At 35.8% G+C, this 72,089-nt stretch overlaps 2 protein-coding genes and 2 long non-coding RNA genes across 8 annotated transcripts; 2 read left to right on the forward strand and 2 right to left on the reverse strand.

Moving 5' to 3' along the window:
• The first annotated feature begins 8,604 nt into the window (after window positions 1-8,604).
• On the forward strand, window positions 8,605-33,942 carry LOC110926114 (kinesin-like protein KIN-7K, chloroplastic). 5 transcript variants are annotated; one of them, XM_022169863.2, is made up of 23 exons: window positions 8,605-9,074; window positions 9,172-9,269; window positions 10,855-10,944; window positions 11,736-11,788; window positions 11,933-11,998; window positions 12,081-12,134; window positions 14,776-14,835; window positions 15,887-15,965; window positions 16,065-16,132; window positions 17,496-17,558; window positions 17,636-17,740; window positions 19,105-19,209; window positions 19,930-20,037; window positions 20,131-20,277; window positions 21,074-21,259; window positions 24,000-24,158; window positions 27,122-27,346; window positions 30,702-30,842; window positions 30,925-31,050; window positions 31,725-31,775; window positions 31,902-31,949; window positions 32,028-32,147; window positions 33,229-33,942. In XM_022169863.2, exons 1-23 carry the CDS (start codon window positions 8,887-8,889, stop codon window positions 33,748-33,750), a joined length of 2,862 nt encoding a protein of 953 aa, XP_022025555.1. In that variant the 5' UTR covers window positions 8,605-8,886; the 3' UTR covers window positions 33,751-33,942. The 5 variants fall into 5 exon arrangements, with proteins under 5 accessions (XP_022025555.1, XP_035841032.1, XP_022025562.1 ...); XM_035985139.1 differs by lacking the exon at window positions 27,122-27,346; XM_022169870.2 differs by lacking the exon at window positions 12,081-12,134.
• A 156-nt stretch (window positions 33,943-34,098) lies between these two features.
• On the forward strand, window positions 34,099-34,672 carry LOC110907250. The gene is made up of 2 exons (XR_002573934.2): window positions 34,099-34,410; window positions 34,478-34,672. It is a non-coding gene; the product is annotated as an uncharacterized LOC110907250 (long non-coding RNA).
• A 7,754-nt stretch (window positions 34,673-42,426) lies between these two features.
• On the reverse strand, window positions 42,427-44,905 carry LOC118488060. Its single transcript, XR_004883543.1, has 3 exons — window positions 44,377-44,905; window positions 43,533-44,155; window positions 42,427-42,787 (listed from the first exon to the last, which is right to left on the reverse strand). It is a non-coding gene; the product is annotated as an uncharacterized LOC118488060 (long non-coding RNA).
• Window positions 44,906-46,528: 1,623 nt separating this feature from the next.
• LOC110926138 (DNA (cytosine-5)-methyltransferase 1) lies at window positions 46,529-57,772 on the reverse strand. Its single transcript, XM_022169898.2, has 21 exons — window positions 57,485-57,772; window positions 57,364-57,395; window positions 55,864-55,957; window positions 54,786-54,893; window positions 53,960-54,079; window positions 53,719-53,815; window positions 52,552-52,766; window positions 52,403-52,468; window positions 51,542-51,784; window positions 51,291-51,349; window positions 51,122-51,188; window positions 50,710-51,039; window positions 49,729-49,797; window positions 49,560-49,646; window positions 49,354-49,441; window positions 48,883-48,986; window positions 48,663-48,767; window positions 48,471-48,514; window positions 48,049-48,118; window positions 47,808-47,911; window positions 46,529-46,870 (listed from the first exon to the last, which is right to left on the reverse strand). The coding sequence occupies exons 1-21, from the start codon at window positions 57,689-57,691 to the stop codon at window positions 46,720-46,722; spliced, it is 2,460 nt and encodes an 819-aa protein (XP_022025590.1). The 5' UTR covers window positions 57,692-57,772; the 3' UTR covers window positions 46,529-46,719.
• Window positions 57,773-72,089: the final 14,317 nt, after the last annotated feature.

Genomic DNA, 72,089 nt, shown 5'->3' on the forward strand with positions numbered 1-72,089 from the left:
TGAGTTCATTCAGGTTTATACAAAAACATATTTGTTACAATTTACAGTATTAAGGGGAATTACAATGTTTCTGATTTCAAACCAACTACCCACAGTATTTGTCACTCGACTACCCATTGGCTATCTCGTTGTCCAAATGGTGTCTGTGACTGTGGTCAGATCACCCCTTGGCTAACTCGTTGTCCAAGTGTGACGGGAAATAAGTAATGTATACAAAACCCCACATACCGGCTGTAACTTGGTGATTACATAGACTTAATCACTGTAACTATAACTTTGAAAATAATTTGGAGTTTTGTAAAACAGTTGATAAAAAGAGAATGACTCACATTGCAGATTTACGAGCAGAGTATAAGCTTTACTGATTAGCCTTCTAACCTAATTTAAATAATAATGCACACACAAACGGGATTAGTAACTAATTCTGCAGTTACGTCAATTCACGAGATTAAACCCTCACAACAATTAATAAGTGCAATACTTAATAATTCAATGGATTCACAACGAATGACAGAGCATGGTCCGAATTCGAACAGCACTCAAACATTCAAGTCGAAATCACAATGAATAACAAAGTATCAGCTTAATTTGAGCAGCACTCAAACAATCGTTGGATAGTTATAATCGATCGGACGTTGAATCGTAATAGCGATCGAGTTATTATCCTGATTGTGGCAGCACCTCGTGATCGTGTGTGTGTTGTGAACTGATTGTGGTGTAACACGACGTGCAGACAGAATCTGAGCGACGTTTTAACTTCTACAGGTAAGTGCCAATGTCGGCTATTTATAGTAATTTTTGAGACATGCTTACGGACCGTAAGCCCTTTCCTTTGCGGTCCGTAAGCTAAGCAGTCTAATTCATAGGCTGCCTAGGTTCGGGTATAGCTTGGGTGATTCAACAAATTAACCAATCAGAGCATAGCAACACTTAAATTTAGATAATTATCAACTAGGGTTTGCCCCCCTCGAGTTTTAGGGGCCCTGATCCTGATTCCGATTGTTCTGAAAATTTTAGGGCTAATGCAGAATTACTTGGGTGTCTCAATTAGGGTTTTCTTATTGACTAATTATCGTCCTAATTATTGTTTTTAGTGGCAGTTGTTACAGCAGATGTCTGAATGAATCAGACATTTGCCTTTGTATGGTTAAGATTTATACAAAGTCTGAATGGTTAAGACCTCTAATCTGAATTGGTCAGGCTCTTAATGATTAGCACTTAATGGTTCAGACCTTTTACTGGTTCAGCACTTAATCATTCAGATGTTGCCAAACAGCCCCTATGTTTTACCAACTAATTTTTTTTTATTTCTTTATTAAATAAAAACACATAAAACATACCATACATCGACAAACCTAAACTACTTTTGTACACATCCCGCTAGATTTATATCATAACATTTCCCCTTTATTCTAGTGGTCTAAAAAATCTCCCAAAAAGTACAAACAACAACAAATATATTTTTATTATTATTATTTTTAAGATTTAAGACTCATGAACGCTAGATCATCGCTTCCAAGGCAAGCACAAATATCACACCTAATAAAACCCTATTTCACCAACCACTTCTCAAATTACGAATCATATTCTTCTTCATCCGACATTTTTTACTCACAATCTAACCTAATTCTTCGTATAAATGCTCATTTCACTGATAAATTCAACCAAAAGTGCACAAATCGGATTATGTGTTGTGTTTAATCGAATTTCAACGAAGTAGAAGCTGAATTCGTCAATGTCGTCAAAGCAAATCGGATTAAAATCATGAAAATCAAGTTCAAAATATGCGGATTCTCTGGTTTCTTCAACAAAATCGTCTTCGAAACTCGTTACGGAAGTTTCAGTTGATGATTTGAGGTCTCCGGTTAGTGTAGAGAGATTGAAGGAGAATGTGGCTGTTACGGTTCGGTTTCGGCCTATGAGGTGATGAATTTGTTTGAATTTTAAGTTGAATGTGATGTTGAATACAATGTAATAATAAACTTTGTCTAATAGTTGATTACTTATTTGTTGATAATAGTCCGAGGGAAATACGGCAAGGAGGGGAGATTGCGTGGTATGCGGACGGAGAAACGACGACTCGGAATGAGAATAATCCATCGGTAGCTTATGCATACAATATGGTATATTATTATGGTGAAGTCATACTTACAAGTGTTCAGTGGTTGAACTTATTGCTGCACTCATAGTTAGGAGTAATCAACAATTAGCTAAATGAAATGAAATGACCTAATATTAGTTCATATTTTGGAACTTGGATTTGATGTCATGCTACAAACACTGCTATGTAGCAAGTGATATTAGTGTCTGTCTGAGAGAGTGAAGACAACAAATTAAACAACTGGCGACAAGTTAAATTGAGTAGTAAAAATATAGAAGTGCTGAAAGGGTTTTTGTGGATGTTGATGCTGCCACTGGAATGCGTGATGATGATGTTGTTGTCCTTCAAATGGACACAAGATCGGAAACAAAGGTTGATGATGGAAATAATGATGTTTCTATTTCTGAAATGGATGATGTTGATGCCCTAAAACGGATGTTAATGTTGCCACTGGAATGCATGATGTTGTCTTTGAAATGGATACAAGATCGGAAACAAAGGCTGACGATGAAAATAGACAATTACAGATTTTCCACATGGATTCAACTGCACAAAACCGCTTTCACTCGATTAAGCTGTGGCCTCCAAGCCAGGTCACGAGGCAAATATGTCGCAACCCCCGCCCCCTATCTGTCTCGGGAACGGGCGGCCGCGAGAATCATTATGGTGTTTATCATTTTGGCAGCGGAAATTACATCAGGACCGTAGTTAGGAAATATTTTATCAGAGTAAAACACCACATTTTATATTAATAAATATATTGGGATAAAACACAAGTTTTTATTACAAATAAAACATCTTCTTTATTTAGGTAACTTTTATAGCCACTGTTCCAAGCCTTCAGTGCTGTCCAGCTGGCTTCTATTTGGCTTTCACATTTTGTTACCTGAAACGCGTTTAAAAACATTTTGTCAGTGGGAAATACTGGTGAGTGAATCCCAGTTTGATCAAGAAGAGTTTTATCAATTTAAGAGTGAATCTTGACTGGTGGGTCATTTTACCCATTGGCTAACTCTTTGTCGAATGTAACATTTTCCACATTTTGTATACAAAACCCCAACATACCGGTAGTAACTGAAGAATTACAAAGACTCAATCACAACTACTTATAATTTAAAATAATAAAGGTGTTGTAAAAACAGTTTACAAAAATGTTTACAAAAAGGAGATTACTCACATTGCTGTCTTAGGGTTTTCCTTAAGGATTTCCTGGTAATTATCTATAAATTACACAAACGCATATGCGTTAGTATAATAACCCAATATTTACATTAGTAATACCCTCCCCGAGACGGTATTCCAACGACTACGTCGGGCAGAACTTACGGAACCCTGGATCAATCGGGCAACGTATCTAATACGTAACCAGGGTTATGATACTTACAACGGGTCAGAACTTCGTTATTTAGGGGTATCTATGAAGAAATTCGAGAGAGAAAAGAGAAATGAACGATTTGAACGTGAAACTGATCGTCCCTATTTATATTTGTGATCTCGGACTTCGTCACGCCTCGCGTAAGAGAAGGAGGGGTCCTTCGCGGCCCGCGACTTAGGTCGAGTAGGCCCTAGCCTTGACTGGTCACACGTATAGGCTCGACACGACACTACCACGTGGCAGCTCAGGGTGCTGCCTCGTTAATGAGCGCTAGCGGCCCGCGTAAGACCAAGCTTAGGTCTTCGCGGCCCGTCACAGACTAATAAAAATTGTTTTTAATTAATTTTAATAAAAATAAAGGTATTTGGGGCCCGTTTTCGTATATGGGATATATTTTAGGACATATTGGGGCACTCTAAATATTTTTAGGGTGTCGGATTAACTTAAGAGGGTTGTTATAAAATACTTGTGGTATGCATAATCATAACCCTCACCACCCCATCCATTTTGTCCAGAAAGTATGGTCTTTTAAGCAAGGAAGAAGCCCAAGAAGATGCTAAGAGAATCGAAGCCGCAACCTTTGAAACAGCAAACCAACACTTTGAAAAGGAGCCAGATGGTGATGGCGGTTCTGCTGTTCAACTTTATGCTAAACAATCCAGTACACTAATAACGGAGGCTGTAAAAGGAGGCCCCAGAGTAAAACAAGAAATTACGATTGCATCAGAAACAAAAAAAGTTGTTTTTGACATTTCCAAAGGAAAAAGAGCCTTCATTGATGCAGATGAAGCTAAAGACCTGCTAAAACCGCAACAAGAACTTGGAAACAAGTATACCAAGATATGTTTTAGCAACCGAAGCTTCGGGTTGGATGTACTATGCAGCGCGTATTGCTGCTCCTATTTTTAATATTATTCGTTAATTGTTATTCGATCAAATAAGTGTTATTCCGTTAAAAATGAATTATTATATATATCAAATGACAACACCACTTTGTTACAGTTGTCTTTTTTTTCTTTTTTCTTTTATTTTTTTTCCTTTTTATTTCTTTCTTTTCTTTTTGTAGTTTTTTTTCTTTTTTTTTACTTTTACCCTTTAATTTTCAGCATTCACTTTTACAACCCCTTAACATTCTAAATATTTTTTAATCGAGTTTTACGTCTTTATTTTTTATTTACGTGTCGATATAAACTTAAGTTGATTTACATTTCGACATGATTTTTTTTGTATTTATTTACGATTTTGCCCCTAGTATAAAATTCGTTTTAGTATTTTTCTTTTTACTTTTTTTTTCTTTTTCTTTCTTTCTTTTGTTTTTGTGGTTTTTTTCCTTTTTACTTTTACCCTTTAATTTCCAGCATTGACTCTTACAGTTCCTTAACTTTCTAAATACTTTTTAAGCGAGTTTTACGTCTTTATTTTTATTTACGTGTCGATATAAACTTAAGTTGATTTACATCTCGATATGATTTTTTTTGTGTTTATTTACGATTTTGCCCCCAGTATAAAATCCGTTTTAATATTTTTTTTACAAGACTATGGTAGTGTTTTGTTTTAATTGGTTGGCTCGATTTAATTTCTATTCGTCATGCCAAGCGGTATTTTTTCCATCATTATAGTTTTTTTAGCAAAAATATGGTAGTATTTTGTTTTACTTTATTTAGTCAATGTATTTTTTTTTTGAGATCGTGTTATGAGTAGTATGTACAAGTAACTAAAACACAGACGTACATGCCATGAGAAAGAAATATTCGGCTTAATTCCCAGCAACGCGGGCGGGCAAAACCTAGTTAATATTATTTAAACCTGAAATAAGAAAAACCTAATAAATTTAATATTTTTATGAATGAGCTAGTATTATTTTTTTTATGAACGAGTTGCTACCTTAACACTATAGCCATAATAATATGTTTTTTTATATTTTACCAACAATTTTTTTTATTTCTTTATTAAATAAAAAGAGTAAAATATTTTTTGAGTCCATGTGTTTTATGGGTTTTAACTACTTAGAGTCCAAAATCAAAATGTTTAACGATCCGAGTCCCTAAAACCATTTTTTAACCATTTGAGTTTAATTTTTTAACACCATCCACCAGGTGTCAACTACAAGGACATTTTAGTAATGTACACATAAGGTACAACTCTTTGATGCATAAGAGTATAAGGAACAAGTTTTTAATGTATAAACTTTTAATATTATAATTTAAAAATTAATTATTTATAATACTAGGTTATTGCCCCGTGTAATACACGGGGTGAATCATAATTAGAATTTGAAATAAAAAAATATCTTCATAATATGATCTAATTATATATAATATAGAGTAATATGCAGACCAAGAATAAGAAATAAATATTGAAGTTTGTATAACCATTCATAATAATATGATCTGTTATTTGTTTTAGGATTTGTCATATGAACTTAAAATTTTGTACCACTACTAATATTTATTGTGACATTTTCTTGTTTAAAGGTAATGTGTCTGATTTTATCTAATAATAGATTATTCTTACGGGTTAATGTTGGTATAATATTATATTAACATTAATATAAGGTATGCTCGTATTCAAAGCTTTAAACCAATATGAATTGTACGAAATAATTACTTTTATCACAATTATAAGAAAACCAATAAAAACTATTGATAATGTAATATGTCTCATACCATTTGAAAGGTCTGAAAAAGGACTTCTAGACAGATAAAAGTAATGTAAATGAATAGATAAATTGAATCAATAAAACCAATTAACTATAGTTGAGAAAATACTATGTATAATGTAATACTTTACATGTACAACTGAACCAATAAAACACACACACACACATATATATATATATATATGTGAAAAAATAAAAATAAAGACATGAGACACCATACGACAACTAAGTAAGTATAAATTTAAAAAAACAAAGTTATGACATTCCGAATGTGAAGATACTTTTCACATACCTCTACATCTTAGTTACAATAGGAAAAAATATGTATGTTAAGAGTTTACCTTGTTTTAAAACACATGTATCTAACTTATCTAAAAATATATGATGTTTTTTATGTGACATAGATAATATGCATATTACTTATTTGACATGGTAAACTTATCTAAAAAAACATGATGTTTTCTATGTGACATAGATAAAATGCATAGCATATGAAGAGTAAAAAGATACGACGTTTTTAATATTTACTATACAAAATTACATTTATTTGATCTATGTAATACACATGGTTTTTAAAGATATAACTTTTTTATTATTTGATGTATAAAATTACATTTATTTAACCCGTACAATATACAAGGTTCATAAAGATATAAGTTTTTATTATTTAATATATAAAATTACATTTATTCAATCCGTGTAATACACGGGGTTCTAACCTAGTAATGAAATACTTGTATTAAAATTATAAGAGGTTTTTAATATCAGATTTATTTATAAAGATTATAATAATATACTTGCATTAAAAATTTAAAAAGTTTTTAACACTAAAGTTATTTATTAATATTACACTTAATCAGATAATATAAATAACTAATTGTTTTTCATGATTATCAAACTTCGACTTTGTAATTTACTTTTGTAGATATTTCGTATACACATGATTACTAATTTTATGGGTTTTTTTTAATAATTTTAAATCAAAATAAAATTCTAATATGATATTTAAATCTTTTTAATTTAAAATTTAAATTTATCTATAAATTATTGATGCCCTCATTGAATGACATGTGTCCCAAATTAGGTTTCTTTTATTATATAGTATAGATTAAACAAACAGTCACACACAAATTCTCACACACCTGCAATTTCTCCCTCTTTCCCCATCCCACCACTACACCGCATGACCGCCACCACACCTCCACCACCCCTGCACTTCTCCTCATTGTAACTCCACCTTAAACCCTCACACACACACATAACAACTGCTGGCAGAATCATGTTATCAAGAAACATAAATAGGTAACTTAATTATAACCTCCCAGTTCTCATAAATAAATTATCATCTACCTATTATCAACTCGACAAAAAAACTTACCAACGCAGAGTTCAAGAATCCACCAGACCTCTTATCAGGAGACCCAAACTCCACATCATTCTCCAACATCTTCTCATAGGGAGTCTTAATATCATTCGGTCACGTCGTCATATACACAATACTCCTTGTCGGCGCCACACTCCTCAATAATTCCGAATCCTACATCTTATTCCACTACTCACCTCACTCTCCACCCCACCCTATTCTTGCTTCAACTTAAACATAATATGCACACCATCCACCTCCACCTTCTGCACCTGATTACTCCCAAATTTTGTGATTTGATATCCCCTGCTTCGTCAGAATTCGTGCCGGACATCGTAAGCTCCAACAACCCTTCTTTTCTCCTTGATCCAGCGCTAATCGTAGGTATTATTATATGCATTATGATCAGAAAATTGCTTTTGAGTAAAAGCTCTCTACTAATTAAGAGAGAGTGAGAGGGAGAGATCTAGGGTTGTTGAATAAGGGTGCTGAATTTGGAACCCTAGGTTGGGGGTACAGTGGAGAGCATCACACCTCCGGAAACCTAGGTTCGAATCAGTTCGACTCGCTGGAAACATCACACCGCCGACCATATTCTTCTCATTCTAGGGTGGTGGTGGTGTGACAGTGGTGCGTCGGTGATGGTGGCCCCGTTAGGGTGGTGATTATGGCGCCGTTAGGGTGGTGATGGTGGCGACGACGTTATGGTGGTGGTGGCGGTGTTAGGGTGGTGGTGTGGTTGAGAGAGGAGGGATAAAGAGAGCTGAGGAAGAGAGATAGAGAGTAATCAGTATGTGAGACAGTATATGTAATAATAATAATAAAAATATGCAGGGGTATTTTAGTATTTTAATGAAAAGCTAACAGAAAATTCAAATGAAGTTAAAAAATTGGACTCAAATGGTTAAAAAAAAGTGGCTTTAGGAACTCAAGTCGTTAAACATTTTGATTTTAGACTTAGTAGTTAAAACCTATAAAACACAGAGACTAAAAAGTAAATTCTCCAATAAAAAAACATAAAATATAACGTACATGGACAAACTAAACTACTTTTTGTACACATCCCGCTAGATTTATATCAATATTCCTTCCCCCTTTATTCTAGTGGTCTAGAAAATCTCAAAAAAAGTACAAACAACAATAGCAGAGAGATATATGAAGCTAGATATCGCTTCCAAGGCAAGCACAAATATCACACCTAATAAAACCCTATTTCACCAACCACTTCTCAAATCACGAATTCATTCCCATTTGTCACTCACATTCTAACCTAATTCTTCGTATAAATGCTCACTGATAACTTCAACCAAAAAGTGACGAAATCGGATTATGTGTTGTGTTTAATCGAATTTCATCGAAGTTTAACGAAGTAGAAGCTGAATTCGTCAATGTCGTCGAAGCAAATCGGATTAAAATCACGAAAATCGAGTTCAAAATATGCGAATTTGCCGGTTTCTTCAACGAAATCGTCTTCGAAGCTTGTTACGCAAGTTTCGGTTGATGATTTGAGGTCTCCAGTTAGTGTAGAGAGATTGAAGGAGAATGTGACTGTTACGGTGCGGTTTCGGCCTCTGAGGTGATGAATTTGTTTGAATTTTAAGTTGAATATGATGTTGAATATAATGTGATAATAAACTTTGTCTAATAGTTGATTACTTGTTTGTTGATAATAGTCCGAGGGAAATACGACAGGGGGAGGAGATTGCGTGGTATGCGGACGGAGAAACGACGGTTCGGAATGAGAATAATCCATCAGTAGCTTATGCATACGGTATGGTATATTATTATGGTGAAGTCATACTTATAAGTGTTTAGTGGTTGAACTTATTGCTGCACTCATAGTTAAGACTTAAGAGTAATCAACGATTAGCTAAATGAAATGAAATGACCTAACATTAGTTCATATTTTTGGAACTTGGATTTGATGTCATGCTACCAAACACTGCTATGTAGTAAGTGATATTAGTGTCTGTCTGAGAGGGTGAAGACAACAAAGGTGAGAAGGTAAATTGAGTAGTAAAAACATAGAAGTGCTGAGAGGTTTGTCGTGGAAGAAATTAGAATGATGAGAGTTAAGAGTTTGATGATCTTATTGGCATCGCGAAGCTCCATACCGGAACGTGAATGCATCTTTCTCCATAAGCTTGTGTTACTTGAGAGTTGAGAAAGTTATGAGTTGAAAGTGTACTCTTGAGTTTTTTAGTTTAGCTAGTGTATTGATAAGATTCCATATATCAGCATCCCTCACCATGCCTAAGCACCATCGCTTACTAGTAATGGGATTCTGCTTTCATGTATAAGTAGTAGCTGTGAATGATGCTGTCAGCTTGCTTTTTCGTGTAACTTTAGGTAGGGCGGTAATGCAACTAGAGCGACTAAGGACCGGCTTGAGAGTTTGCTAGACTCAGATCCAAAACATATACAAGCTATATGTACTCCAATCTTTGAGTGAGAACTACAAGTGCCAAGTGGACCAATTCTTCTTTTAATGCTAGCCTCAAACTTAAGCCCTTTCCATTGTAACGCTTGACACATGCTCAACTTGTCAAAGATTTTCCAAACTAATTTTAAACCCAAAATATTGATAAGGTGTTCATGTTATAAAGTTGATGTGTAGTAAATATGAAATTTGTTGACCTAAAAAAATTTCACTGAAAATTAGCGGACAAGCTCAAATTGAAGGACATGAACATATTTGTGAAAACTGATATATGTTAAGTATATTTTGTTTTTATTGGCAGCCAAAATCGATATTGAAATTGTAGATTCTTTTAGAGAGTTGAATCCGGCTAATGGCTTTGACCAATTAGTCAACCTCAAGTCACATTCTCCGTGACTTAGCATGGCGTGTCTCATGCCCATTCCATTTTATTAGTTTGTTCATATCAATTTTCTATAGCTTATTTGAGAACAACATAATAGTTTGCTCGCTCTCTGTTATATTATCTTTGTATCAGTCTGTTTGCAGACAGTTGAGGTTGATTTGTTTATTGATCCAAATATGATGTCTTAGTTTTTTCATATATCCCATCCACTTCCACATTACCAATGGCGTAGCTTTGTGAGGGCGGGAGGGGGCGGCCGACCCCCCGAACTTTTCGCGCAGTAGTGGAGAGTATGTAGTTTTCGTATAGAAATTTTTGGGTATATACGTTTTTGATCCCCCGGTTTTATAGAAATTTTTGGTATATACGTTTTCGACCCCCCAGTCGGAAACCTCAAGCTTCGCCGCTGCACATTACATATATTTCTTTTAGAGATGTTTCCCGTGCAACCTGCATAATTGATATAGCAAAGTACGTTTGAGCTTTGGTTATCTTGATTAACATTGTAATCTCATTTTTTTTTTAATATAGATCGGGTGTTTGGGCCTACGACAACAACACGTCATGTATATGATACTGCAGCCCATCATGTCGTTGGTGGCGCTATGGAAGGCATAAATGGTAATTTTATATTTTATGCAGTTTATTTAGCTACTTAATCCTTGATTACCATTTACCAGTTTACCACCAAGTGGATTGGCTGTGAAGTAAAAGGTCATGTATGCCAATTTATAATGACTGTTCTGATGTCCAAGATATTTGATGCTTTTGTACACATAAAGTTTTGGTTATTAAATCAAGAGTAAAATGCCATTTTCGTCCTTGAGGTTTTGCTACTTTTGCGACTTTCGTCCAAAGCTTTGTTTTTCCGCATCTGGGTCCAAAAGGTTTAAAATCCTGCCATTTTCATCCGACTCATCAACTCCATCCATTTTTAACATTAAGTCAAGGGTATTTTCGTCTTTTTACCTATTTGGGTGGGGAAAAAGCCAATGGAGGTGGATCTTATTTCTTAAAATGTTTTTATTAATAAAAATGTCTAAAAAGATGGAAATGTCCCTCATTTAACTGAGAAAAATGGATGGAGTTAACAAGCCGGATGAAAATGGCAAGATTTTAAACCTTTTGGATCCAGATGCGGAAAAACAATCCTTTGGATGAAAGTCGCAAGACTGGCCAAACCTTAGGGACGAAAATGGCATTTTACCATTTAATCGATAAAACCATCACCTTTTTCTTCTATACAATAAAATGTTCGGTTGCCATGCATCTTTGACTAAAACATCCTTAGATTAGTGATATTTGTTATTTTGTTTATGAAAAGTTATAGTCTCTTCATCTTTGTTCGTATCATTCTTTATATATGCCTAAATTTACTCTCATAAATTTGCAATGACCTAATCCAATATCAGGGACTATCTTTGCATATGGTGTTACAAGTAGTGGAAAAACTCACACCATGCATGTAAGTAGATTTTTTTTTTCGTTTTGTGATATCGTAACTTAATATATACATAATGAACTTTTAGCTGTTATAGTATTTGTGTGTGACTGTGTGAGTCAATCCAATGTGTGTGTTTTGATTATTCTTGTCATATACACAAGTCAGGGCGATCAGAGGTCCCCCGGGATTATCCCATTGGCGGTAAAGGATGCTTTCAGTATCATTCAGGAGGTATGTATGGCTAAACTTATGATACCACCTATGAAACTTATACTTGTTTTAAGAGGAAGATATAATAATCCTCGTATTTCAGACGCCAAGTCGTGAATTTCTCCTTCGTGTCTCGTATTTGGAAATTTATAATGAGGTAGGCCTCTGAACAATCTCTTTTTCTGATCTTTATAATTCAATCTTGATAACGGGTTGGTCCTACATGTACCATTATTTTCATCTGCCTTTGCATGTTTTTTGCTTTGCTTTTATGACTTGCTATATATGCATGGGCGGACCCAAGCCCAGCCCAAGGTGGGCGGGCGCACCCCCGGGGAAAAAAAAATTAGTGCTAAGTTCCGTCGAAAATCCCGTCCGCACCCCTTGGAATTTTTCGTCCGCACCCCTTGAAATTTTTCGACCACACCCTTGAAATTTTTCGTCCGCACCCCTTTGGTAAAAAGTGTTATCAATTTATATTTTAATTTTTTTTAGTAAACTTCTATTTAAAAAAAAATACTACCTAAATTATATAACTTTTAATACCTAACTAACTAAACCCAAATACCCATACCTTTACCCACTTATAATTCCTAACTAGTAGCCCACTAAGTTTTAGCCCATTAACCAAACCCAAGTACCCAACAATATTTCAGACTATAATAAAATAATTAAAGCCCAAAACCTTTAGAAATTCTCTCCCGCTCTCTCTCTCTCTCTCTCGCGTCCCTGCTCTGCCAACGAACAACATCACCCAACGACAACAGTCTAGCAGCCGGCGACCACCGTAATCAGCCACCATACCACCGTCGTTTGACACCAAATCTAACCGGAATCCGAACACGGGTAAGTTTCTTTGTTATTTTGATGATTTTGGTTGATATTATAGGAGAAAAAAGGGTAATAAAGTTGTTAAATATGTTTGAAATTTTGTGTGTTTTGACGTTGTTTATGGTTGTTTAGATGATTTTTAGGGTGATTATGTTGTTTATATATTTCTAGGGTGATTACAACTTACGCTATGATTTCTAGGGCTTGAATAGTTGAAAATATTAAATTTGAAACATTATGTTATGGAGCGATGAACTTATGTTATATAGAGAAAGAATTGCTTAAGAAATTAGTTTTAGATGATTTTTGGATAGATTTCAAAAAATGAAAACCCGTAGGGCGTCGACGTTTTAATTATGTTTGTAACAAGGTTTGACATGTTTTTGAAGATTATATAAATTTAGTTTGTTGTTCGTTTGTTTTACATGACCCGACCCGACCCGAAACGAACCGATTTTTTTACTTATATACCTAGGGGCCTAAAATTTTTAAAAATGTTCCGCACCCCCATGGAAAATTTCCTGGGTCCGCCACTGTATATGTCTTCAATACCGAGCTTGTAATGGAATTGGGTCTCATAATCATATGTTTGCCAATATCTAGCTCTTGTTTGTCTCTCTGGTTTACCAGCTGAACTAGAATTTTGACCCGTGCCCTGCGCTGCGGCGGCAACGCCACGTCTGTGACTTCGTTTCACGTGTAACGATGATGACATTAACGTGTAGTGCGCGCGTGACATTACGCGTTTTTTACTTTGTTACACACGTTACGTTTGTGACATTAACGCCATTAGACATAGATAAAAAAGAGTATGTTTTGGACGTTGCGTGAGTAAAGTCGTAAAAGTAATTTAGACACTAGTGTAAAGTCGTAAAAGCAGTTTAGACATTAACGTAGTTACGCATAGATTAAAAAAAAGTATAATAATTTGTCGCACGTTGCGGTGTAAAGTCGTAAAAGTAAATTTAAACAAAAGGAGGTGTCAAGTTATTAAGTAGAAAAGGATGGAGGGTCACGTTGTCAATTACCAAAAGTTAGAAGTGAATGTGTAACTTACTTAAAAGTTTGAGGGTGTGATCATGTCAAAAGTTTGAGGGTGTAAAGGGAAAAAAACTCGAAAGTGTAGGGGTGTTTTGGTCGATGGCAAAGGCCACTGACCTTTGATATTAAGATATAGTACATAAGTGCACATAGGGGAAGGTTCTATGCAGAACACTAAGTATTGCGAGAACACGCAGAACAAAATAAATTACTCATTTTTTCAATTGTAAAAACCTCAAAAGTAAGTGAAAATGTTACAAATGTAAGATTTATTGTTTCTCACACTAGAATTCAAAACAAAATATGGAAAATTTTCAGTTTTTATATAACCTACACATAGGTAGGTTATGTGTAGGTTAAATTACCTACATGTATGTAGGCTATGTGTAGGTAAAAATATATGATTTTTTTATGTATATGTAATACACATATGAATGTAAGAAACATAAAATTTTAAAAAATATCCACCTTAAATCCCAAAATTTAGTGATTTAGAGTTGTTCGTTTTGTTCTCGCAATATTTAGTGTTCTGTAATGATCGTCATCCAGTGCACATATATATGCATCACACCTGGTCTAATCATGACTTGTTGAACATCCTTTTAACACCCTTCTCGTGTCTTGGACATCGTTCTCTGTAGTGTTCCTTTACAAATTTCTTAAAAATGATTCAACTTTTTCGTGAATAAGTTTCTCCGTAGCATTCTTTATTTCACAACCACTATGAGTTTAATACCATTTATAATTCAGCTTTGAATTTTTAGTTGTATGTACAAATTTTTTATCTGTTTTCGGATAGTTTCTTTGAATTTTATGCGTTTTACTTGCAGTTGTCCGGTTTGCATTTATATCCACCACTTTATTACTCACTCCATGCTGAATGCATATTTGTAATGTTGCAATCTTGAGTTTCCTGTTTTCTTCAGGTTGTTAATGACTTGTTGAATCCAGCAGGGCAAAATTTAAGAATAAGGGAGGATAGTCAGGTAATCTTTGTCGCCTTGATATGACTTGTTTACAGAAGGAGGGGGGGGGGGGGGTGTGTTAAAGACCTATAAAGAAAAGAAGCAAGTCATTGATATTTTGGGATAAAATATTAGCTTATTTGAAGATACTGCTATTGTTCCTTTTTATTATATATCTTCTTAAAAACAAAGGTTGGTCATTGGTGGCCTTTGCCACTGAACAAAATACCCCTAAAATTTGAAAATAGTCATTCTCACCCCCTGCATTTTCGTGGGGTTTCCCACCGGCCATGTCACCCCCTTAAGTTTATGGTTTTTACACTTTTAGCCTCTCCAGTTTGTAAAATGTCACTTTGACCTCCTCATGTTTCAAAAGTTTTGGATTTACCCAGTGTACATTTTTACTTAAAAAAAACTAATTTCTTACGTGTTTATATGTTTATGGACGTGTTAAAAAAACTGGTTTCTTACGTGTTTATATGTTTATGGACGTGTAAGTATATATTCGAGTTTGTCTACGCTTTAATGTAATTTTTGTTTGGAAATGAGTCGGGTCAGTTATAAATTGTTTTATTTTTTATGTACGTTTTGAGTTGGACTACGTATTGACGTAATTTTTGTTTGGAAACAAATCTGTTCAAATATAATACGTTTTTTATTCGACGATATAAATTTGAGTTACTATATGTTTCGACGTAAATTTAGTTCGGAAACGAGTCGGGTCGATTGTAGTCTATACTTTATCACGCCGCGTACTACGCAAACACACTTGTTTATTTTACTTACGTTTTTGAGTTGGTCTACGTTTCGACGTAAATTTTATTTTGGGAAAAATTAGGTCAAATGTAATACATTTTCATTCAATTCAATGGTATGAATTCGGATTACTCTACGTTACACGTAAATATAGTTTGGAAACGAGTCGGGTTGAGTGTAGTCTATAATTTATCATGTCGCATACAACGCCACCACAACGCGCAGCCGGTAAAAAAACTAGTTTATTCTAGTTCCATCAAAACCTGAGCTGTTCTAAATTTGTGTATGACTTACGCTATAATTATTTTGCTTGTAGGGAACCTTTGTTGAAGGTATAAAGGAGGAAGTCGTTTTATCTCCTGCCCATGCGCTTTCCCTTATTGCAGCTGGTGAAGGTTTGTCTTCCTCTGTGCTATACTCGTGTATTTGTTTTGGACTCGTGTTATGTTTTAAATGTAATTGATCTTCCAGTCTTTTGTTCTTTGTTATTACAGAACACAGACATGTTGGTTCGACGAATTTTAATTTGCTCAGCAGCAGAAGTCACACAATATTTACATTGGTAACTTTCTGAACCAGCTTAAAGAATTCATTTTTTTTTAATTTAAAATAAAGGTTCATTTTGCACATAACAAACAATTGAATACCGCGGTACCTGATACAAAGTGACTACCATATGAATTCAATTCAGTACAATCTTTCTATACTAATAAATAAAAATCTTTTTTAGACACGTGTCATTTTCTGGTGCTTTCTCACCTTATTTTTCTATTTATCTCTTATATTAAATAATAATAATTCTAAACAAAAATATTAGATAACAATAAATATTTAGATAAGGATAAACATTTGTTTTTATTATGACCATATTAAATAATATTAATAATAATAATAATTTTAAACAAAAAATTAGATAAGAATATAAACGTTTATTTTTATTATGATTATTTTTTTTTTTTTTTAAATAATAATAATAATAATAATTTTAAACAAAAAATTAGTTAAGAATACATATTTAACAAAAATAGTACATTAAAGTTCATTTTTAAAAGATAAATGTTGACGATTGTATGTGTTAACATATGACATTATATTTTATTAAACACGTGCAATAGACGAGTTTTTTTAAAGATATATTTTTTTATTATTTATTATATAAAATTACAACTATGGAAAACAAAAAAAAAGAGTGAATTGCAAGTTTTGTCCTTTATCTTTAGGTCATTTTGCAAGTTTTGTCCCTTATGTTTAAATTTGACGAGTTTTGTCCTTTATGTTTGAAAATCAAGCACATTTTACCCTTTGGGGCAAAACGTGCTTGATTTTTAAGGACAAAACATGCTTGATTTTTTAAACATATAGGACAAAACGTGCTTGATTTTTAAACATAAAGGACAAAACGTGCTTGATTTTTAAGGCCCAAAGGGTAAAACGTGCTTGATTTTCAAACATAAAGTACAAAACTCGTCAAATTTAAACATAAAGGACAAAACTTGCAAAATGGCCTAAAGATAAAGGACAAAACTTGCAATTCACTCAAAAAAAAAAAACAAAGTAAAATGTTATAATAAGTAAATAATATATCAATGTTCATTTTTAAAAGATAAATCTTGATGACTGTTTGTATTAACGTATGACATTATATTTTATCCAACACTTGCAATATACAATATTTTTTAAAAATATATCTTTTTATTATTTGTTATATTATAACGAAACATGCACACATTAGATGGACCCTTATTTCACAAGAAAATAAAATGATAGAAAGGCTCTACATGTTTTTAGAGTTAGGCCCTCTTGTTTTCATGTAAATTTTCACCACTGTATGATCTTGTGTTTTCTATATTTATTACTAAATTTTTTTGTTTTTCTGAATTATTCTCTCTGTGAATATATTTCTTAACCTTTCGACTCTCTAACAGACAATAGAAAGTAGCGGTTGTGGTGAAAATGGTGACGGTGGGGATGTTAACTTGTCACAGTTGGTATGCTTTTGAACCTTATTGTCATCTGTTTAATACCTCGTTAGTTAAATAATTCTTCATTTCACTTTCAATTGCAGAACCTCATAGATTTAGCAGGTTCCGAGAGCTCTAAAGCCGAGACTACTGGTGTTCGTAGGAAAGAAGGATCCTATATTAATAAAAGTCTTCTAACCCTTGGAACTGTGAGGCCTCAATCATTGCCATTATTTTATCAGTGTAATAGTTTGCTCTACAAGTGTCTACTTTTAGCTGTATTAATGTTTTAAACTGCCATTTTGGTCCCTGAGGTTTGGTCACTTTTGCCACTTTAGTCCAAAACTCAAAACTTTTAAATCTGGGTCCCTGTGGTTTCACTTTTATTGCCATTTTGATCCAAAAATGAAATTAGTTGATATTTGGCTAATAAAATCCTGTTATTTTGTCATTTTCCCCAGGGGCAAAATGGCAAAATATCAGCTGATTTAATTAATTAAATTAATTAATAATGTGTTATAATAAAATTATATTGACCGTTTTGCCCCTGAGGAAAAGGACAAAATAACAGGAATTTATTAGCCAAATATCAGCTGATTTCATTTTTGGACCAAAATGGCAATAAAAGTGAAACCACAGGGACCCAGATTTAAAAAGTTTGAGTTTTGGACTAAAGTGGCAAAAGTGACCAAACCTCAGGGACCAAAATGGCAGTTTACTCCCGTATTAATGTTTTAAACTCCCTCTTGCTACAAAGCATTATTCTACTATTTATACCTCAAGGTTTTGTATCAGTATATCTGAAATCTTCGGGCAACAAATACCTTAACCCTCTGGCATTGTGTGGTATAACATGAATATTTGAAACTCACTAAACCCCCACTCTCTCTTTACCGAGTTTATTGTGGTATATCTATAGCGCGGATCTAAGCTAGGAGGATTGGTGGGTTTTTCGTTTGCTTTTATATATTATTATTCATATATTGATAATTATGGGTCAAGTTATTCTACAAAGGCTTCTAATTGTAAGAAGTGTAAGAAGGATTTATAGAGTGACAAGTGTCCAATAACCTAAAACTAAACCCACTACATCACCACCAAAAACCTAAACACCCACCCCACCCCACCCCACCACCACCCAAAAACCTAAACCCCCCCCCCCCCCCCCCCCGGCAAAAAAAAAAAAACTATACCTCACCAAAAAACCCCCAAAAAACCTAAACCCCCCCCCCCCCACCCCCAAAAACCTAAAAAAAAACTAAACACCCACCCCCACCCCCACCCAAAAACCTAAACCCCCACCCCTCACCCCCCCCTTTTTTTTTTTTTTTAGGGTGGGTGATGTGTGTGGGGGGGGGGGGGGTTTAGGTTTTTGGTGGTGGTGGATGTTTAAGGGTTTTTTTTTTTTTTTTTTTTGTAGTGGGCTTTTTTGTGTAGTGGGTTTTTTAAGTTATTGGACACTTGTCACTCTATAAATCCTTCTTACACTTCTTACAATTAGGATCCTTTGTATTTGATCCTAATCCTGATAATTATATATGTTGTAGAGTTCTCTTACTTGGAACTGTCACAGGTTATATCAAAATTGACAGACGTGAGAGCAGCTCATATACCATACAGGGACTCCAAATTGACTAGGCTCCTTCAATCTTCATTAAGTGGTCGTGGACGAGTATCTGTAAGTCTTGCTAGGGGTGTGCATGGGTCGGTATTGGCTCAAAGACCATAACCATAGCCGTGCTGTCGGTTAATGGATAACCGTAACCGATCGGTTATGGCGGTTTCAGTTAATCGGTTTTGATGGTTATAGTGGGTCGGTGATGGATCGGTTAACTGTGAATTTAGGCCTAGCTAAAAATATCTCAATTTATTTTTAACCATGGAATAAAGTTATTACATATTTCTATATATTAGTATAATAACATACTACTAAAGAATACATATAATCTATAATGTTTATGCCGACTATTAATGAATATCGAAACAAAACGATATGATAATCCATAAATTAAAACAAACATCCAACCAAAACGATATGATATAACCCAAAAATTCTATAAAAAAACATTCAACCAAAAAATCAAATATTGAAAAAATGGTGAAAAGTCCAAAATTCGACAAAGATTTTACTACATGTCGGTTCGGTTATGGCGGGTATGGAAACATTGACAACCATCACCGACCCGCTACTTTTGGTTTTCAAAAAAAAAAAAAAAAAACAATTAACCGACCCACTGGTTTTTCATTTGGTTCGCTTTTGTCGGTTAATTCGGTTATGGATCGGTTAATTCGGTTTTTTGCACACCCCTAAATTTTGCATATAAGTTTTAAATCATTCAGGTCTCATGCAACAGTGTTTTCGAACCCTAATATTGTTCTTATTTGCATCCTCTTGTAGCTTATTTGTACTGTTACTCCCTCATCAAGCAATACTGAGGAGACACATAATACATTAAAGTTTGCCCACCGTGCAAAAAAAATTGAAATTCAAGCAGCACAAAATAGGGTATGGACTATGGACACTAAACCTTTGATGCCTTAAAAATTAAAATTAATCTTATCTTTGACATTATATTAAAGCAAGTGTATATTTCTGCAGATCATTGATGAGAAATCCCTCATAAAGAAATACCAAAATGAAATTCGATCATTGAAGGAGGAACTAGAACAATTAAAAAGTGGCATTGTCATAGTTCCTCAGTTTAAGGATAACGGTGGAGATGACATTGTTCTTCTTAAACAAAAGGTACTTTCTTTGATAAGAATATTATGTTACATTAGGGGTGTGCATGGTTTGATTCGGTTCGGTTTTTTTGGCAAAACTGAAAGATTCGGTTTTTGAAAACAGTTCGGTTTCGGTTTTAGTTATTTTGGTTTTTGGAAAAAAATTACGTGAGATTCAAAAGTAAAATGTATAATCTAAGATTTAATAATATTTCTTAGATGTTTACATTTATGTTTATATATTTAACCTTTTTAATTACTATTGTCACGTAAACCTAACCTTTCAATCGATTTTTATGTTTCTCCAAAGTTTTTATTAAGACATTTTCTTTTATAATACTTTGAAAGTTATTTAATTTTTATGTTTTACTTTGTTATTTTTTGTAGACAACAGATAAACCATTTCAAAGATATATAAACATGTTGATGTTTTTATTATAATAAATAACATTCAAGAATAAAACTAATAATTCCTAAATCAATATATGACAAACATAATAAAATGGTTTTTTAGGTTATTCGGTTCAGTTAAGCTTTTTTCGGTTTTCATAAACTGCAAAACCATAACCGAATCGTAAATTTGTGTTCAGTTATTTTGGTCCAGTTTTTTTCGGTTTTTTGTGTGGTTTGGTTTTTCGGTTTTCTGCTCACCCCTATCTAAAACCATGAAACAGTGAACAGAATTAGTTTCTAAACACACAAATAATAACAATACATCATGCATGGGTTTTATAAACATCGTGTCATTTACGGATTCCTTCAAAAAGCTATTTCTTATTATTTATTCAGTTTCTTTTGGGTGTCTGTGATGTTTAAAGCTAGAAGATGGTCAAATGAAGCTGCAGTCAAGACTGGAGCAAGAAGAAGAAGCCAAGGCTGCTTTGTTAAGCCGAATACAAAGGCTGACCAAATTAATTCTAGTTTCCACCAAGTCTTCACCCTCATCTAGACTTTCTCATCGGTCAACTATAAGAAGAAGAAGACATTCCTTTGGTGAAGAAGAGGTAGATCTCTTCCACATTTTTCTTAGTTAACAGTTATTGATTTTGTGATATGGGTATTTGGTTAACATACCAAAAAGTTCATACATTTATATACTAAAAATGAAGAGTAAAATGCACGGATAGTCCTTGTGGTTTGGTAAAATTTCACCTTTAGTCCCCAACTTTTCAAAATTACATGTATGCTCCCTATGGTTTGACAGCTTGTTACCCGGATGGTCCCTGACGTGGATGAAGGTTAGTTTTTTGTGTTAAGTGAATGTAAATTGACTTAAATGCCCTTATTATCAAAAATAAAATTTAAAACACTAAAAAAATAAATTAATCAAACATTTAAATTCAAGTGGGCCACATCTCCACCCTCACCACTTCTACCACCTGCAATCACCATATCACCACCTACCTCCACCATAACCACCACCTCTACTAAATCCTCCATTAAAACCCTAATACCCATAAACTTCAATTCAGATATCAAACATTTTCTAGGCATAAAAATCAAAGTGTGATGCTTTATACAGATTCAAATTCTTACACAAAACCATTATATTATTCAAGAGTTAATTGCTCGGATGGTCCCTGTGGTTTCATGTTATTTCACGTTTAGTCCCCACCTTTTGAAAATAGCATGTATGCTCCCTATGGTTTGTCATTTTGTTACTCGAATAGTCCCCCAACATTTACTCTGGGGACTATCCGAGTAACAAAATGACAAACCATAGGGAGCATACATGCTATTTCCAAACTAACTGACATTTACTCAGGGACTATCCGAGTAACAAAATGATAAACCATAGGGAGCATACCTGCTATTTTTAAAAGGTGGGGACTAAATGTGAAAAAACATGAAACCACAAGGACCATCCGAGCAATTAACTCTATTATTCAATCTCAAACTTGAAACAATTCGAAACCACTATGTAATGTAATTTTGTAAATCAGTTAGAAATTTTTTGACCTATATATCACAATTCCCCAAAATTCAACATAAAACTCAAACAAACAACTACCTCAGCAACTATATGCGAGCTCATCGTCTGCTCAGCAACATTCTTCCTCTCATCTCCAACTTCAAACTCCGCTAAATACCCAAAATAATCTCCCTTCATCTTCAACAAAAACACCTTCACTTCCGCTGTAATGCAGAAGGCACCAAATTCACCTCCAAAATCTCCCCAATCAAACAGCCATAAGCTCATCCTTAACCCTAGATCTACAATACTTAACTAGAACATCACGAGCGTCGTTCTTCTGAGACTCCTTTTTCTGCTCGATCGTTGAAACGATGCGCCACGCCAGTCGGAGTGAGACGATGATGTTCTTGCACGCGACGCAGAAGAAGTTGCGGTCCTCGACGCTGAGTTACGATGTCGGAGTGAGACCGATGACAAGTTTTTCCATCAATTGAACCATTTCTTCGTATAGTTCGGCTTATGGTAATTTTGACATGTAGAGGTATTGTTGTCTGTTTAGGTGGAGGTGAGGTGGTGATTGAAATAATTGAGAAAGTGTGCTGGTAGTGGACAAGTTGTTAATAGAGTCTTTGAATCATAGAATGTGTAGTGTATGATTTCGTTTAGGTTGGATCTGTAGTTTTAGTGAAGGTGGTTGCAGGTGCTAGTTGTGGTGGAAGTAGGTGGCGGAAAAGTGATGAGGGTGAGGGTGGGGCCACTTGAATTTAAATAATTGATTAGTTTATTTTTTAGTGTTTTAAATTTTATTTTTGATAATAAGGGCATTTAAGTCAATTTACATCCACTTAACACAAAAAGCTAACCTCCATCCAAGTCAGGGACTATCCGAGTAACAAGTTGTCAAACCATAGGGAGCATACATGTAATTTTGAAAAGTTGGGGACTATAGGTGAAATTTTACCAAACCACAGGGACTATCCGTGCATTTTACTCAAAAATGAATTTATAAAATGGTATTACTATTTACTACCGATGGCAAGATGGTTGGGTTGTGTGGGTTTGAAAAAATGGATTCGGGTTGAATTGAACCGCTACTGCCTTTTTGTCTATTTTACTCAAAAAGAGTAAAGTACATGGATGGTCCTTGTGGTTTACAAAAATTTCGGATTTGGTCCCTAACTTTCCAAAAGTACACAAATAGTCCCTGTGGTTTGCACTTTAATCCCCAGCTTTTTCCAAAAGTACACGGATGGTCCTTGTGGTTTACCAAAATTTTGGATTTGGTCTATAACTATCCAAAAGTACACAGATGGTCCCTGTGGTTTGCACTTTGTAACGCATTTAGTCCCCAACTTTTTCCAAAAGTACATGGATGGTTCTTGTGGTTTGCAGCTTGTGACGCATTTAGTCCCTAACTTGGACATGCTAAAACCTTTAGATTTGTTGGCTAGGGACTAAATGCGTTACAAAGTGCAAACCACAAGGGCCGTCCGTGTACTTTTAGAAAATTAGGGACCAAATCCAAAATTTTGGTAAACCAGAGGGACCATCCGTGTACTCAAATTCTAACAAATACTTTGACATCACAGAAAAAATATTATTACAATAGTAATCTAAATATTCAAATAAAGTGTTTTTACTTAGTAGGTTGTATCATTAAAATAGACTTTAGATGGCTTTAAATCCGTCCAACTTGTTCCTGTTTCGCTAAATTTTTTGATTAATTTGTTTGAGATAAACACATCTAAGATCAACCCATTACAAACAATTGGTCAAAATTCGGCACCTCTAGCACTTACATGATATAAATAATATTTTGCAATGGCCAGCTTGCATATCTCCCGCATCGAAAGCGTGACTTAATATTGGATGACAAAGACACGGAGTTGCATGTATCTGTTGATGTAAGTGTGGAAAATAATAACGATGCACTGAAGGAGGAGAAAAGGACCAAGAAGCCCGGATTACTTAATTGGTTGAAACCACGGGTCAGTCTCCTATACATTTCTTCCTTGTTTATAAGGATTTATTTTGTTAACTTATATATAGTAATATTTTTCACTTCCTTTGTTATCCAGTATAATCAGGTTAGCTATTATTTAATTTTTATCTAAGCAGTCAATAGCGGTGCTATAGCGGTTAGCGGACCTCAGGGTGTGTAGCGGTCCAAATAGCGGTGGCTTATAGCGGTTCCACTATTAGCGGCGCTAAATACCGCTATTTGGCCGCTATTTGGAAACCTATATAGCGGTTATAGCAGTAATGCAGTAGAATGAGACAACACAGTAACGCAGGTAGGTGTTTGATTGTGTTAATTCTTAAATTATGTTAGATTTGCAACGGGTTTTTGATAATGGAATGATATTACTATGAATTTTGATATTACTATTAATAATTTTCAAAGATATATTTAGATATATATATATATATATATATATATATATATATATATATATATATATATATATATATATATATAAATTATGCATGCTATAAAAGTTACTGCTATATCACCGCTATACCACCGCTATAACCTATATATCATATAGCAGACCTTGACCGCTATTCGATTTTGGACCGCTGCATAGATCTTTATTATAAGTTTATAACACATGTTTAAGGCTACTCATGTAAGGGAATGTAACTTTTCCTAATAATATACTGTACTTTGTCCATCAATCATTTGAAGTATGAATAGTTAATTTTCAACATTGATTAAAGAGTAAAGTACACGGATGGTCCTTGTGGTTTACCAAAATTTTGGATTTGGTCTCTAGCTTTCCAAAAGTACACGGATGGTCCCTGTGGCTTGCACTTTGTAACACATTTAGTCCCTAGCCAACAAATCCAAAGGTTTTAGTAGGTCCAAGTTAGGGACTAAATGCATTACAAAGTGCAAACCACATGAACCATCCATGTACTTTTGGAAAAAGTTGGGGACTAAATGCGTTACAAAGTGCAAACCATAGGGACCGTTCATGTACTTTTGGAAAGCTAGGGACCAAATCCAAAAATTTGGCAATCCACAAGGACCATCCGTGTATTTCACTTATGATTAAAAATATCACATATTTAGGAACCTGTTTAGTGAAACAAAAATTGCCAAAAAGTTCATAACGTAAGATGGTAAAAGACTTGATTGATTCCATTCAATAAAGGTTTACATTATATAGAGATAATAGGAAACTTTAATATCTAAAGTGGGCCCGTGGGCCCACACTAATAAACCTAATTATAATATTGTCTAACACATAAGAGTCTTAACTAATACATAACCCTTAACATAATAGTCCTTTACATATTAATCCTTTGCAAATCTAAAACAAAATTCCATAAAAATCAAATCATAACATCCATTACAAATATAAACAGGTCACTAATAGGTCAACAGATTTTCAACCTGTTTAGACACGAATTTTATCGTGTCCTAAACATGTCGACCTGTTTAAGACGCGATACCTGTTAAACTCAAACACGAAACCTGTTAAGAACGTGTCCTGTTAACAGGTCTGTATCTTAAATTGTTAGCCCTATTGTGAAATCCAGTATAGAACTTGTGTAACCTTATTCGATAGCAATAATTTTTTCAATTCACCTTTATAGGCTAAGTAGTTAGGTTCTGTTTGTTTTTGCTTCAAACATCTGCAAATTGCTTATGTCTGCAGGCGGGCAGACATAAGACGTTGAAGACTGTTTGTTTGTTTTTTTAAACAGATCTACAAATAGCTTCTTTCTTCTTCAAAAAAAAAAAAAGCTAAGAACATTTGCTTCACACATCTTCACAAAACATCTTCTGATACATCACCTCCTCCAACACCACCTCCGCCACCTCCTCCAACACCACCTCCGCCACTCTCTGCATCCCCGCCACCACCTCCACCACCACATCTCCACCTCCACCCCCACATCTCCGCCACCACCTCCACATCTCCACCTCCACCCCCACATCTCCGCCACCACCTCCTACATCTCAGCCACCACATCTCCGCCACCACCTCCTACATCTCAGCCACCACCTCCACCACCACCATTGTCAAAACCCACCACCACCAAACCATCGTCAGAGAGAGAGAGATCTGTGAGAGAGAGAGAGAGATCGGTGAGAGAGAGAGAGAGATCTGTGTGAGAGAGAGAGAGATCGGTGAGAGAGAGATCGGTGAGAGAGAGAGATTGGTGAGAGAGAGAGAGATCGGTGAGAGAGAGAGAGACCGTATAGAGAGAGAGAGAGAGGCGGTGGTGTGATGGCGGAGGTGGTGCGGTGGTGGTGGTGGTTGTAGAGAGAGAGAGAGCAGAGAAAACTGGTGTGTGTTGTGTGTTTGTGTGTGTGAAGTTGTTTTTGAAGGAAAAAAAACAAACCTTCTTCTTCTTGCAGACTGCAGACATTTGGTCCACATCTTCTCTTGCAGATGCCTGCAGATGTGGTCCGCAGACTACAGACATTTTACATCTGAAAAAACAAACAGCACCTTAATGCGGTAAAATATCGGATATCGGTCAAGGACCGATATTTGAGATATCGATTATCGCGGTGGGATATCGGTAATTTTAATATCACGCTAAATTTATATATATAGCAATTTAACACTAACAATTGTAACAAGTAAGAACTGACTAAGACTTAAAACACTAACATTTAACAGTAAAAACTAACAATTCAGACTTAAAACACTAATAGCAGCAATAAGAAGAAAAATGAACAATAGAAATAAGAAGAATGGTACTGATATCGGGAAAATCGGTGATTTATCGATCAAATATCGGTCCTATATCGGACAATATCGCTGATATTATCGGTATCGATATTCTGACCAATATTTTGTATCGCTATCTCGGCAGGGGACCGATAACCGATATATCACTGATATATTGGTTGATATATCGGGATATTAACTACATAGTAATTATAGGTTTGTTAATAAGTTAATATTAATATTATTATTGCTTTGACTAGAGACGAGACAGTATCTCTGGGGCTTTTACCAGTACAAGTGATAAATCAAGTGGGGCTAAGTCTATCAGCACAGCTTCAACTCCGCAAGCAGATAATATGGTTGACTCCAGACATTCATTCTCTTTGCCAACAGAGTGCAGATCTGCTGAATTCTCTCCAGGGGCCACACAACATCAAGAAATCAATGGGGATGCTTTTTTGCAACATGAGAGTCGGAGTCCTCTAGTAAGCATTCATTTCCCCTTCTTTTTTGATCCATACATACATGAATAAGGACTAGAGTTGCATCTTTCTGAGGACATGGTCCACGATAGGACTTCGTGGAGGCGTAGGATTAGGGTTAAGGACTTCTAGCGGTCTTAGGTGGATTTCAGAGACGTAGGTTTTTCTTATTCTCTAAGGAACTTTTCCAGTGATTGCCTTCTTGTGTTTATTGCCCAAATGATGTTGTATGCTATCATACATGATTTACATTGTGTTTATGCCCAAATGATGTTGTATACTATGATACATGATTTACATTATATTATGTGATAGAGATCGGATATGAAATGATTGGATTTAGAGAAGATAATAGGAACAAGGACAAAACGATAGTAGTATTGCTGAATACGTAAAGGAACAATTACAAAGATAATCCAGGGCGTAGCCCTCTCTCACTGCACATCGCAGGAGCCCTAACGAACTAACAAACTCAATCCTATCCCTAACATGCCTTATTTCTCTATTACTTATACTACCCTCCATATTACACTTTAGCCCCTTAGGAATACCTATGTATCACTTTCACCTTATAGCTCATTCCCATCATTACTCCCCCCTTCAAAACAGTCTTGTCCTCAAGACTGGAATCGGCTACGTCGTCTGGTGGCCGACCTTGCCCATGCACCACCCACAAATGATATAATCCAACAATTAACTCAATGATAGAACTTGCAGTCTTGTACCACCCATGAATATCCGGTAGTTTTGCAAGAAAGAAAGTGCCAACAAGAGCAAACGTGCCAAAAGACAGAACCCGGTCAACATGAGTGGACACAAACTGAGAAGTCCACTGGATGATGAACTCAACGGAATAGCTATCGAAATCACCTCCTCCTTTCCAACCCAGGCGTCTATCACCAATTTTGAACGTAGACACCACTGTGACCAACGGAAATTGTTGTTGAAGCATGGTGAACGTGTGAAGCTGCTGAGACACAAACGCAGGCCCGAGGAATTCCGCAAAATTGCGATGGTGACCAGCTATTTTGGTGAGATTAACCGGAACGGACTTGAAATCCGCTCGTAGAATCAAAGCAAAAGTTTGAAACTCAGTCAGAGAGGCTGGATCCTGAGCGACAACCGTGCGTTCAATAGTGGAAACAAGATCCCACCCCTTCAATGCGGGAGGCCAGAACTTATGTATCTGGTGCACTGGCGGGGATTGAATCGAAGAAGTAGCCGCGAATTCCAACGACAATCGTAATGGAAATTGATGAACCACGCCATTCACAACCGCATAGAATCGGTGGCGAGTCCTAGATAATGAAATTGAAGACGGAGGAGCAGAAGTATTGTTGGCAATCGCGTCGTGGTTGGAGATAACAAACTCCGATGACAAAGGTGAAGATAGAAACTGAACGACATGTTGAACGTCCCCACAGAAAGGGCCCAGATCCGGAGGGTATTGGCCCATAACAAATTGCTGCTCCACATCGTGGCCCACCCGTGAACCAGAGCGCAACACCCACCGAAGGTCATTAGAGAAGGCCCAATTAGCACCTATTAGCCCCACTTTGGTCTGGTCGGTTGAGTGGTTGTCAGATCTGGGTAGGGCGGCCGCTACCTGAGCCACAGGAGACGAAAAACCAGAATGAGCAACATCGCCAAATGAACTGAATTCAGATCGGGAAGCTGTATGACTAGTCGACATTAAATGTTCAGAGCAACGCAAGCGTTCTTCAGATCTGGAAATTATTGCCGCCAGTTGATCGAGGACAGATGGAGAAGAAGGAAGAGAATTAGTTAGTGATTAGGCTCATTGCCTTGTGCATGAGAAGGGCTTAGACCTCGTCTCCTGAAGTTGCATCCAAGCGAGAAACATTTTTTCAAACTCACGGGATTCAGCGCGATTGTCTTCTAATGCCTTCAAAGTGGTTTTGATTTCTGTAACATCAGCTTGAAGTTGTTTAATCTGTTGTTCATGGACATCCAATCGAAAATTATGAACTAGGGTTTCCATGCTGATGAACGACAGGTCACAGGCAGGTCGGACCAATGATAGAGATCGGATATGAAATGATTGGATTTAGAGAAGATAATAGGAACAAGGACAAAACGATAGTAGTATTGCTGAATACGTAAAGGAACAATTACAAAGATAATCCAGGGCGTAGCCCTCTCTCACTGCACATCGCAGGAGCCCTAACGAACTAACAAACTCAATCCTATCCCTAACATGCCTTATTTCTCTATTACTTATACTACCCTCCATATTACACTTTAGCCCCTTAGGAATACCTATGTATCACTTTCACCTTATAGCTCATTCCCATCATTATGCTACTCTGATCACTTTCTTGGTAATGGGCGACTTCTTATTTCTGTATTCTTACTATATTCTTTGACTTGTTGTGTTGGTTTGCTGTTCGTTTTCGAGCCGAGGGTCTCTCTGGAAGCAGCCTCTCTATCCCTAGGGATAGAGGCAAGGCCTGTCTACATCCCACCCTCCCCAGACTCTATACGTAGCTCTGCTATTTGTGGGATTTACTGGGTATGGTTGTTGTTGTTGTACATACATGAATAAACTTGACCATACGGTCCATACAATAAATGCACACAAATATTAAATAGATTAAGGTTGTTATGGGGTCTTTTATCAGAGATAGAAACAAAGTGATAATTTATAGTATATTTGTAGTCAATATACATCATTGATCATACATAGGTTATGTATATATAGGAGGGAACCACCACTTTGCTAAACCCTAAGGATTATTGGACGACATACTGGGCTCTTAACATAAAGAGTACAATCTGAAGGGGAGTAAAGTATACGGACGGTCCTTGTGGTTAACCAAAATTTTGGATGTAGTCCCTAGTTTTTCAAAAGTACACAGATGGTCCCTATGATTTGCACTTGATAACGTATTTAGTCCCCAACTTTTGCCAAAAGTAGACGGATGGTCCATGTGGTTTGCACTTTGTAACGCATTTAGTTCCTAACATTTAATGACTAAATGCGTTATACCACAGGGACCATCAGTGTACTTTGGCAAAAGTTGGGGACTAAATGCAATACAAAGTGCAAACCACAAGGACCATCCGTGTACTTTAAAAAAGCTAGGGACTAAATTCCAAGTTTTAGTTAACCACAGGGACCATCTCTGTACTTTACTCTAAAATAAAAGTAGCTTAAATTATTCTATTCAATATATATTATTATTGAAATATTATCATTGCGGTAATCATATTTGAGATGCTAATTATTTTTTAAATAAATCTATAATTTGGAGAATAAAATGTGAAGAGACTTAGCAATATTGAGTCACATCAATGTTTAGACTTCCATTTAGACTTCCACTTGCATGATTTGCAGATTAGCATAAAAACAATTGACCAGATTGACCTCCTAAAAGAGCAGCACAAGATTCTATCCGAGGAGATGGCAGTCCATTTGAGTGCTCTAAAACGGTTGTCACTCGATGCTTCAAAAGACTCCGAACGGGAATTTGTAAACGTAATAAATAAACCAAATCTTTCATCAACTTTAACCGGTGCTTATATACTGATGAGAATCACTTTATAATTATAACCTACAGGCCGAGATCGCCAGATTGAAGGAACAAATCAAACGGAAGAATGATGAGATCAAACAGCTAGAAGACAAAATTGCTAGCTCTGTTGTATCTTCTCATCGTAGTATGGATGGAGTTGAACAAATACGAGTAAGTGCTACCACTTGACGTGGCAGTTTTGACCCATTTGGCTTTTGTTTATCTCAAACGAACCCAAAGAGTCAAATACAAAAAAACAAAACAAAAAACAGCTAAAAGGGGAACGGGTCAAACAGGTTGCAAGTCCCCGAAATATATATTTAATGTGTAATACCTAGATCACTAAATTCAAAGATTCATGTTATTGTAATGATATTGTTTTTTGCATAACCTTTTCAACCTGAACCCATTTTGATCCGTTACTCAACCCACCTACTCTTTACATCCTAAGTTGGAGCTAGTGGGTTACCACCCGTGCTCCGCAGCGGGTTCGAAACGTAGAATAAAATAAGCAAACCGCGAGAGTTACATGTTATTATTAAAGTTGAGGGGCTAAAGTTGTTTATTATTAAAGTTGAGGGGCTAAAGTTGTTTATTATTAAAGTTGAGGGGCTAAAGTTGTTACTATTAAAGTTGAGGGGCTAAAGTTGTTTACTATTAAAGTTGAGGTACTAAAGTTGTTTTAGTTAAGAGGCTAAACATGTCATTACCAAAATTCCGGGGTTAAACATGCCATTGTTAAAGCTGAGGGGCTAAAGTTGGTTAATGCCAAAGTTGAGGGGCCAAAGTTGGCTGATGGGACAAAATAGCATATTTATGGTATATATAATCCGTGTCTCTTGCAGTCTGTTTCGGAGCTAGAAGCACAATTACACGAGAAGTCCTTTGAGCTTGAGGTATGTCATCTTAAAACACATAACTACACCATGGCCAAAATAATAGCTTTAACACCCTAGGGGTATTTTGGGAATTTCTTGAAAAATGCAGTTCTAATCTGAGACATACGCTACTCTCTATGCCAGGTCAAAACCGGGGATAATAGAGTACTTCAAGAGCAGCTCAGCCAGAAGGTAAGAACCCGGTGCTAATGTTTTCTTCATACGACATTATGATTTTTATCGACTCAGTGAGGTTTTATGTTTCATCAGATCAATGAATGTGAAGGACTACAAGAAACGATTAACTCCTTGAAACAACGACTTTCCGATGCACGTCGTGAATTTGATGCAGAGAAAGATGCAAAAATAATGCTGCTTCGTCAATCTCAGGTTCGTTCCTATATTGCTACTTGTGTATACATGTTTAAAGGTGGCAAACTAAGCGGGTCTGGCAGGATGGGTAACGGGTTAAGGGCTAAATGGATAATAATGTGGTACGGGTTTAAACTATGGTTACTCATCTGGACAAAAATGGACCTGAGTGGGTCCATAACCTTAAGAAGAGTAAAATTTATTTTCGTCCCTGAGGTTTGACCACTTTTGTGACTTTCGTCCAAAGGTTTGCTTTTCCGCATCTGAATCCAAAAGGTTTAAAAGCTTGCCATTTGCGTCCGACTCGTTAACTCCATCCATTTTTTAACGTTAAGTCAGGGGTATTTTCGTCCTTTTACCTATTTGTTAATAAACTAAGAAAAGTCATATCTAGAAAGTCAACATGGGTTGATCTTTATTTCTTAATAGTGTTTTTTATTTTAATTAAAAATGTGTAAAAAGACGGAATTACCCCTCATTTAACGGAGAAAAATGGATGGAGTTAACAAGTTAGATGAAAATGGCAAGATTTCAAACCTTTTGGATCCAGATACGAAAAAACAAACCTTTGGATGAAATTCGCAAAAGTGGCTAAGAATAATAGAACCTTAGACCAATCTAAATCGGTTAGAACCACTCAGCTGTAAACCGAATACACGTTTCGGGTTTTAGTGATTCAATATAAAATGACGTTTCAGGTTTTAGAAATATATAAAAAAATAGATGATACCAGTTTGAAAATATCCCGACCCCAAGTCAACCCATTTATATATAAACTAGTGGGTTTCCACCCGCGCTCCGCAGCGGGTTCAAAATGTAGATGAAAATAAGCAAATCGCAAGTGGGAAAGTTGTTTGATGTTTTAGTTAAGGGGGTTAACATGCCATTATTAAATTTGAGGGGCTAAACATGTCATTATTAAAGTTGAGGGGCTAAATTTATTTATTAGTAAAGTGGAGGAGCTAAAGTTGAATATTATTAAAGTTGAGGGGCTAAAGTTGGTTAATGCCAAAGTTGAGGGACCAAAGTTGAATGATGTGACAAAATAGCATATTCGAATCATTTAGTGTGTGAACTAAACCAAATGGTATCAAAACAGGCACACGAGGTTGAAAAACTCAAACATAAAATAACCGAATTAACCAATTCAAAAGAGCAGTTAGAATCCCAAAACAAACAACTAGCAGAAGAAAGCGCATACGCCAAAGGCTTAGCTTCAGCAGCCGCCGTTGAGCTCAAAGCACTCTCCGAAGAAGTTTCAAAACTAATGAACCACAACGAGCAACTATCAGTTGAGCTGGCATCACACAAGAACTCCCCGAGCCACCACCGTAGATCACCAGGCTTTACCAAAAACGGACGTAAAGACAACGCGTACTTCAGACAAAAAGAACCAAGTCCTACACAATCAGAACTAAAGCGAGAACTCGCGTTGAGTAGAGAAAGAGAAATGTCGTATGAAGCAATGCTCTCTGAAAAGGCACGAATAGAATCGGATTTGCAAAAAACGGTTGAGGAGTCCAAACAGAGAGAGTCGTATCTTGAAAACGAGCTTGCGAATATGTGGGTTCTTGTAGCAAAGCTAAAGAAGTCACAAGGAGCCAAACCCGAAGAATCGTAGTCGAGCCGAGGGGTCGGGATCGGGATTGGTCAAAGAGAGGACTTGGTATAGTTGTGTTTGAAAGTGAGAATAGAAATAGATGGTAATGTTTGGGGTTAGGAATCGGGATTGTGTGGTTTGTAAAGGTGTGTTGTTATACATTTTGTAGGAGTTTCAGTTATTGTTAATAAGGTCCGTTTTGTTTTCCTATTATTTTCATGTGGTAAATCAAAGGGTTTTTTTTTTTTTTTTTTTTTTTTTTTTTTTTTTTTTTTGCAATTATTATATATATTAAAGAACAACTCAAGTTCACTGTACAGGCCACTTGATTTTCACTTTTACCACTTAAGTCTCATGCTTCATTCTAAAGACACCACACATACATAGTCAGTAAAAGAGAACGAGATGGTGAAAGCGAACAGGCACTCTGCAGAGAAGGAAGGGAGAGCGACGAAGAGACTGAGTGGAAAGGGGAGTCGGTCAAGAGTTTTCCGTCGAACCCATAGGGTTCTGACGATAGTGGTGACGCAGAACCAGGCGGCAGCGACGATAAGGTATGAGAGGCTGCGAGGGCTGCGAGGGTGATGGTGTTGATTCGAGTACGCTGATCGGTGATTTTGGTTCAAGAGGTGGCGTGCAGAAACAGATTCCGACGAAGGCTCCGGTTCCGGCGAAGATCCGGTAAGTTCCTTTTCAGAGCCAGGTCAGTGAATAATCTACCATAATATTCGTACTTCATTTCTTGCAGGGAAAAACTGGTATTTACGAGTCGATATGTTGGTTCAAAATCGGAGTTTACCCTTCTAAAACATCAACAACTAAATTAAACACTTTGAAAGATAATATGCAGTAAAACACGATGCTTGAAGGTGAGTGTTAAATTTGTTGTTAATTTCACTTTAGGTGTTTGATTTTATGCCCCAAAGAAGTCGAATTCCTTTAATGTCGATTTAGATGCAGTTTGCTTAAATTGGCGCATCTATAGCAGCCCCTAAACAAACCTTCATTCCACTGGTTAGAAATCCAATAGATAACAGAATCAATGGTGGTAATTAGGATCATTATGACGATGATCAAAATTCAAGAAACAGTAGGCTAATGGTCATAGGAGAGGAAGGAGACATAACATGAACCACTTCAAATAAATTTCACCTATTAATTTTATAGTTCCATCTATATTGTAAATTTGGCTTGATCGGCCGCAACGCGTGGGACGCCAACTAGTTTGTTTTTATATATTATTTTTAATTTTTAATAAACAGGGATATTTTCATTTTTAATGAAAACTAACATACAAATTCTATTATAGTTGATTGAACTCAGGTTTAAACCGGAAGGTTAGACGATTGGACTAAAGTAGTTAAAACGACAAAAAAAACGTAACTCAAAATGCTGTTGCCCAAATCAACCATTTCTTTAAATAATGGATCATGATAGCCAACTACGGGTGAGTGTGTAACGGTTAATAATTGAGATTCAACCTTATAACCATCACCCCCCCCCCCCCTTTCTGGAATTGCAGCTGATGTGGCACTCATGCTGTAATTTGGAAGAAGTTCGGCTTTTTCTAGTGTTGGGCTCTCTCATGGGCTGATGTTTAGATGGTTCTACAATTACTAGCCCATTTATAACTGTTGGGCCTGCAATTTTCAACTGCCTCATAACAGTGAGCATATACAACACTTACGACGGTTAACAAATAACTACCTCAACATGCAGTTTATATGCATATGTTGTAGCTAGGGGAAGTATAAAGAGTTGTGTAGAAAACTTAGTAAATGTTCAAAACACTTGCATAAATAATTCTAAGTGTGTACTCAAACTACTAATATGAAGTCATCTAGAAGGTATGTCATGTCGAAAACACTTGATGACTTTTTTTTAGCTCTATAAACAAAAAGATATGAAATGTTTTATCACAAGGAGGAGCTCATGTAGGTTTCGTAATTCAAATCCATATGTAACTTTCTAAATCGTCTATGAATTGACCATCAATTTAAAGTATTTTGTGGGTACGGAATCAATAATTGGATAAGACGAAATAAAAAAAGATCTTCTTTTGTGTGAAAATGAAGCTCTAAATCCGTGTGTTAAAAAACTAAATAAATACGTTGATATAGGAGTTGAACCATTACAATAGTATTATTGAATTGTTGCAACTCTTCGTGAAATTGAACAACTACTATAATTGTATTAGCGAAAACCTTAGTATTAAGAGTTACTACTACTCTGACTTAGCGTTGAACATTATTACAATTGTTTGTATTTACAACTAAGCACAACTAAGCATAGTTACTTATTAGTAACTTATCACTAATAACTTCACTAAGGATTAAATTGCCACCGCTCAAAAGTTGCTTACTATTGAGCTCAATAGACAGTTTTACACTACTGAACCAAGTTGCCATCTATTGTCTTGCTGCTTGGAAATAGGGGTGCAAATGAGCTGAGCGGCTCGCGAGCAACTCGAGATCGGCTCAAGAAAAAGTTCGAAATGAGTCGAGCCTGAGCCTAAAATAAAGCACACTTTATAAAGCCCGAGCCGAGCTTGGGTCTAAAATAAAGCTCATTTATTTATCGAACTTTAGTTCGAGTCTGGTATGTGAAGCTCACCAAGCTTGTCGAACCTTAGTGTAATATTAAATATTATTAATATTTAGGGGAAATGGATTTGTATCACCCCCAAACTAATCACTTTTGGCCACTGTCACTCTGAACTTTCACTTTGACTCCCACCACCCTCAACTTAACAATTGGGTTGTTGTGTCACCCCGTCGTTAACCAGCCTTTAACTTGGTTAGTTTTTTTTTTTTTGCCGATGTTGCCAATTTTTTATGAAGTGGCTTGTTTTTTTATGAGGTGCCATGCTGAGGTGGCCAGTTATTTTTTTTAAGGAAATCTATATTTTTGTTATAATTAATAATTATATATGGGTCGTATTATTGGCACACCTGAACCCTTAAATGGACACCTCCAATACGGGTCATATTGCTTTTTCAATGTGTCATATTTTTCTATTTGACTGAACCTATACGGCCCGCTGAATTCTAAAGGGGGGGGGGGGGGGGGGGGGTTAATTGATAAATCAGGGAGTCAATACGGGGGTTAATTTATAAATCAGGGGGTCAATACGGGTCGTATAGACCCCCTGATTTATCAATTAACCCCTTGTTTTTTTTAGAATTCAGGGGGTCTACATGATAAAGTTTTAAAAATGTTTTTTGTTTAAAAAATAAAAGAAGTCTTTAACTAAATTTTGTTAAAACTATGATTAATGTATACAAAAATTTAAAAAGAAAAAACAAAGTTTAATTAACCCCCCCCCCTTTTTTTTTTTTGAGAATTCAGGGGGGGTCTACATGATAAATTTTTAAAAAATGTTTTTTGTTTAAAAAATAAAAGAATTCTTTTATTAAACTTTGTTAATACTATGATTAAATGTATACAAAAAATTGTAAAAAAAAAAAAAAAAAAAAAACAAAGTTTAATTAACCCCTAGTGTTTTTGAGAATTCAGGGGGTCTACATGATAAAATTTTAAAAACGTTTTTTTGTTTAAAAACTAAAAGAATTCTTTTATTAAACTTTGTTAAAACTATGATTAAATGTATACAAAAATTTGTAAAAACAAAAAACAAAGTTTAATTAACCCTCTGATTTATCAATTAACCCCTTATTGTTTTTTTTTTTTTTTTTTTGAGAATTTAGGGGGTCCGCATAATAAAGTTTTTAAAATGTTTTTTGTTAAAAAAATTGTTTTATTAAACTTTGTTAATACTATGATTAAATGTATACAAAAATTTGTAAAAAAAAACCAAAGTTTAATTAACCCCCTGGTTTATCGGTTAAACTTTGTTTAATTAACAGTAAAAGTGCCAATTCTGTAATTTGACAAATCCTAATCATTAATATTGATTATCAACTTTACAACGAGTAGGTTAATTTAATGGTAACTGCTTAGACGATTCATTGTGAGGAACAGCATAGGAATTACAAATATCAACGGTTCCGTCAGGAAGAACAGATCATAGTCGACATTTCTTGTTTCATCTACAAATTCCCAAATAAGAAGTTACACAAGCAACTCCAAACACAATAATCAAATAATCTTTCCCAAAAGGTTAACACCATATACCTGGGTGATAATCTTATGCTTAAGAACTTTCTCTTTATTAAGAATCTTGATGGCAACATTCTCACATTTTCAATATTTCTAGCAAACTTCATATTTTCGAAAGTCCCTTCACCAAGCGTCATTCCCAATCCATATCTTCTAACCCTTGTTCTTGAAGGTCTTGAAGTCGCCATTTTTCTACCCTAATTATCAAACCTTCCCCTATTTATAAATCTTTGTATATAGAAACATACATGTATATTCCTATAAATCCCCCCAATATCTTTAAAATGTTTTAATCTTTGGTTCCCCCGATTACATCTTCCTTGGTTTGGTGATATGCCAAAACCTTAAACCCTGTATAAACTCGTTAATAACGATTCGTATAAGGAAGTGAGAGGATGCCATGTGATTGTTTAGGAATTATTAGGAGTGAAGGATTTCAAACCGTCTGCATTAAAGATGGTGTCGGTTTCGATTTTGAGGTGATGATGATTAGCTGGTATGGTGATTGTAATGATGAACGATCATTCAATAGTACGGTTGAAGGTGGTTCGTGGTGTGGTGTTTTTGTTGTGTGGTATTATTCCTTGATTACTTAAAGAATTTGGTAGTCGATTATGGTTCTAAAAAACCAATCGCTAATGTCACCGACGGGGGTAATAGGAACCCAAAGAAGAATTCGGTGGTAATTGGGAAAGTGAATCAACAGATATAGGGTAAAGGGAAGGGGAGACGCTTCATATGCACAAATCTCGAAAGTATCCCAATTTTAACCCTATAAGCGTCTTAAAATCAAGGGGAAATTCATTTCTACCCATATGAAAATGGCTTGCACTTGTTTGTGCATGTTGCTTTAAAACTTGTATGCGTTGCAAAATTACATCTATGTCCAAGAGATGCTTTATATAGTAATAATAGAGATTAAACATAAGCTTTGTCTGTGTACCTTAATTATCCGACTCAAATTCTTCATCTTGTATACGTTCCTTATACTGTCTTTATCTGACCAACAATATTACTGAATGGAATGGATTTCAGATCCACAAGTTGCTCAATCAAGGCCACCATATGAATGAAACACCTTGGTATTCCTGCTAAGAAACTTTTTCAGGGTCCTTTCTTCTTCAACTACGGACCCGAGAGACACTGCTTTTTAAGAGGTTCCCAATAATGTGCTAGAATAACCAACTGGGATAGCCCAGTTGGCCACCGACACCCACCTCTTCCTAGAGGTACTGGGTTCGAGTCTTGGGAGTGGCATATGTCGCCCAAGGTAAGAACTCGGCATGGGGAAGTCACCGCGGAGCTAGCTTGGTCGGGTAGCGGCTCCCGGAGTGAGATCACTCCGGCGGTTGGGAGGACCGTGCACTATCCCCCCCCCAATAATGTGCTAGAATATTCATTAGTTGTACTCGCATCCTTCATTTTCACCACCTCAAATTCCGTCATGAATGTCTGGACTCTTGTTTCACGTACCCGATCGGCACCAAAATGTTGGGCCTTCAACGCATCCAACATCTCGTTCGCCATTTTTAGACTATCAACTCGAAAGATCTGATCTTCCGGTATAGGTATTGACTTAAACAACAATGAATTTGAACAACCACTATTCAAGAGTGTTATTGAATTGTTGCAACTCTTCGTGAAATTGAACAACCATTAGGGGGTAGGGGTGTCCATCACTCATCACTCATTAATCACTCACAACTTCCAATCAACTTCCGTCATGTCATCAACCATTATTCCATCACTAGTGATGGATTTTAGTGGAAATATCCATCACTTTTGATGGAATTCCATCACTCACAACCTCTTTTTTTTTTGTTTTTAAATTATAAATTAACAATAAAATTATAAATTTCATTTAAATTAAAAACAATATTTCTAGAAATATTTTAGATTACAACTTAAAAATAAACATATAAAAATAAAAATAAACATACAAAAATAAAAACATACATAAACAAAACCTATTCCTCGTCCGAGTCAGGAAATTCCAAACCTAAAGTACCTACAAGTTCAATTAAATCGTATCTCAACCGAAAGTGAATTTCTTCATTACGCAGTTTGAAACAACGACAACGTGTGCAAAACATTGATGTCGTTGTTTGAACCTGGAACACCAAAATATGAATGCCAAAACCATAAATCATTCGATGTCATCACGTCAAGTATGATGGTTGGTCTTTTGACATCACCCCTAACATACGCCCCTCACAACTCTCTTGGACAATTTCTCCATTCGATATGTGTACAATCAATGCTACCGAGCATCCCTGTAAAAATCAATCCCCTTGCCCCTCATTCTTCCATCTAGCCTCATGTGCGGCGTAAATACGTGAGATGTCATGTCTCGTCGGTTTACGTAAAAACTCTTTACCGTACAATTTAATGATCGCGTTACAAAACAATTGCAAACATTCACGTGAAGTTCTGTCTGATATAGCTAAGTGCTCATCAAATTCATCGGGAGGGTTACCTGTCGCTAGTTGGCGAATGGCAGATGTGCATTTTTGTATCGGCGTGAAACTGCGTTTGCCCCTCCCGTCGTAACGTTCTTGAAACCATTCTTCGCTTGCTTCGATGTCTCCAACACTCTTTAAAAATAATTCTTTTGGTAAACGAAACCGATCTTTAAACGTTTCGGCATTGTAGATCGGATTCTCCACAAAATAATCGTTTATTAACACTTCGTTGGCATGTATACGATTATGATCCACCTTTTTCTTTTTTAGGCGGCTCCAACTTGCTTCAAGTGCGTTATACACCTTCTCAAAAAAAATCAAGCGTCTCACTGTTGTAAGACGTTTGGCTATCGTTGTCCATCGGAAACGAATCCTTAGGAAATTTCATTTGTGAAATTTGTAGAATGTGTGATATATGTTTTGTTGTTGGTGAAATGGTATAAATTTCTAAAGAATGTGTGAAATATATATAGATTATTTAAGTTTTTTTTTTAAATTCCAAAAGGTCCAATTCAACGGTCAAATGTTACAACGTTCCAATTTTTCAAATCTTCAACGCGTTAAACATTTCACGCGTTTTGGGTTCACACGTTATCAAGTTGGTGGCGGCGGTGTACGTGATGGATCCACGCGTGGTGGATGGGCTATCACGGGGCGTCCCGTCCCCCTTATAATTGTATTAGCGAAAACCTTAGCATTAAGAGTTACTACCACTTTGACTTAGCGTTGAACTTTATTACGATTGTTTGTGTTTACAACTAAGCATAGTTACTACTAAACTTACTTATTAGTAACTTTTCACTAATAACTTCACTAAGGATTAAATTGCCACCACTCAAAAGTTACTTACTATTGAGCTCAATTGACAGTTTTACACTAGTTAATCAAGTTGCCATCTAGTGTTTTGCTGCTTGGAAATAGGGGTGCAAATGAGTTGAGCGGCTTGCGAGCAACTCGAGATCGGCTCAAGAAAAAGCTCGAAATGAGCCTAGCCTGAGCCTAAAATAAAGCACGCTTTATAAAGCCCGAGCCGAGCTTGAGTCTAAAATAAAGCTCATTTATTTATCGAACCCGAGCTCGAGTCTGGTATGTGAAGCTCGGCAAGCTTGTCGAACCTTTGTATAATATTAAATTTTTTTAATATTTAGGGGAAATGAATTTTATGACCCCAAACTAATCACTTTTGTCCGTTGTCACACTTTGACTCCCACCACGTTCAGCGTAACAATTGGGTTGTTGTGTCACCCCGTCGTTAACCAGCCTTTAACTTGGTTAGTTTTTTTTTTTTTTTTTTTTGCTGATGTGGCCAATTTTTGATAAAGTGGCTTGTTTTTTATGAGGTGCCATGCTGAGGTGGCCAGTTATTTTTTTAAGGAAATCAATATTTTGTTATAATTAATAATTATATTATATATGGGTCGTATTATTGGCACACCTAAACCTTTAAATCGACACCTTCAACACGGGTCGTATAGGACTATACGGGTCGTATTGCTTTTTCAATTTTCAATAAAGACTGATATGACATACTTTTCTGTTTGATTGAACCTATACGGGTCGTATAAGCATATACGGGTCGTATAGACCTTTTTTAATACTGTGATTAAATGTATACAAAAATTTGTAAAAAAAAAAGTTTATTTAACCCCCCCCCCCCCCCTTTTTTTTTTTTTGAGAATTCAGGGGGTCTACATGATAAAACTTTAAAAATGTTTTTTTGTTTAAAAACTAAAAAGAATTCTTTTATTTAAATTTGTTAAAACTATGATTAAATATATACAAAAATTTGTAAAAAAAAGTTTAATCAACCCCCGGATTTATCTATTAACCCCTTGTTTTTTGTTTTTTTTTTTTAGTATTCAGGGGGTCTATATGATAAAGTTTTAAAAATGTTTTTGTTAAAAAAAAAGAATTCTTTTATTAAACTTTGTTAATACTATGACTAAATGTATACAAAAATTTGTAAAAAAAAAATCAAAGTTTAATTAACGCCTGATTTATCAGTTAAACTTTGTTTAATTAACAATAAAACTGCCGATTTTGTAATTCGACAAAACCTAATCATTAATATTGATTATCAACTTTATAACGAATAGGTTAATTTAACGGTAACTGGTTAGACGATTCATTGCGTGGAACAACATAGGAATTACAAATATCAACGGTTCCGTCAGGAAGAACGGATCATAATCGACATTTCTTGTTTGATCTACAAATTTCCAAATAAGAAGTTACACAAGCAACTCCAAACACAATAATCAAATAATATTTCGCAAAAGGGTTAACACCATATACCTGGGTGATAATCTTATGCTTAAGAACTTTCTCTTTATCAAGAATCTTGATGGCAAAATTCTCACATTTTCAACATTTCTAGCAAACTTCACATTTTCGAAAGTCCCTTCACCAAGCGTCATTCCCAATTCATATCTTCTAACCCTCGTTCTTGAAGGTCTTGATGTCGCCATTTTTCTACCCTAATTATCAAAACTTCCCCTTTTTATAAATCTTTGTATATAGAAAGTTACATGTATATTCCTATAAATGCACCCAATATCTTTAAAAGGTTTTAATCTTTGGTTCCCCCGATTACATCTTCCTTGATTTGGTGATACGCCTAAACCCTAAACCCTATACATACCCGTTAACAATGATTCGTATAAGGAAGTGAGGGGATGCCATGTGATTGTTTAGGAATTATTAGGAGTGAAGGATTTCAAAGCGTCTGCATTAAATATGGTGTTGGTTTCAATTTTGAGGTGATGATGATTGGCTGGTATGGTGATTGTAATGATGAACGATCATTCAATAGTACGGTTGAAGGTGGTTCGTGGTGTGGTGTTTTTGTTGTGTGGTATTATTCCTTGATTACTTAAAGAATTTAGTAGTCGATTATGGTTCTAAAAAACAATCGCTACTATCACCGACGGGGGTAATTGGAACCAGAAGAAGAATTTGGTGGTAATTGGGAAAGTGAATCAAGAGATATAGGGTAAAGGAAAGGGGAGACGCTTCATCTACACAAATCTCGAAAATATCCCAATTTTAACACTATAAGCGTCTTAAAATCAAGGGGAAATCCATTTCTACCCATATGAAAATGGCTTAAACTTGTTTGTGCATGTTGCTTTAAAACTTGTATGCGTGGCAAAATTACATATATGTCCTAGAGATACTTTATATAGTAATAATAAAGATTAAACATAAGCTTTGTCTGTGTACCTTAATTATCCGACTCAGATTCTTCATCTTGTATACGTTTCTTATACGGTCTTTATCTGACCAACAATATTATTGAATGGAATGGATTTCAGAACCACAAGTTGCTCAATCGAGGCCACCATATGAATGAAACACCTTGGTATTCCTGCTAAGAAACTTTTTCAGGGTCCTTTCTTTTTCAACTACGAACCCGAGAGACACTGCTTTTGAAGAGGTTCCCAATAATGTGCTAGAATATTCATCAGTTGTACTTGAATCCTTCATTTTCACCACCTCAAATTCCGTCATGAATGTCTGAACTCTTGTTTCACGTACCCGGTCGGCACCAAAATGTTGGGCCTTCAATGCATCCAACATCTCCTTCCCCATTTTTAGACTATCAACTTGAAAGATCTGATCTTCCGGTATAGGTATCGACTAAAACAACAATGAATTTGCCACATTGTTTTTCTTCATATCCACCCCCGTTCCCGGTTCTATAGCATCCCAAATGCCATGAAAGCAATGTTGTATTTGGGTTAACATTTGCAAGTGTTCCCAACCCTTTGCCCTCGGCCATCTTTTTCCTCCAACTGTAGGTAATCAATGGTGATCCCGGTGTAACTGGTTCGGTTTTTTCCAGCCTACACATTTAAAGTAAAACCTTTAGAGCCCAATAATCGTTTTCATTCCAAAAACTATTTTGGTTTAGACCCAAGTTTTCTGGTCTAATAAAACGTGTGATGCCTTCTCCTTTCTAATTTAGTCAGAGACAATAGTACCCTAAGACACATCTTATTCCTTTCTTTGTTTCTGATCGAACACAATACACATGTCAGCAGCACTACTTCTTATTCAAACTTACCAGTTACCCCTTTGATTCGTTTAAGAACTAAAACAACAGCTTCGCCTTCACAGAAGCTGCTACAATCTCTTATCTTCTTTTTTAATCCCTTGCAAGTAACTAATTTCTGACAGCTGTTCCGATTCACAGCAAAGCTATGATACCAATTCCAGATTGAATCAGTGTAAAACAGAAACAGAAACGAAATTACATTTACCTTGGTTAAACACCAAAAACGAAACAACTCAAAACTTGAAATTACAATCCAAAATACCCAATAATATTTATAATCTAAACACACCTATTAGACTAAAATTAGGATTGTTAATTAGAACGTGATAACCACACCTAATAATTAAATAATTCACATTTAACTATTCATAACTATCCACTTCCATCGTAACCTACTTTGCCTAGCACATCAAGTAGTTTTTTTCCTTGAACATCAAATTTTTAATACCATAATTCCACCTTTATCTTGCACTTGAAAGGATTTGAAGTTTGACCCCCAACCTCATATTTGTAAGGGGGACATTATACCACTAGACCAATAGGTCGTGGGTAAGTAGTTTGTTTAAGTTTGGAATTTCCAACAACCTCAACATGCAATTTATGCATATTATGGAGCCAATGACCTTACAAAGAGTTGTGTAGAACAACTAGTAAATGTTCGAAACACTTACATAGATAATTCTAGGTGTGTGTAGTGCTTGCCATCAATGACTTTTATACAAGTAACTGTACTAACAATATATATCATAGCTTATTTCCACCCTCAAATTACTAATATGTCATCTAGAAGGCATGTCATATCGATAACACTAAATGACTTTAACCATAAACAAGTTATATATGCCAATATACTTTAAATAAGTTATAACATCAGTAGGTTATCAACTTATATGACCATTGAGGTTTTAAAATCAAAATATGCGCCAAAAGGGCATTTGTGTCATTTAGCGACGTAGTTTAAGAACTTGCATATAAATCTGAGTTTTGATAAAGTACCTTCTGTAAAAATACTTTAATTATGTTATAATATCAGTAGGTATTAGATTTTGTATGATAGTTACGGTTTAAAACCATACTATGTGTCACACCCAATTTTCACATCCGAAAATACGAAAAATGACATACAAATCTTAAAAAAAATTAGGCATGACCCGTTCGTACTATAAACAATTTCCCTGCTTTTAACAAACATTAATCAAATGAACTTCTACGACACTTTTTCAAAGAAATAAAAGTTGTGACCATACAAGGGTTATGTCCGAATTACCCAAAAGGTTTTAAAATCCAACTACTTACGAACATCCTAAAACATAAGTTTTACATTTACATTACAAAATTTATTTTGACGCATTACAAAAGATAACTTGAACCGGAAGCGCAAAGGGCGATTTAGTGTGTGTTCGATCCGAGCTCGCCGTCGTCAAATATGGGATTTACCTAACATGCATAACACCAAACATTCATTAGTTCGATTCGCTAAAAACAAATTTAGGCTTCTATTTTCTTATCATGGTTTTACCCATTAATCAATTCCATCACTTGTTAACATTAACGTTGTAATCATCATTTCCTTGCAAGCGCATATTTTCTTTACATCCATTCATCCTTACGTATCGAAATCATTCAATGCATAGATCTTTCAACCCATCCGAAATGGGTTGATTCTTACCATACTTTACTAACTTACATTTCTCATTTTGACCCGTTATCGACGAGTCCTTACTTCAACTAAGTTGACATCATACAAATCAACATTTCCGACCCGTTTAAAACGGATCATTACACATCCGTCACTACATCATTACTTAAACATTCTCACGATTTTACATGTCGAATTCATTCGTGATCAATAATGCGAAATTACACTAAAACTTAAGAGTAAACTGCAATTTTACCCCCTTGAGGTTAGGGGTGATTGGCACCCTTACCCCCCCCCCCCCCCCCAAAGGAAATAATTGCAATTTTACCCCATACTGTTCACTGTTATGTCGCAACCTTACCCCCGGCCTCAAATTTGTTGACTAATCTGTTGACTAAAACATACACTTCACGCCTCCTTTCTCGTATCAATGTTTACTATTGTTTCTCATTTATTCTTAACCAATCTACTTATACTTAAATAAAATTGGATATATCATCATGAAAAAGCATAAAACTTTTCTAAAAAAAATATAAGCATAGTTGCCCATATCAACAAAACTTACTAAGAATCAATGTTGAATTACACTCTAATATGATGAAAATCATACAATTAATTGATGCCGAAATAAGCAAGTTAAATGCATAAATTAACCTCAATCTTTCATTAAAGACTAAACCAGTTTTGTCATCATTGTCTCTTGAATGTCTTGTTTATAGTGAAGATAGTTGTCCAAGACAATCTGGAAACTTATGTGGGAGTTTGATTGGTTTACTGGTGCAAACTCCTTGAATTGCTTTGGCTAAGCTGTACCCCAATCCAGTTGATACCGAGAATGAAACTGCATTTCCAATTTGCATGTACCTAAAACCGAAACCGAAACCAATATCAAAACATAAATATACTAAGATCCTTGTTATTTCTAAGAAACTAGCTGAGACGAAATGACAACAAACATTCGTTCTTTGATAAGCCCATTTTTAGTAGGGATGCAAATGAGCCGAGCAACTCGAAGCCAGCCTAGCATAAATGAGCCGAGCCTAAAAACGAGCTCGTTTAGTAAAGAAGCCGTAGCTTCGCTTATCAAGCTCGAGCCTTACCAAGAGTCAAGACCACTGATTATATATTTTTTATTATTGTATTAAATATATAGTTAAAAAAATTGTAAATACTAATTATAAAATTATAGATTTAATCAAGCTATATGAAAAAATACGAGTTAATTACATAGTTAGTACCTAAGTATGTTATTTTGTGCAAACCACAGGGACTAACTATGTTAATACCCTAGAAGGTAATACCTCCAAACGTTACAAAATGAAAAGTTAATACCCTAGAAGGTGATTTTAAACTATTAGTAACTAAGTATGTTATTTTGTGCAAACCCCAAGGACTAACTATGTAAATAACTTGAAAAAATATAATAATAATTTATATAAGTTAATGAATAGACGAGCCGAGCCCAAGCTCAAGCTTGAAAAACTACCTATGAGCCAAGCTCGAGCTTTAGAAACAAAGCTTGAACGAAACTGAGTTTTCTTAACTTAAACAAGCTCGAGCTCAGGCCTAGTTGCACGCCTAATTTTTGGTTGATCATCGAGCTCAAGCCTAGTTGCGCGCCTAGTTTTCTTGACTGATCGTTTAGGACAAAAAATCTCAAAATACGTTCAACCATTATTCCGCGATTGTATTAAACTTATACAAGTTTTAAACTAATGATGACGCCAAGAGCATGTCAAGAACAGTAATGAGAAAACCGTGTGAGAAAATATTAAAACACACGCATTTTTAGTAACATTACCTTGCTTTAACAGGTCCACAAAGTTTATAATGATCAGGAAATCCTTGTAAACGTGCATTTTCACGAATGGTCAACACTCTATCCTGGTTAGGATGAAGCAGCGCCTATAAAAAACATACAAGATTCATAAATAATAAAACAAAAACTTGATACTCAGTTTCTTGATTTAATACATATATTATAATATTAGTAATACTAATAAAAATAATAATATATAATGGGGTAAAAAAAGACTAAGAACCTGATTATGTGGCTCAGCTCTACCAACTACAGTTGTGACAATATCATCCATACCCAAGCGACCAAAGGGTCTGCATTAATCATATGTTAGTAAACCGTAGCAACCAACACCACAAGCTTAAAACTGTATAATGGGTACTGCATAAAAGATAACATATTTTGGTCTAGAGATTGTTCTAAGGTAACCATGTTTGTTTGCACCCATTGGCGTAAGTCAAAAAAGTCAACGTATATTAAGAGATCATCATTCAAAGACTTTTGCAAGCATATAATTTTTTAAATAATTGTCCTACCTTTTAAACAAAAAAAAGTAACTTTTAAGGACTTTTGTGAGTGAAATTAAACACGGTTTGGGTTGTTTGATCGGTTTAAAGAGTTTATGAACACCCTACCCTTATATGTTTAAAATAGAAGAAAACGTACTTTTTTGAAGTTCCACGAACAAATGTTATAGCATAATTTGGGACCTGTAACAATAACAATTTAATGTGTTAAAGTATAAATAATTAAGTAAGATGGTATTGGATATTGTCGTTCCAAAAAAAAAGACGGTAATGGATATAAGAAAATACTGTTATGTAATAAAAACATTAATGATGAAAATTGAATCAGTACCAAAGGTTTTCCTGAAGGTAACAAGACCCGTTCAACGTCAGGGTCCAATTCTACTTTGTTCCCTTTACCAACTCTTACTCCTGGTAAATCCCGAAAGTTTGCTCCCTATATAAGTTAAGCATATCATAAATAATTAGGCAATGATAATTAAAAAAAAATAAAAAAAATAAATTGTATAGTTTCATGGACAAATTAAAAAATATAAGTTTGGTGAAAGAACCTTTATCTTTGGAATATGGCAAACCCGAGCATAATCATCTTCGTTTAGTTCCAATGGCCTATGATCGTAAAGCATCATTCTTTTCGAAGAATCTTTCCCCAAAGCTGTAAAACATATGAAGTATGGATATCATATGCTTTAGAAAAAAAAATTAATTATAGAGTAAACTTCCGTTTTGCCCCCTGTGGTTTGATCACTTTAACGGTTTTGCCCCAAACCTTTAAAAATTGCCATTTTACTCCGTGATGTTTTGGTTTTGTTGCCAGTTTGCTCCCTGTGTGGAGCAAAATGGAAAAACAAACAATTTGGATGGAGTTAGAGGCGGGAAGCAAACTGGCAAAAAAAACCGAAACATCAGGGAGTAAAATGGCTATTTTTAAAGGTTTGGAGCAAAACCGTTAATGTGACCAAACAGGGAGCAAAGCGGAAGTTTACTCTTAATTAAATCTGGATATGTATTGTTAAAGTCACCTTGCTTTCTCAATCTAATGTATTTCTGAAAACTTGTTTGTGGGGCACCTGCATACTCCATTTCATCCTTACCTTTGTTGTTTGTAACCTACAATTAAATAATATAAGTATTATTATTTTATTATTAACAATAATCAAATAAAAAACATTAATAATATAAGAGAAAACAATAACCATGACATAGTATAAAAGTGATTAGCACTTACCTCAGGCAAGTCTGAAATTGCATCACCAAGACGTATGCTCTTCTCTAACTTGTATGAGTTATCATTATCAGACCCGACAATACAGTCCTACGTTACAGAAAACATCTTAATAAATCTTACAAAAACATACTTAGGAAAAAAACTATGTAATTATACTTAATGTACCCACCTTGAACTCAACAGGAACAACTCCTCTTCCAATAACCTCGTGTGTCGGTAATGGAAACTGAGGCAAATTCTGTTGCATCAAAAAATATATATATAATTAAATATGGAATACAATCGTACACAGAGGGTAGGGATCCTGTACATTAATCCAGAAGTGTGAGAAATGTATTATAACACTATATATAACACCATATAAACACTGTATAACACTATGTAACACCATATAAAACCATGTAACACTATATAAAACTATATAACAAACAGGGGAAGGTTCATTTGAGAAGAAATTTAATGTGAGAAGAAAAAAAAAAGAAAGGGCATAATGGTAAAATATTAAATAATTTATAACTCCTCCCATTAATTTTGTTATCTTCCATTAATATAACAAAAAAACATTTTGTCATACACATTTCAAAATTTATCCTACATATATCTTACACTTACCGAAATTTACCCTACGCATATCTAAATTTATCATACACATTTAAGAATTTATCCTACACATACTAAAATTTATCCTACACATGTCAAAAATTGTCCTTCACCCTAAATTATTTTATCTTGAAAAAGTATATTTTAAAAGTGAGTTACAAATTTAATTAGTTAGCTAATTAATTACAAAGAAATTTACCTATATGCCCTTATAAATAACATTAAATACACATATTAAATGAACTAAAATGGAGCATTTCTATTGGTTTAAAATTTATTCTTTTTATTCTTACAAAATTTTTCTTCTCATTTGGACCCTCTACATAACAAATATAACACTATACATCTATCATAGACATGCTATCAGACAAAATATAGTGTTATATTTGTTACATAGTATTATATGGTGTTACATAGTGTTATACGGTGTTTATATAGTGCTGTATATAGTATTATAATACACTTTTCACACTTCTAAATTAATGTACAGGATCCTCTATCCATACACATATTCAATAGATTTGGCACCGTAGTATTCAAAAATACTTACCATCATCGTATTAGCACCCCAAAGAAAGACCCTTAGTCTGCATTGAGGAACTCCATAAGATCCAGCTGCCATTATCCCCATACGTGTTTGATAATTCATCGAAACTAAACGCCCAACGGCATGATATCCCAAAATACCATCCGCAAATTTGACAAGATCACAAACATTCTCCATCAAAACAAATTTTGGTTTCAAAAAATCAATAATATCCATGTAGACTACAAGCTGGTGATTCTTTGGATCCTTTAAAGGATCAGTATAGTTTCTAAACCGATTATGACCACTGATTCCTTGACATGGAGGACCTCCACATATGAAGTCAACATCACCCTGAGGTTAAAATAGTCAATGCACATTTAGCATATAAAGAGAACGGACTAAAAACGTTAAATGAAAAGTAGAGTTAACTTACAGGAAGTGGTAGCATTCTTGATTTGTATCCTTTGATAACAAAATCCTTTATAGACTCCTCGCAATTACTATTGCAAATAAATAAAATTTATGTTAAAAATGTATACTTTTAAAAAAAAATTAAAATGTTGATTTTTAAAGAAATGATCTATCAAAATGACATGACTGACCTCAAACCATCAATTGGCTCCCATGTGTCGTAACTAGGACCAAAGCCCTTCCATCGCACCTAAATGAAGCAGATGTTATTAAAAAATGAAAATAAAAATTACAAATGTATAGAGAAATGTAGAGCAACAAAAATATCTATAAAAAATATAAGCAAAAGCATAGCATGTATAGTTTCTGTTTTATACCAAAGTGGCATTCCATCAAAAGATAAAAACATAGAAAAACATTTGAAAAAACATGCAGTATTTACCTTAAAATGCAGCTTTTGTTTGTTGGCTTTGTTTGGATCACCATAACAAACAGCCGTCAATCTTTGTACTTCAAATTCACCTTTATACGGATCACGACTCTCATCAATCTCCTCAGAATCTGATTCTTCAGATTTTACATTTGTATCTTCGTCACGTTTTGAACCCAACAAACCAAACTGTTTACAAAGTTTCTCCCATTCTTTCAGCAACGATAAAAAGTCATCAGCTGCTTCATTTCTCACCTGCATAAATATAGTTAATTAACAATCAGCACAAATGAAAAAAGTTGAAAATTACTAATTTGTTAAGGGGTGCAAACGGGTCGTGTTCATGGGTTGGCAAATACAACATGACCCGAACCCGAAACTTTAGATGAACCCAAACACAACCAGAACCTGTAAATCATGTCATTCGTATGAACCCGAACACGACCTGAATATTCGTGGGTTGACCCAAAAACGACTCGTTCAACTCGATTTTTTAATTTTTATTTTTTTCCGCAAATTAGTATAATTAAATAAAATTAAAAGTTCAATTTAAAAAAATGTATACAGTTACACTTTAATAATTACATTTTATAATAATTTTTTTTAAGTTATAATTATGGCATAAAATAACCACCCAAATTAATTTATTACATAAAACATTTTGTAAAAAATAAAATATAATAAAAGATTGGTAAACAGGCGAACCCCGGGTTGACCCAAACACGACCCATTTAGCTAAACGGTTTTGCAGGTTCACCCTCAAACTGACACGAACCCGTTTAGACTGAACCCAAACCCGCAAATTTTGTGTTAGGTTCGTGTCAGGTTTTCAGATCATATAAAATATCAGAAATTCACACAATTGTTACCAACCTGAGTTTCAGCATGGTTCAGCTTCAGACTTTCACATGCATGTTCATTGATGTCAACTGCCCATTTCTGTATGATTTGTATAAAATATCAAAAACTTATAAAAGGTTTAAATGAGCATTGAAACAAAAAGAATTTTGAAACAGACTTACTGTCACAAGTTTTACACCAGCCATATTTGTGCCATAACAAAGCCCGGTTGACATGGCACCGCAACCCGAATACAAGTCCAATAGGGTCATTTCAGACTTTTCACTGTCGTTGATTTTTGTTGGTTTTGCATTTTTATTGTTACTCTCTACTACACCGTTTGAGCACGCATCATCTGAAACTACGGATGACTCGCCACTCTCTGTGGTTAAGTTTTCTGCAGTTTAAAAGTAAAGTAAACTTTATCATGCACTGTTAAACCTTTATTAAGTAATAAAACAATTGTGAACATAAAGTAATGAAGATGTGTCACATGTACGTTGTTGGTTCTATGGGTGAGGGGTATTTGCGTCCATTTATGCGCACAAGATACGGCACAGCTATGCTGGTTTACCGACCATAATTGTACTGGTTTTGCATTTTTTTTCTAAAAAAATCTGTTCAGTTTACTTATATAGCAATATTATATTCATATCAAAAGGAATCTAGTTCTTGATTTTATTATAGAACTTCTAAAAAACAAAAAAAAAGAGTATATAAAAGTTATTTGAGTTTATAAATTAGTAAAACTAGTATTTTTTGGGGGGGAAAGTCAACAAGGACAAATGTCCTATTTTGCCCTTTCGAAACATTAATAACTTCAAATTCTATCTTAACCATTAAAGCATAGTTGTTAATAGCGACCATATCGGTCGCTATAGCGCGCTTTATGGCGATGCGACTATGTGTCACTAAGTTGGTCATGGCGATGAATAACGATTTTAGCAACAGTTATTATTTTTTTTAATTTTTTTTTAATTTTTTTTAATGTTATAAAGGGTTATAGCTATAAAATAGCTAGATTTATAGGTTTTTGGTTAAATATACATGTAAAATAGCATATATACAAGGGCATTTTGATGTAATATACATATAAAAATTTTCAAAATTCTTTTTCTAGTGTAATCGCTATTTATAAAATTGTCGTCGCTATTTGTCGCTATTCGCTACGTAGCCTAGCCATGCCTTGTCGCTATTCGCTATCGACAACTATGCATTAAAGTAGTTTGATCAAAGGCTCACAATGATGATTTGGTTCCTACACTTTCTAGGCAGAACTGACTTTGTATTTAAACCTTCTCTCTGTGTGTGCATAGGATATAAAAGATATGTTTTTAAAAAATGCTGACCTTTGTGTAGAGTTGTAAATGTAACCGGCTTTGAATACTGCATATCATAGTAATAATCATACGATTTGAGTGCCTTTTCTTTCTCAACCAAGTCAACCTGTTGTAATAATCAATTGAAGCTATACCATTAATACGCAGAAAGTTGACTACCTGAGTATATAGAATTTTCTAGAGAGTTGCAAGTATGTAAACGCATATAAAGAAACCGATACATCAACATGTAGGTAAGAGAGATACATACATTTGGAGGAAGTTGAACAATCTTGATTTTCGACACAATACTATCCAGCGGATTGTCATCTTTCATTTCGGAATAGAACACTCGTCTTTTGTCGATAAGGTGGGCTTGGCTTTTAATAACCTGCGAATATGATATATCCAACAGTCAGTCTGTAGTATGTAGGCCTGTAAACGAACACGAACATGTTCGTGTTGGTTCATTTAACTTTAACCAAACACGAACACGAACATATAATCGAACACATTTTTTTGTTTGTGTTAGTTCATTAAGAAATCGGACATGTTCGTGTTCGTTTATGTTCGTTCGTTTAAAGCCTAAACGAACAGTTCACGAACATAAACAAACACAAAAAAATTAACTGAACATATTTGAATAAACATAAATTAACATGATTGAAGAAACAAGTCTAATATATTACATTTCATCCAAAAACACATGTAAATAAGTGTTCATAGATATACTAATAAGTTATATTTATATAAGTAGTTAGAAAACCTAATATTTATATAAATATAACTATTTGTGTATTTATTATAATTTAAACAAACATAAACGAACCTTCACAAACATAAATGAACAAACACAAGGTGTGTTCATGTTCGTTCATTTAATTAAACAAACAAATTTTTTTGTTCGTGTCCGTTCATTTATTAAATAAACAAACATAAACAAACTTCCCGCCGAACAAGTTCATGAACAGTTCATGAATGTTCAGTTCGTTTACAGGCCTAGTAAGATGCAATTAGGCCATTTGGAACAGAACACCAAAAACACACATGAAAGGACGCAAAATGAAATATTAAGCCATTGGCAAGTAAAATCTCACCGTATCTTCAGCTCTGAAAAACCACTGAGCGGAGAAATATAACTCTTTATCAACGGTTTCAAACATCTCCACGATCCGAGCAATGTAATCTGGCTTCCCTTCTTCAGCCTGACACGGCCAAGTTATATAAACGTTTAGCTTTAATGAATGTTACATTCGAAAAACAGGCACACAAATATGCATGTTGCTTCGAGGTGTAATATGTTTTAAGGAGAAAGTATTTATTAATATTCATGTGTTGTGTGCCAAAAAATCTAAAAATATTTCTAGTTTCTTATAGCAACATGTTGTGGATTAGTATGATTAAATCAAACAACTAATATACAGTTTCAGATAAATAATCAAAAATCATTGTGGAGCTTCTGAGTTGGAGAGTGTCATGGTCATATAAAAATGCATAGGTGCTTAAAAACTATCAAAGTCTGTATACATTGGGCAAATAGTCCAATACTCCTGTGAACATGAATATTAAAAAAGTTTATGAATTTACAAAACTTGTGCATACCAACCTGCAAGTTTCAATTTTATTTAATAAGATAGTAGTACATTATTGCTTACAAACTTATGGTATTAATTAATTTGAAAAAAAAAACATAAATCACTTTTGCAATTGTTGAAATTCACATTCACATTCACCAATTTTTAAAAAGCGAAGCGCAAACCCGGTGAGCTTTCCGTACGCGAAGCGCAAAGTGATTATATAATTTATTTTATTTATCCCATAAGTGTTTAGCATCCAATACCTATGATTTAGCTATAATTAAGCTTTATAATTATATAAGTTTTAAAATGAAAAAAAAAACATAAATGTACAGCATAAAAAGCCTGTTGTACAACACTCAAAAGCATAAAAACACCCCATGTACAAAAAGTGCGCGCCTCGGTTGTGCGTTATGTCGATTTTCCCCCTAAAAAGCGCACCTCAATTGCGCTTCTTGTACACCTTGCGCCTTATGTCACACAAGGCGATCTACTTTGCGCCTAGGTGCACTTCGCGCTTATCGCGCTTTATTAAACCAAGGTACTAGTATTGCCCACAAAAAGAATGAAGAGCATGAAAAGTAAATTGGAAGCTCACCTTGACATACGCATCATCATAAAGATCAAAAGAAATACCATCAACAGTAGCTTTGGTATAATGGCACTTAGCTTGAAAAATCTCCTTTTCCTCACTGCCAAAATATACAAATAAACACACAAATGATGTTACCTAATTTCCAAAATTAAGTGTTGTAAAAATCAGGATTAATAGAAAATCAGTGATTCACTGATTAAATTTTACCTGGTCGGACCGATTAATTGGTAGTCGGACCAAACAATCCATGGGGTTTTTTAAGTATTTGAACTAATTTGTTAATGCTTGAATTTTTAAGAACTTGTTTTGTTATGTTTAAGTTTAATTTTTATGTTTATACTACACTATGGGGTTATTTGTTTACCTCTTAACGAGGCTCTTATTGGTTCAGAACTCTTACTGGTTCAACACTTAATGGTTCAGACTGTTTGTTTCGTGAGCAGATGTCTGAATGGTTCAAACATTTGCCTCTGAATGGTTAAGTTTTATACAGAGTCTGAATGGTTAAGACCTCTAATATGAATTGATCAGACATTTGCCTTTGAAGGGTTAAGCATTATACTGCCTCTTAAAGGTTAAGCACTTAATGGTTCAGACCTCTTACTGGTTCAGCACTTAACCATTCAGAAGTTGCCAAACAGCCCCTATGTGAACTTTGAATAATTATATTCATACATGTGTGTCAAAGATACTAGGCAACCAGTGGGGTACCACTACCAACTAACGATTAATCGAGATTAGTAGGGATTAATCAGATTAAGATTTCACATGTGCATACACAAATTTTTATATGTACTTTTTAAGTAAACATGTTTTAACACCTTCTTTGACCCATATTTTGAAGTAGATAGGACTAATTGCTAGAAATTATAGGTTTTGGCCAAAATCTGGCCGGAATTTACAGATTTTGGCTTGAATTTGTACAAAATCACTAGACGGCCACCGAATTTTGGCTGATTAGGACCAAAATTGACCATTGTTGACCATCTAGCGATTAAATGGCCGATTAGATGAAAATTACTCGGTAACCCAGGGCTAGCGATTAATCAGCAACTAGTCAAAGGCTAGGCAGGATTTTTACAACCATGGTGTGTGTGCATATGTGTATGTTTAAACACCTTCTTTGACCCATATTTTGAAGCAAATAGGACTAATTGCAAGAATTTATAGGTCTTGGCCAAAATCTAGCCGAAAATTCAATTTTTGGCCCAAATTTGGCCAAAATCGCTAGACAGCCACCGAATTTGGCCAAATTTGGCCAAACCAATAAATCGTTAGTGTGTACCCCACCAGCCGACAAACGCCTAGCGATTTTTACAATTTATAACTTTTTTTTGCAAAAATAAACATACTTAAATAGTTCAATACTCCGTTTTAGATCATACTAAGCTCGTTTTCAAACACTTTCGAAAAAATATTAACTATTCAGTTTAAAACAAACACATAAACACAAAAAAAAACTTAAAAAATAAAATAAATAGAAATATAAGAAAAAAAACTCACTCATCAGATGACGAAATAACCTTCACTTTATTCTGCAACCACAAACAACACAACATTACACATCTACATTCAACTAATCCACCAACATAAACATATAAAACACGAATCTGACAAACCACACCTTCGATTCATATCGATGCGGCCATTTCACCCTCGCTTGCTCAGCAGGAACCGGTTTTCCAACGAACCGAGCCTCTTCATCGGCCGAAACAGCAACCGACGGAGATGTTTTGCATTTCTTTAACGGAGGCGATGGTTTTGTATCGGAAGAATGTGTGGATGAATCAATGGCTTCCTGTTTCGTGTTTCTCTTCACTCCTTTCGCCATTTTGGTGATCTGCTGATGATGAGCAGGTGAGTGAAGGATGTAGGACTTGCGAGTGTGAGCTTCGAAATGTTGGAGTATTTAGGGTTTGGAACGAGCGGGAAAACCGTGTGTTTTGACTTTTGAGAGAAATTGTAGATTTGTGAAAAGTTTCCCTCCCGTTGAACAACTTCAAAATTTCAAAAGTTTCTATGTATTTTTTTATTGTTCAATTAACCTACTTTTATTTATGATTTCCAAGGTGTAAAACTTTAGTATTTACATTCATCGAGCATATTTTCATCCTAAATTATACTAAAAAAAATTATATTTTATTTTTTTATTTTTAATTAAATAATGTTTCTATATTTTTATCAATACATTTTTTCTCTTCTCCACTGACAACCACTTTCAAAATATATTAAAAAAGTAGGTTACAACCCCGTGTATTACACGGGTTGAAAAAAATAAATATAGTTAACATATGATGCAAATTATAACATATGATGCAAAATGGTAATAATACTAACAACAACAATAATAAAAAGTATTTTATGCAGTTTGGTAGATAATTTCTAATAAAACATTTATCACACTTCATGAAAATATTAGGTTATAAGCCGATTATCTTTTATGTAGTTTCATTTGTTTAACATCCTGATTTTAGAACTACATATTACTAATAATACATTTACCACGAAGGTAATAATAATGATAATAATAATAATAATAAAAACAAGAATGAATTGAATTTTCTTTAGTACGAATATAAAAGAAAAACATAACTTTAAGAATTTTAATAACATTATAAAATTTGTAAACTAATAAAATGAATTTAGTTAGAAAATATATAAACAATATCTATAATTATGGCTTATCACTTATCAGTTAGAAAATATATAAATAATAATTAGACCTAAAGAATAGGTAAAATAAAAAATAAAACTTATCTATAATTATTGTTTGTCACTTATCAGTTAGAAAATATATAAATTATAAATTATATTTAAACCTAAAGGATATCAACTAAATTAAAGAAAAAAAGGGGGAATTCGACATGTGTCCTCTCATAGGTTTCTTTTATTATATAGTATAGATATAGATTATAGGGGATGAACAATATCCCCTCAAATATACAGATGAAAAGTAACATTTTTTTTCTCCTCCACTCACAACCACTTTTTATATTTTAAAAACACCACACACATAATTTGATGTCATGGATGTGAATGTTGGCTGGAGGGTGTTCTTGTAAGCCCTAGGGGCTTTATCACACCACATCAGTGTTAGATCACATAAGAGGCTTTAAAATCACTCTCTTTAACTTCAATGCAATGGTTTAAAGCCCTTATTAAACAAAATACAAAAAAAAATAAAGAGAAAAGGATCTGATTGGTTGAAAAGAATAGGCTCCACAAGCTTTTCCCTTTAACACTCGTTAATGCAATGGTGTAGCATCGTTAATGCAATGGCGTAGCATCGATGCAGCGGTGGGTGGCTAGGGGATGGGGTGGGGGCGCTATAAGGCACTAACGAGTCTGATGTGGCCATGGCCACTGTACCACACCCTATGACCTTAGTGTTTGGCATACCAGAATAAGAGTCGGAATAAAATGGATTATTACGTGTGAATAAAAAATGTGTTTTGGTTGGTTAATACTTATCACATAGAACATTTCATTCCTCATCTTCATTTTATTTACACCCTTTGTTTTTTTTCATTTCATTTCATTTCTAACCTTCGTCACCACCACCTCCACCACTAGCCACCCACTGCTGCCACCACCACCTACCGCTGCCGACGCCACCCTACGTCGTCAACCAACGACGCCACTGCTGCCGCCGACCATGTCGCTGCCCCCACCATCGAACACCGGCGCCAGCACCACCGCCAACAAATGAACGCCATCCACTGCCACCACCGACCACCGTCGCCACCCACTGCCACCATCGACCACCGCCACCACCCACAACCGCCAACCATCATCGATTTTATTCATTCTTCTTTTTTCAACCTACCAAACAACACAAGTTAATGATTTGTTCCATTCCTATATGGTAACCAAACAGGACCATCGAATGATAATGATTCATTTCATTCGTTTGTCCATTTCATTATCCCGTTCATTCCATTACCTCATAACATAAACCACACTAGACTCTAGAACCCTTTACTTCTTATGATTTATTTATGATTGTCGAAATAAACTCTCGACCTTTGTCACGTCAGTTTTCGATCTTTACTTTCCTTGTGTGCATCTTAGCCATGGGCTTTTTATTTCTTCTTTTCGTTTATGTTCCTTCTTAACTATGTCATTGTCTTCTGTTTTCATTTTCCCTCACATTGTGTAATGATTGTAATCTTTATATGGTTGGTTTAAGTACACTTTAACCATATAAAGATTACAATCATTACACAATGTGAGGGACAATGAAAACAGAAGACAATGACATAGTTAAGAAGGAACATAAACGAAAAGAAGAAATAAAAAGCCCATGGCTAAGATGTAGGGGTGCAAACGAACCGAATCGAGCCCGAGTTTGAGCTCGATAAACTTAGGAGAGCTCGAGCTCTAGCTTGGCTCAAACCGAGCTTTGTTTTCAAAGCTCGAGCTTGACTCGTTGGTATTTTCTCAAGCTCGGGTTCGGCTCGTTTACTATCTATTAACTAATATATTAAATAAAAATAATATAAATAGTAGACTTTTTAGGCTCGCGAGCTCGATAAGTGAAGTTCGGGCTCGTTTACTAAACAAGCTTATTTTTATGTTCGAGGTTGGCTTGTAAACAAGTTTAAATAAGCTAGGTTCGGCTCGTTTACACTAAGGCTCGACGAGCCTAACGAGCTTCACATGTGAGGCTCGAGCTCAGGCTCGATAAACAAACGAGCTTTGTTTTAGGCTCAAGCTCGGCTCGGGCTCGATAAAGCTCGGCTCGTTTCGAGCTTTTTCTTGAGCCAATCTCGAGTAGCTCGCAAGCCGTTCGGCTCATTTGCACCCCTAATGGCGATCTATTCATATGCATTAAGGACAACTTTTTAAAATGGAAACAAGATGTGTTATGGACCTGGTGTATATTGATGTACGTTTTTATGACACTTTAACATAATTCAAATTATGGATTTCCATGTTTACCTTACCCTGGATAATAATCATACTTTGTCGAGGTCAATTGTCAATCTTGAAGCATGTGAAGATTAAACTTTAAATGAAACTCAATGATGGAAATTATGATATTCTACGAGTTAGATTATTTGTAGTTTATTTCTTAATTAATTATTGTGATTTGTTGTGAATGCCAATTAACTAGATTTATCAACTGCTGCAATGTGGCGGGATTCACACCATATACGTCGTATTAATTAAAGAAACTTGTATTGTGGCGGGCTTCCTGTCATATCCCGATGTATTAAATAGAGGGATTCATACCAAATGCACCATATTAATTTGAGAAACTTGCGGCGATTCATACCGTAACACCTCGCATTTCTGTACTTTCCTTATTTAGAGAGTTGTATATCGTATTTCTAATTTTCTTAGAAACTTGTAATCGTGTTGTCACACCCCCAAAATACCACCTAGGGAATATCCCTACTAGGCGTGTGACGTACCAACGACGAGCCACTAATCACATTGAACTCATTCAAGTTTATAAATAAAATCCTCAATTATTAATGAAAAATACCATTAACGAGTTTAAATGAAAACCAACATGTTCAGCGGAAGCAAATAGTAAACCAAAGTTAAATTGTTCAAAACCAATGTATACTGTCAATAATCAATCACATGAATCCTTCCAGTCAACCCATGACCACTCCAGCTACTCCAGATAGCAAGTTCCAATGCAAAACAGCTAACGACCTACAAGCATGCAGACAAGTGTGTCAGACAACGCTGGTGAGTTCAAGGTTTTGTTACCGAGTTTAGTTACAAGATACATGTGTAAAACAGTTTAACAATATGATTTGATTTGATGTTGTTATTACTCGATTACCGTATGTGGCGAGTAGATGTGAATGCCCAACCCCAATGCCTCCATTTAGGCATTGGTCATGAGGTCAAGGTATCAAACAACCTTGAATAGATGTAAGGGGTCTTATATGTACACGATGAGAATGCCCAACCCCAATGCCTCTAACTAGGCATTGGTCATGAAGTCCAGGTAATTAGTTCACGCCCGTCCTTTCGGCCCGGTGTGAGGGTGCCAAACCTAATAGCGCTATCAACTAAATACCCCGTTGCTTCTTCAGCAACACGGTAGATGTACGGGGTCTTACATGATTTATAATGTGTTCAATAACCAACATCCCAATTAAACAGTTTACCCAATATTCCCTTCAGAAACGTTTACCAGATGTCCCAAACCACCGGGACGCATGCTTAGAAAAGTGCAGTGAACTCACCTTTAGTTTGCTCGGTAAGACTTAGTTACTTGTTTGTCAATGGATTACACACACCCTATCATGGTTACCGTCAATAATCAGTTTCGAGCGCACATGATCCACATATTTCATGTACAATTAAATCAGGCACTCTTTGTTCACATAACACACAATCAAGGTACATGTAGTACACACATATAATTCACGTCATAACAATTAATCTATTAACCCAGTGACGCCACATAGTCACATAACACGTTATCAAGTACATTAGCCAATTTATCTCATATTCTCATGTTTTTGGGCCATATAACTCTCGACTCCTCGAAACAAGAATACATAATCTGTTAAGCAAGTTAATATTTCACATAAAGTCTGGACAACCCACTGACACACTTCGGCCCAACCCAACATTCCAACTCAACTCGTGGCCCAGACAAGTCCGAGGCCCGTTCAGATACGTGGCCTGTTTAATTGATGTTGTCCGGTCCGTGAGAGAGAGGCCCAACAACAATTTCATTTGCCAAGCCCAACTACTAGCCACCTACGAGATGGGTTAAGCAGCTCTAGAACCCCTCATTATTTGGTGCATAATATTCGGCCCCAAGACCTTACCTGCCGGCAGATTTTTTTCTTTTTTTTTTTCTTTTTTTTTTTCTTTTTCATTGTAGATTAAGCAGGGTCAGGGTTGACATTTCAATTCAAATATGCAAGTTGCAATATGATCGTTAATAAAATCAATAATCAAGTTAAAAACGAACTATAGATAGATCGACTGTTATCTCATTTTGTTTTTCCTTTTTCGGTAATTGAAAAACTTGTATACTAAATTACTAATTGTTGTATTGTTTATATTTTCCAAAAAGATTAGAGTTACAATTTACATACATTCATAACCGTATACCCTCATGACCTAAACTATCATCATACATAATAATATAAACCATCAGCATGTTAATCAACCCACTTACATTTAACAATTAAACCAAACAACATGATCATGGCTACACTACTGTTTCATCTTTATTATTAGATTCATAAGTGGCTACACTTATGAATAATTAATGTGACACCAACCTGATTATGTCACTTATTCAATCTTGACCTGAATACCCCATCAACGAAGAAATCCATGCACACATACTTTATCCTATCAAATGTTAACATGCATACCTCCAGTTTTGCTCTAATCAGTTTGATTAATAATACAACGTACAAATACCCTAACTCACACTAACATTAATCATAACCTCTAGTAGTAATGATTGGCACAATATTAATCATTCACAATTCACAATGATTGCATGAAATCACATGGGTGTTGACAATTGTGAATAAAACAAAACATGTGTGGCCGACAATTGAGATTAGGCAACTTCTTTTATTGGACCACTTGATCTTATAGGCTGATATATCACATGGTGTTTCAGCAATTTCACATGCACCCTAAAACTATAATTTATAATTAATCAACACATGTATAAACACATAAATAAAGCTAAGATGTCTTGACTAACCAGATGGTGAATACGACTACGCACAAGGGATGAGCTCCAAGGGAAAGAAAAGGGATTTCAAAGCGGGGCTGATCGTCGACGGGAGTAGATGAAAATAGGGTTTCTCTTTGTTAACCTCAAGTTATACGTATCCCCTAACTACCTAATCTACAAATAAGTAAATAAGCAACCCATAACCAAACATAATGTGCTTTGCGGATCCATCTAGCTGTGGGCCGGACCAACATAATGTGGGCCGAGGTGATGATGATAACCTGATTTAGAGGGTGTGAATTAATGGGGTGTGTGTGCCGAGATGAATACATATAGCCCAAACATGTGCGGCCCAAACATATATATATATATTACACTAACCGGCTCAACTGCAAAGTGTGTGTGCTAAACAAGTCTACGGCCCAAGTATATCAAGTAGATTCACGGTTCAATCAAGTTTGATCACCTAACTTAGTTAAGCGCCACATAAAACATTTAACGATTTCTTGCATAAAGACTAATCATACACACATAACATTTAGCGGTGCACGAGATAGACAAATAAACGTTAAATAGTGCTAACCTTAATTATTCGGGTTGTCACATCATCCCCAATTTGAAAGAAATTTCGTCCCGAAATTTGACAAGTAATCCAAAGCGGCAAGGTGTTAAATCAGGATGACTGTGTATTTTTCGCAGGTACCACACGTGTCGTAATTCATATTTCATTTTCTAATCTTGTAATCCAAGACTTTGATCATAATGGAAATATATTTGTATTCACACTTGTTTATTCATAAATAAATATAAATGATACTTAATCAATATTGGATACATGTTTTATATACGAAACCGAATTATACTTGATGTTTAATTATATCCGGAAGGAATCATACTCATATACATTCTTGATATTCAAACACTTATATATCCCTTAAGATGCAAAAAAATACAAAACAAAAACAAACAAACCAAACCATAGCCGGTACTGGGTGAGCAAAATGTTTAAAAAAGCGTGAATTTCGCCTCTTTTCCACCCCCTTTCTCCATCAATCACTTTCCAACCTTCTTTTACCCAAACCCTAATCCCCAAGTATATTGATGTGCGTGAAGTGTGTTATATTTTTAGATATATATTTAAGCCCTTTTTACACTTTTAGCCAAGTTTTAAATTTATAAAACACGATATTTACTAACACTAAACACACATATGGGCAAGTGCACCCATCGTGGACGTAGTATAGTGTTGGTAAGATACCGAGGTCGTCCAAGGACACAAGAGCTTTTAATACCGGTTTATCCTCAACGTCTAATCAAATCAAAAAGTTATAAAAATGTTTTAAACTAAGAAAAATAAAAACTAACTAAATGCTGAAAAAGAAAATAAAATAAAAACAGATAGACAAGATGAATCACTTGGATCCGACACGTGTATTAGTATAACCTTTGATTATTTTCGCACTTTTGCACTTGTTTAAGAGATTATCTTAGTTATTGTAGTAGGCCCCTCTTTTGAAGGCGACGTTACCCTCAACCCAGTAGTTTGAGTCAGCAAGGATACAATCCTAAAGGGTCGGATTATTGAAAGATAATGAATTAAGTTATTAATGCAAATTATGGTAGGCCCCGCTTTTGGCGGTGACGTTACCCTCGGCTAAGTAGTCTGAGTCAGCAGGGATACAGTCCTAAATAGTCGGGTTATAGTATTAATAGTAGTTAGCTTATGAGGGGGTCAAAGAGTTTGGATCCCCGCCATCCAATACCTATGGGCATTGAAGGAGATCCTACTAAATTTGACCCAGGTCCCAAGCAGGACCTCTAAACGCTGAACAAGGGCAAGACCTTTACCAAACCGTTCCCTTAACCCCCGACCAGGTAGCCAACATACCTCCATATAGACCGTGGAGATATGAATGGTGAAAATCTTTTATTTTATATAGACAGTAAAATAATGCCAAGACACCACGGACAAACGATAAGGAAAGATCACCTTCAACATAAGTAACTAGTTATTAAAGTCATTAATACAAAACCAAATAAAAAGTGCAAAAGATTAAAAATAAAAAGTATTATACTAAACACTTGTCTTCACCAAGTGATGTAAGAGACTTAGGCAAACATGGCCTTGATTGTCAAGAACTCTTACGATCAATCTTGGATCCCGAGACGACTCACACACTCTATGATGGACAATGGATGATGGTGGTGGATGATGGTGTTATGGTGGTGGTGGGTGGTGGATGAAGTGTGAGAGAGGTGGTGTGCCAAGGGATGAGAGAGAATGAAGCCAAGCTCCTCTATTTATAGGCTGAACAGAACGCTGGACACGGCCCCGTGTTCGCTGAACACGGCCCCGTGCCCGTCTGACATTCTCTCTCTTCATTAATTGTAATTGCGAATTACAATTAATGCGCCTGCTGTACTTTCAACACGCCCCCGTGTCCGCTGGGCACGGCCCCGTGGTGAGCAATGGAAGCTTCTACTGGTTTGTCTTTTCTGCTGCTTCCTGGGCACGCCCCCGTGTTCACTGGACACGGGGCGTGTTCAGGCTCTGTTCTCTTCTCTTTGTCTTGGGAGGTGCCGTTGAGGGTCCGGGCAGTTTACTTTTGTTCCTTTTCTTGTATTTATGGTAGAATTAGTGGTCTTTTTGCTTCTTTTGTGATTTTGAGCTCATTTCATCCTGAAAATACAAAAGGAAGACAAAAACACTCTTTTTCCAACATTAGTACTTAAAAAGGGTTAGTTTTATGCCTTAATTGATGTGTTTTATATGTTGCATTTTACACACATCAAATACCCCCACACTTGAACTTTTGCTTGTCCTCAAGCAAAACTCTTTTAATGTGGCTTACACTCCCAAATGGAATAGGTAGAAGAGAAGTTTTTTTTTAACTTGTCCTAGAGTGTCGGGAATCCAAGGTTTGTATAGGTTCTATTTTTACCTTATTTACAATCTTATTCGTCATGGTTTATTTTGAACTTTTCATAAGATAAACTACTTAATTTGGTATAGCATGCCTTATTAAAATTCCATTTATATACAAGTTCACATACCTCACGGGAGATCACTCAATCACTCGGCCGAGGGTGTATATTTAAGTGAATCGCTCGAGAGCAGCACGGATTTACATTCTCCATATGCTTGCCAAGCGATCAATCCCCCTCCTTTTTAACTTTTACCTTTGTAAATATCAAGAGGTCTTTTGGGGTGAAGGCTTGGGTTTAAAGGTGGGTGGTTGGTTAGTGGTTAGTAAAAAGGGCGAAAATTGTAACAAGTGTCGGTTTTTCGTGAAATACCTTATTTTTGGTGACATTTATTTTTGAAGTATTTCTCCAAACAAGCTTTTTGTAGCTTATGTTTGTTTTTGACTTCATTTTTTTTGTTTTTTTTTTTTTTTTTTTTTTTCACGTAAAGGTATGTTTATGAAAAACCGAGTTTGTCACTAAAATAAAGGTGAAAAAATGAAAAAGGTTTTTTTGGTGGGTAGAAAATTGTTTTGGGGGTAATGAAATGAAAGGTTTAGGCTCAAAGGGGTTTTCTAGGGGGGTTTTGGGTAGGTAAAAAAAAATATAAAAAATAATGGTTTTGAAAGAAAAATAGTTAGTCCTAATGCCTCCATCATTTACTTACTTGGGTTTAAGTTGGTAAGGACCGGGAATGTATCGTCGTGGCAAGTTCTAGATTTGTAAAGACCGAGCGGCTATTCACACAAGAAACGAAAAATGAGCATTTAATCTAAGTATGTGTATTTTTATGCTCAATAAAGGCTCAAAACTCACTTTTGTGGGAATGGGTTTTTAATGTGACCAAGCATATATAATCGAATTTTAGCTAGACTTGTTATACCGTTTCATAATTTTCTTATGTTAGTTCTTTTTATCACGACGCTATCGGTTGTAAGTTTGTAAAAATATAACCCTTTTATAACTTGTTATTCCCAACTTAAACTAAGACAAGTAAATAAAAAAATGAAAAAGTTTTTGAAAAAATTTGGGGTGTTTAGCGGTTCCAATAGAGTTTTGTGTAATGCTTGTTTTAGGATTTTGCAAAATTCCAAGGTTTTAGCATCCCCCCCACACTTAAATTACACATTGTCCTCAATGTGTCCAAAAATAGAGTTTTTGGTTGATTAGAATATGTAAAAGTGTGTTTAAAAACAAAGATTTGTGTTACTGGCGCTCTGGACACGGCCCCGTGTTGACCGGGCACGGCCCCGTGGTCAAGTGCCAGTAACAAAAATTATAGAATTGAAACAGAAGCCTGGACACGGGGGCGTGTTCGCTGAACACGGCCCGTGTCCAGTTACCTGAACTGGGTGATTTCCTGCAGGGGGCTCAGCACGGGGCCGTGTTGGTTGGGCACGGCCCGTGTGGAGCCTTCTGTTATGGAGATTTTTGTCGGTTTGTTCTGTTCTTCTGCATGGTTCCATTTTTTCTCGTTCCCTTTTTCATCCATTACCACCATGAGTGTGATTTATTCTGCAAAAACTAAAAGATTAAACTAAACTAAGGATAGGTCCGCGGAATGCCTCCGTGGTGCGCCACGTTTATAAGGGTCCTTGGCTAGACCCAATTCCCGGTCACACGTCATTTGATTGGGGTGCCTTGCCTCCCAAGTTACACCGTCGGAGAGCGGCATCCAAGCTTGAGTCGATAACCTTCATGTAGTGGATCGGGTCGTCATCCTCTATTCTTTTCCCAACTCCGAATTTTACCTCATCGTCCCCATATCTCAAAGTTAGTGTCCCGTCATTCATGTCCACTACTGCTTGTGCGGTGGCAAGGAAAGGTCTCCCTAGAATAAGAGGGACCTCGGTGTCTTCCTCCATGTCGAGTATGACAAAGTCAACAGGATAAACGAATCTGCTTACCCTTACCAAGACATTTTCGATGACACCTTGCGGGAACTTGACCGATCGATCCGCGAGTTGTATGCTTATTTTTGTGGGGCTTGTGGTTCCCAAGCCAAGCCTTTTGAACATTGAAGAGGGCATGAGATTAATGCTAGCTCCTAGGTCGGCCAAGGCATTGCGAACGGGAGATTCCCCTATTGAGCACGGAATCGTGAAACTTCCGGGATCGATCTTTTTTTGGGGTAGTTTATTGAGTACGAGGGCAGAGCATTCTTCGCCTAAATTAACTAATTGCAAATTTTCAATTTTCTTTTTATGTGTAAGGAAGTCCCTCATAAATCTAGAGTATTTGGGCATTTGTGTTAGGACTTCGATAAAAGGAATATTGACATGCAATTGTTTTAGCAAACTTTCGAATTTTGCGAATTGCTCGTTGGTTTTCTGACGAATTAACCTACCGGGGTACGGAACCCGAGGAGCCTTGGTAGGCTCTGTTGATGGGGGAGGGTCCTTCTCTTGCAGATTTGTTGGTGTTGATTCTTCCGCGGTTGGAGGTACTTCTGCAGGCCCTACGGTCCGGTTTCGTAGCGTGATGAGGTGAACTTGCGCCTTCGGGTTGGTTTCGGTATTGCTGGGTAATGCGCCTTGTGGTCTTTCGGAAAAATTTTGAGCTAGTTGATTTATTTGTTTTTCTATGTTTTGAATGCTAGCCTGTTGATTCCTAAAGTTAGATTCTAATTGTAGGAATCTTTCCGAATTTTTCTTGTCAGTGTCAGAGACGAGGCGAGATATAGTATCTTCGAGCCTTTCTCTTCCACTTTGTTGTTGAGTGAAATTTTGTGACTCATTTCTTGATTGCTGAAAGTTTGTTCGTTGTGGTTGTTGGTTACTACTATTGCCGGGCTCCCTCCAACCAAGGTTTGGGTGGTTTCGCCATCCTTGGTTGAAGGTCCCCGTTGGAGGACCCGACGGCCTAGGTCTATTGTCAATGTAGTTTACCATTTCTTGTTGATCGTCCGTTTCTTTCATGCAACTCCAATTTTCATGTGACCCACCACACCCCTCACAAGCCATAACCGAGACTGTTTTTGTCATTTCTAGTTTTTTTATTTTTGAAGAAAGGGCCTCGATTTGGGCTTGTAGAGAGGTGCTTTCGTCCACCTTATGGGCGCCCGGGGCGATAGTTTTATTTCCCCGGGGAGTGTGCCATTGAAAATTGGTTTGAGCAATTTCCTCAATTTGATTATATATTTCGTGTGGGCGTCGATTACCTAAAAGTCCCCCGGAGCTAGAATCAAGTGTCTGCCTAGTATGTGGCAACAACCCATTGTAGAAAGTGGATACTTGTTGCCATATTGCGAGGCCGTGATGGGGACACTTGCGTAATAGCTCCTTGAACCTTTCCCAAGTTTCATATAAGGATTCCCCGTCCTCTTGTGAGTATGTGTTAATTTCAGCCATTAATTTAGCAGTTTTAGAAGGAGGGAAATACTTATATAGAAATTTTTGGGCTAGTTCATCCCAGGTGTTTACCGATCCAGCTGGGAGGGTGTTGAGCCAAGCTTTCGCTCGGTCTTTTAGTGAGAATGGAAACATACGAAGGCGGATGGCGTCGTTTGATGCTCCATTGATCCGAAATGTATCACATATTTCTAAGAAATTAGTTATATGTAGATGGGGATCCTCGTCCGCGAGCCCGTGAAAGGTTGCGGAGTTTTGGAGCATTTGTATCAAGTGCGGTCGAAGTTCGAAGTTATTGGCTTCGACATTCGGGGCATTGATAGCGGCGCCGAGATTACCTACGGTGGGCCGTAAGTAATCCATGAGGGTACGTTGGTCCGCCATTGGGGTTGGGTCACCCGAAACTTTCTCTTGGTTTTTGGCTTTTAACCTTTTTCTGAGAAAGCGTTCGGGTTCTTCTAATGGTTCCTTTATGTCTTTATTGGAACTGGAGCTCATACACTACGCGAGGTTGGCGTCGGGTTCCAAGTCCTGTAATAAAAACAGAAAAGAATGTTGGTCAGAAGGTTCACCACGGCCCCGTGTCGAGCGAACACGGCCCCGTGGTCGGAGATATAGTGTTTGTTTTTCAGATCCCAGTTACTGGAAGTTGGACACGACCCCGTGTTGCACCAACACGGCCCCGTGGTCAGCCTCCTGTTAACTTAAAAAACAAAAACTGCCAGTGACGTTGCTGAGCACGGCCCGTGTCCGACCAGGCACGGCCCCGTGCTGAGCTCTGCAGAAGCTGAAAAATCTAAAAAAAAATCCTAAAAAATTAAAGAAAAATAAAAAGATGATTAGGCCGTTGATTCCTAACTTTCTTAAAATCCTTGTGTCCCCGGCAACGGCGCCAAAAACTTGATGTGCGTGAAGTGTGTTATATTTTTAGATATATATTTAAGCCCTTTTTACACTTTTAGCCAAGTTTTAAATTTATAAAACACGATATTTACTAACACTAAACACACATATGGGCAAGTGCACCCATCGTGGACGTAGTATAGTGTTGGTAAGATACCGAGGTCGTCCAAGGACACAAGAGCTTTTAATACCGGTTTATCCTCAACGTCTAATCAAATCAAAAAGTTAGAAAAATGTTTTAAACTAAGAAAAATAAAAACTAACTAAATGCTGAAAAAGAAAATAAAATAAAAACAGATAGACAAGATGAATCACTTGGATCCGACACGTGTATTAGTATAACCTTTGATTATTTTCGCACTTTTGCACTTGTTTAAGAGATTATCTTAGTTATTGTAGTAGGCCCCTCTTTTGAAGGCGACGTTACCCTCAACCCAGTAGTTTGAGTCAGCAAGGATACAATCCTAAAGGGTCGGATTATTGAAAGATAATGAATTAAGTTATTAATGCAAATTATGGTAGGCCCCGCTTTTGGCGGTGACGTTACCCTCGGCTAAGTAGTCTGAGTCAGCAGGGATACAGTCCTAAATAGCCGGGTTATAGTATTAATAGTAGTTAGCTTATGAGGGGGTCAAAGAGTTTGGATCCCCGCCATCCAATACCTATGGGCATTGAAGGAGATCCTACTAAATTTGACCCAGGTCCCAAGCAGGACCTCTAAACGCTGAACAAGGGCAAGACCTTTACCAAACCGTTCCCTTAACCCCCGACCAGGTAGCCAACATACCTCCATATAGACCGTGGAGATATGAATGGTGAAAATCTTTTATTTTATATAGACAGTAAAATAATGCCAAGACACCACGGACAAACGATAAGGAAAGATCACCTTCAACATAAGTAACTAGTTATTAAAGTCATTAATACAAAACCAAATAAAAAGTGCAAAAGATTAAAAATAAAAAGTATTATACTAAACACTTGTCTTCACCAAGTGATGTAAGAGACTTAGGCAAACATGGCCTTGATTGTCAAGAACTCTTACGATCAATCTTGGATCCCGAGACGACTCACACACTCTATGATGGACAATGGATGATGGTGGTGGATGATGGTGTTATGGTGGTGGTGGGTGGTGGATGAAGTGTGAGAGAGGTGGTGTGCCAAGGGATGAGAGAGAATGAAGCCAAGCTCCTCTATTTATAGGCTGAACAGAACGCTGGACACGGCCCCGTGTTCGCTGAACACGGCCCCGTGCCCGTCTGACATTCTCTCTCTTCATTAATTGTAATTGCGAATTACAATTAATGCGCCTGCTGTACTTTCAACACGCC

This window comes from Helianthus annuus, chromosome 2 (genome assembly GCF_002127325.2).
Source record: "Helianthus annuus cultivar XRQ/B chromosome 2, HanXRQr2.0-SUNRISE, whole genome shotgun sequence".
In the NCBI taxonomy this organism is placed as follows: domain Eukaryota; kingdom Viridiplantae; phylum Streptophyta; class Magnoliopsida; order Asterales; family Asteraceae; genus Helianthus; species Helianthus annuus.

Excerpts from the sequence above, each read along its gene's own strand:
- LOC110926114 (XM_022169863.2), top strand. The coding sequence starts at position 8,887 with ATGTCGTCGAAGCAAATCGGATTAAAATCACGAAAATCGAGTTCAAAA. Across the intron at positions 9,075-9,171 it reads GTGCGGTTTCGGCCTCTGAG|TCCGAGGGAAATACGACAGG; the intron begins GTGATGAATTTG and ends TGTTGATAATAG. Across the intron at positions 14,836-15,886 it reads GAATAAGGGAGGATAGTCAG|GGAACCTTTGTTGAAGGTAT; the intron begins GTAATCTTTGTC and ends TTTTGCTTGTAG.
- LOC110926138 (XM_022169898.2), bottom strand. The coding sequence starts at position 57,691 with ATGGCGAAAGGAGTGAAGAGAAACACGAAACAGGAAGCCATTGATTCA. Across the intron at positions 51,350-51,541 it reads AACAAAAGCTGCATTTTAAG|GTGCGATGGAAGGGCTTTGG; the intron begins GTAAATACTGCA and ends TGCTTCATTTAG. Across the intron at positions 48,515-48,662 it reads TACCTTCAGGAAAACCTTTG|GTCCCAAATTATGCTATAAC; the intron begins GTACTGATTCAA and ends TTATTGTTACAG.